At 37.8% G+C, this 63,249-nt stretch overlaps 1 pseudogene; it reads left to right on the top strand.

Annotated features, from left to right (window-relative positions):
* Positions 1-17,904: 17,904 nt before the first annotated feature.
* Positions 17,905-18,657, top strand: LOC104679123 (annotated as a pseudogene).
* Positions 18,658-63,249: the final 44,592 nt, after the last annotated feature.

The following is a 63,249-nucleotide window of genomic DNA, read 5'->3' as shown; positions in this document are numbered from 1 at the left end:
GTATTTGGTCAGAAAAGTAAAACGATGTTTTGAGTCATCCCCAACCCACTTTTCTGAATGGACAGGTGCAGAAGGAGAGGGAAGGTATGGAAGTGGAAAAGGCTGTCCAGTGCAGAAGGTGATAACCTGGCACATCAGTCCTGGGCACTGAGAAGCCACAATAGCATCAGTAGCAAAATGAAGCATCGTCACTCTCACAGCAGAGGACTGGTACAAAGAGGCAGAGATCTACCAGAATTCAGTCTCCAAACTAGATGTGTGATGGATGGCTAGGGCCACTTATGGGAATTTCTAGGACTATAGCCTATTAGGTCGAAGTCAACTAAATGAGTGAAACTGACAGGGATCTAGAAGTTTTATTCACAACAACACTGGCAGGAAAGGGAAAGATCTTCAGTTCAACCTTGGTGCTGGAAAAGCTGTGGTAAAGGGTACTCAAGAAAAGAAAACAATTAAAATTAGCAAATCAATCTCATTTCGAGCAGCAACACAGGCACTCTCAAACTTAAAATTCAGAAGCTTAAGGGTGCATGAGACACTTGAAGAACTGATCCCTTTCTCTAATTTCTCCCAAATAATAAATATTACCCCAGAGAAAGCAAAAGCAGTAACTTTGGAATCTTGTGGGAACAAGTGTAAGAACTAGCTGTCCCAGCACAGTCCTTGATGGGTGGCATTGCTGTGGATATAGACCTGGAATCAAGTCTAGGGCATAGAAGCTTTTGTAAGTATGTGTGGCCTGATGGTTTTTCCTCTCCCCATAGTACTACTTGATTTTCTTTATTTCTCTCCACTCCAATAAAAAAAAAAAAAAAGAGAGAGAAAGAAACAAGACTTAGAAGACTTAGTCAGTCTCTCTGAACTTTTCTTCCCACTAGAGATGTAGGGAAATTTCAGTGAAGTCTACATCGTCTGTAACTCTAGGGAATCTATCCTCTTATAATCAGGAAGAAGAGGAACTAGAGATTACGATGGGAATATCAAAAAGTTACTATAGGAGTTTAACAGTGGAAAACCCCTGCCTCTCCTAAGAATAAGCTAAACCTAAATCTGTTGCCTTTACCCTCAGGAACTATAGATCATCCCAGAAATTAAATGGGAAGAAAGGCCACGTGATATAAAACTGGATAAATATGATGTCCAGGTACTTTTAGGGTTAACAGCTGATCTACCAAAATTGAGTTTGAGTAAAATAAGCTTGTCCTAACAGGAGCATTATTGTGGTACTAAAATCCCCCAAGGAGATTGTAAAGTCATATCTAGGAAGCAGCTATGTGATGTGTCCTATACTAGATTTGGTGGTAGTGAAAGGATGACTCTTTTCATCTTGTAGCACACCATGGCCACCACTAAGAGATATTTAGTCACACGAAACATGTCTAATGTATAATGTCTAATCATATATGCAGACAAAAAAAAAAAAAAAGAAAATAATCCCTAAAAACACCCATGTCCTAGAAACTCCCATGACCTGAGCCTAGTATTCTTGCACTTTGTGGTTTCTTTAGCATCTGAGCAGACGAAGAGGTTAACGTGTAAACCAAAGTCAATCCCTACATGCCTGGCTTGTGGGATGTGCCCAAGGGGAGCAGCATACCATCATGTTAAATGACTCAAGGGCATTTCTGGAACAATCTAGGAGGATTGCTTTTTGTGGGAGATTAATGACCTCAGGGATCATCTTGAGGAACTGTTGGTTAATAGGATCATTACTGAATCATAGCCCATATGCTTCTCCAATTGCGATAGTGAGAAAGGAGACTAGAAAAAATTGAAAGTATGTGCCTTATTATACCGTTAATTGTTGAATTAGGAGTGATCAATAAGCTGTTTGTAAAAACACCTAGAGCTCACCTTGCTAGATTTGCAGAATGGCTATTGCCAGATAGCAGTTACAGCTGATGAGGATAAAGATAAGTGAGCTTTTTTTTATCTGACCAGCGAGATTTCATCTACTTGAGATGATGCATCATAGTCCCTAAGGAGGCCCTCCTGTCCACCCACAGTGGAAAAGGTTTTTTGTGACAGAAGCTAGTTCAAGGATACTCTCCCCTTCATCTGAAACACCTACAGTTTCTTGAGGGGATAGGTGAATTGCTCCTCACCTGTGCGTTAATAAAGGCCCTGCCACTCAGGTAACAGATGATGTCCATGTCTCACCCATATCTTCTCAGTGTTCACCTCTAAGCTGAAGGCTGGTCACTATGAATAAACACAACTCTCTATTGGATGTTTTTGTTTTGTTTTGTTTTGCTTTGTTTTTGGCGTGGTAGCACAATAGCCTTGCTATCAAGGCAAGACAAAAGTGATAGGAGTTAATGTGTCTAGAGTCAGGCCTCAACTGATAAAGAATCCTCACCCTTTTCTTGAGATACTTCTAAGATATGGTCTATCCAGACCTCAGAGTTCTCCAATAGCAAATAGCATTGAGCTCCAGTTCCTCACAGTCAGAACTTGCTTGATAATTTGCCCTCTATTGGCCTTTTTTTTTTGTCTTTCCTGCTTCACTTTCTATGGACCATCTCCTCCCTGAAATGCATATGTTGAAACTCTATCCTCCAATATGACAGGATTAGAAAGTGGGGCCTTGGGAATTAATTAGGATTAGCTGAGATCATGAGGAAGATGCCCTTAAGGATGGTATTATTGCCCTTATAAGAGTCCCAAGACAACTTGCTTCTCTCTTCTCTCCACAATGTGAGGATACAATGAGAAATCAGCAACCTTGAAAAGGACCCTCACCAGAGCCCAATCATGCCGCTATTTTGTTCTTGGGTTTCTAGGCAACAGATATATAAAAAATAAATGTCTATTGTTTATAAACTACTCAGTCTGTAGTATTTTTCTTACAGCAGCCTGAGATGAGTAAGGCACTTCCCTATACTCCTACTAGGATCACTTCCTCCTTCCTCTACCTTGTCTTGTCATCATCTTTTTCCCCAACTGTGGGAAAAGGGGGAATAGGAGTACAAATCTATAGCCTGTTGGCCCACTAAAAACTTGTTACTTGGGTCGGGTGTGGCGGTTCACACCTGTAATCCCAGCACTTTGGGAGGCCGAGGCAGGCAGATCACGAGGTCAGGAGATCGAGACCATCCTGGCTAACACGGTGCAACTCCATCTCTACTAAAAATACAAAAAAAAAAAAAAAAAATTAGCCAGGCGTGGTGGCATGCACCTGGAGTCCCAGCTACTCAGGAGGCTAAGGCAAAGAGAACCTGGGAGGCAGAGCTTGCAGTGAGCCGAGATCATGCCACTGTACTCCAGCCTGGGCAACAGAGCAAGACTCCGTCTCAAAAACAAACAAACAAACAAACAAAAATTGTTACTCAAAGTTTGGTCCTCAACATCACTTGAGAGCTTGTTAGAAAAGCAGAATCTCAGGCCGGGCACGGTGGTCTACGCCTGTAATACCAGCACTTTGGGAGGCCAAGGCGGGTGGATCACCTGAGGTCAGGAATTTGAGACCAGCCTGGACAACATGGTGAAACCCCGTCTCTACTAAACAATACAAAAATTAGCCAGGCGTGGTGGTGCACACCTGTAATCCTAGCTACTCAGGAGGCTGAGACAGGAGAATCACTTGAACCCAGGAGGCGGAGGTTGCAGTGAGCCAACTCCCAGGTTGCAACTGGAGTGCAGTGGTGCACTCCGGCCTGGGTGACAGAGCAAGACTCTTTCTCAAAAAAAAAAAAAAAAAAAAAGAGAGAGAGAGAAAAAGAAAAAAGCAGAATCTCAGACCTCAGACCACACTCCGACATACTGAAGAGAAGCCTGCATTGTTTAAAGCCAGATCGCCAGATGATTCAGGTGCACGTTACAAGCTGAGTGTTACTGTCTTCAGAATACAGGGCTGTGGTCTTTCGGAGGAGAAGGAAGCTTTATTTCTATTAGCCTATCTTAGTAGCTGCAGCTGTCTGCGTGATAGTACAGTGTATACTGCTATGTCAAGTAACCCAAAGCCCCAGAATTTCCCTTTATTGAGGTTGTCTGGGAATAAGTGAAATGTTATCACTTGCCAGCAGATATAATGTGCTGTCAGTACCTTCCAGCCAAAGACCATCAGGAACAAATGTAGTTGAACAAGTTGGGTGTTGCCTCAAGAGAGAATGTACATCATGGGGACTCTTGGGTATCTCAGTAAAAGACTTAAAAGATTTGGGCTATGGTTGAGAGATTTTTGAGAGGGTCTAATGAAGTAGGACTTTACTATGAATTGGGTGTGATTTCAATGCAGGGATAATTTTACAATTGGGTATCTCAATAAATAGAGAGAGAGGCAGACTAAACTGAGGCTAGAACTATAATTGGAAAAAACACACACATGCACAGTGGTCATTCATATTAGTCAAAGAAAGATACTTAGTATTTTGTGGCTTGGACAATGTTCATGCTTTGTGTCCAGACATAATTTTAGAACAGTCTTTGTTTTGATCAATTATGGTCACAGAGTGGTCTTATCATATGTTGAGGTTCTATGAAATTGTTTCTGTTCACAAGAGAACATAAGTCCTAGATGTGAGTGACAAACCAGCTGGTAACACCACCAAGAGCTTGCTGAAGAGAGTCTTATTTATAGTGCAAAAAAAGTCTAAGGTCAAAAATATAACTAATTTGATTATTGGACATTCCTGAGCTTCAGCCAAGCAGAACAAGTAGAACATTCAGCTGGATTAGAGAAGAGATTTTGAAATTTAGCTACTGCAAAAAAAAAAAAAAAAAAAAAAAAAAAAAAAAAAAAAAAAGGCAGGGGGAGTTTCCTGTGACTGGATTATGAAAATCTAAAATCATTCCAATTTATGGTTAAAACTTCATAAATGTAAGTTTCAATAAAACTTGATGGAATGTATACAGGATAATGCGGGAAAACCTAAAGGACCAGTTGAAGCCAATATGTGGGACTCCTGGTATAAACCCTCTCCTCCACTAGAGATTATAGTACTATGTGCACCCTCATTTTTTTCAGTGTTCTGAATATTAATATCCCATATATCTCTGCTCATGTATTGGTGAAAATAATTAATATCTGAGTATGACTCTATAACAATTAATCTCAGGAAGAAGAAAAGGACACATTCCAATGGAAATGCTCCAGTACTTAGTAATTAAAAACAATACATTTTAAAATAAAGCTAAGATGAGAAATCTGATGATGGTAGAGGTTAGAGGAAGAACCAAATTTTATTGTCAAATTTTGGCATCTCAGTAAGCCAAGTAGGTGCAAATCTATCTCTTATCTAAAGTTGTTCCAACTGTACATGGATTGAGGTCATGCACAGTAGCTTTCGAACTTGCTACCCCTGCCTCATCAGGTTCTAAAGTAACCTGAGGGCTCAAAAGAATCAAAGTTCTTGTTTCTTAAATTGAAAAGTATTGAACACTCTCTTTGTAAGGAAGAACCAACATTTTAAGAAGACAGTGGGTTGAAACCCTGCCTGTTTGTCAGTTCCCTAATAATGTCCATGGTGCAACTTAGAATGAAAAACTTAGGAAATTTTGGGGGGATTAATATCATACATAAATAGAATATATTCTAATTCACATACACATTTTCAGAAGAGAGAGAATTAGTTTAGATAGTGGGATCAGTTTTGTCTACCATTCCTGACAATAAGCATATGCCACAGAGTAAGAATGAAGCAGAAGACAGGAATCTGCTTTTTATTCTCTGGGTTTCAGATTCTTTATGCCACAGTTTATTACACTTAATTTGAGTCTGGAAATTAAAAACACATACTGTTTGTACAACATAGACTCTAAATTCAAGCCAATGACTTCTTTAATATTCAACACAGGAAGAGTGACATGTTCTGTGGTGAAAAAGGAAACATTTATGTTAGACTTACTGCAAAATGATATCATTTAGTCATTTATTGAAAAAGTTTTACTGTGTTGCTCCTATGTACCATATAGTATTTTCTCGTTGTCTAAAGATACATATAATATCCTGACTCCCACAGAGCTTGTACATAGTGAAGAGGGAAAGACAGTAAACAAATAAATATGATAAAAATTCAGATAGTAAAAGTGCTAGGCAGGGCACAGTAGCTCATGCCTATAATCCCAGCACTTTGGGAGACCATGATGGGCAGATCACTTGAGCCCAGGAGTGTAAGACCAGCCTGGACAACAAGGTAAAACCCCATCTCTACAAAAATACAAAAAGTAGTAGTAGTAGGAGTAGTAGCAGGGACTACTACCTGTAGTCCCAGCCACTTGGGAGGCTGAGATGGGAGGATTACCACCTGAGTCTGGGGAGATGGAGGCTGCAGTGAGTCATGATTGGGCCACTGCACTCTAGCCTGGGCAACAGAGTGAGACCCTGACTCAAAAAAGTACATTTTTTTAAAAAAGTGCTATGAATAAAATGAAACAGAGTAGAGGAATAGTAGGATAGAAAAATATGGAGAAAGGGCCTGCCTTAGGTCCTTAGTAGGGAAGGCCCCTCTGAGGCAAAACATTAGAGCTGAGACATGAATGATGAGAAGGAGCCAGTCATGTACAGATTTGAGGTAAGAATATTTGAGACAGAAAGAGCAGATAGTGCCAAGGCCCTGATATGGAATAAGATTGGTGTTTTCTAGTAAAAGAAAGAAGGCCAGTATGGGAGAAATGTAAAGAACCACAAAGAGAATGGCACAAAAATAGGTTAGACGGTAGAGAGAGGAGGTCTATAATTAGTGAACCTGTCAGGTTTGACATGGCTAAAACAGTTGGCAGTTGGATGTTGAGCTTGGAACTTGAGTGAAAAAGTTCAAGAGATGTAAATTTGGGGATTGGCAGCTATATTATTACTCTACTATTTAATCCTGAATTCTGCTTAGGATGTATCTTCAGTATATAAATTCCACAGGAACCAGGTATAACAGCTCTTGGTAAAGATAGATAAAAATAATAGGAAAATATGATCTAAGCTGATATCTTTGGAATAGGTGAAAAATTTTGAATTTTACTCCTCACCCCTTACTGAGAACCAGAAACAAATATACAGTATCAAGATTTTCATCAGCAACAAGCCAGAACTCAAATATGCAGATGAGGTATTTCATAGGTCCTAGCCAGCCTTTCCACACTGTAATGTTCTGGAACATCTTGGAAATGTTCTGCAGGTAAAATTGGGAAAGGGTTATCTCAACAAGGAGAAAACAATCCTGAAGAGCCAGATCCTTGAGTAGAATCTGCTCATTGATCTCCAGGTTGAGTGGAGAGTGGCTCAAAAAAGGAGAAGCCACATGTTTGTTGCATGCAGCAGAAATGAGAAAAATAAAAAGAGTGAGAAGGAGAGGACTCAAATATTATAAAGCAGGGAACTAAAATACACTCATGAACTGAAAGAGAGATTAACCACATATAATACAAACTTTACAAGAGACAATATTGCTGAGTAAAGACTGAAACAAAGGGCCTTTAAAGTGAAAGAAAGATTATAGGAGTCTTCATATTGAGGACTTTGCTTATGTCATCTCATCAATATGTTTCATCGTTTCACTTTTTGATATCTATGTTAGCTGGAACTTAGTCTTCCTGGACAGATACTTTAATGCTCTTTCTTTTTGTGTGTGCTTTTTATCTCCTTTTTAAATAACTACTTTCTTAAAATAATTTAGAGTACATTTAAGTAATGTATGACACTTTTTCAGATTTTATACATGAAGAAGAAACTAAGCAAATGGTTGAAGTAAGTATATAGCAGCATACATTCTGCACATTTTGCCATGTGCATGGATACTTTTATTTTATTTCACTTAAAACATTTTTAAGTGAATTATAGAGACTGTAAAGTGCCTAAGATAAGAAATAGATATGGAGTTCTTATCTTATTTAGCCAAAAAATTTCACTTTAAGGAAAAAATTCAAAGAAATAATTGGAAATATACATAGAATTTATGTAAAGATAATGTGGGAGTTCCAATTTTTAAAAGGTGGCATAAGTCGGGTGCGGTGGCTCACGCCTGTAATCCCAGCACTTTGGGAGGCCGAGGTGGATGGATCACAGGTCAGTAGTTTGGAACTAGCCTGGCCAACATGGTGAAACCTGGTCTCTACTAACAACACAAAAATTAGCCGGGCTTAGTGGCGCGCACCTGTAGTCCCAGCTACTTGGGAGACTAAGGCAGAATTGCTTGAACCCAGGAGGCGGAGGCTGCAGTGAGCCGAGATGGCGCCATTGCACTCCAGCCTGTGCAACAGAGCAAGACTCCATCTCAAAAATAAATAAATTAATTAATTAATTAATTAAAAGGTGACATAGAAGCAAGCTTTACTCCCCACTCCCTACTGAAAACCAAAAACAAATATACAGTATGGTGATTTTCATCAGCAACAATCCAGAACTCAAATATGCACATGAGGCAGATCCCAGGGCCACAGACAGGTGAAGAAACTCCACACAGATGGTAGGAGAATCAAACTTATATATCTTGGAGGCCCTTCCCCACTTTTCTGCCAAGCAACAAATATGAGGAATATCTTTTCCAACTCATAGATTCTACATTGGAGAAGGTGAGACTGAGTTGGTCAACCAGGTTTCCCACCGTCTTGGGTTCCCTGGTAGAAGACCTGTTGCCATAATCCATGGGAACATTGTGACTGCCTGAAGGGAGAAATATCCCTGAAGACAGGCAGAGAGAAGGAGGGTAGGTAGGAATAACATCCCCAGCCCCAGAAACTCTGCTCTGTAAATTGGCCAAAGGAAATGCTAAATCAGAGTGGCTGCTCAGCAGTAGCACCACACTATTGACTATTTGACCAAGAAGTTTAGCTTTAAGGAAAAACAACAACAACAACAAAAACCTTAAAGAAATAATCAGAAATATACATAGAATTTTATATAAAGATACTCAATATGGGAGTTCTAGTTTTAAAAAGGTGGCATAGAAGCAAGCTTCACTCCCCACCCCCTACTGAAAGCAAAAAACAAATATACAGTATCAAGATTTTCATCAGCAACAACCCAGAACTCAAAATATGCAGATGAGGTGTTTCACAGGTCCTAGCCAGCCTTTCCATACTCCAAAGAATCCATACTCTGATTCTCTTTGGAATCAAAGATATTATCCCCCATTCAAAATAGACAGCTCTCTAATCATTTACTAGAGCCAAGGCAAACCTGGGCTTAAGGCACCAACTAGGGCAGTAAAAAGGCAGTGACCTAGCAGTAAATATTTGCTAAATCAATTTATCCAATAAAAATCAAAACAAGCCAGAGAGAAAAAACTAGAATAACAACTAATTTTTCAGTGCAAAAACAGAAACATATACCCACAAGAAACACCAGCAAACAGGAAGCCATGACCTCCTAAAAAAACAAAGCAACCAGTGACCAACACTAATGAGATGGTGATTTGTGAGCTCTCTTCCCAAAAAGTGAAAATAATAGTTTTAAGAAAACCCAGTGATCTCCAAGATAGCACAGAAAAGCAATGCAGAAATTTATCAGAGAAATTTAACAAACAGGTTTAAATAATAAAAACTCAAACAGAAATGCTGGAACTGAAAAATACATTTGCTGAACAGAAGAACTCATTAGAGGCTCTCAACAGCAGAATGAACCAAGCAGAAGGAGGAAAAAAAAATCACTGAGCTCAAATACCATCTATTTGGAAATACAGTCAGAGGAGAAAAAAGAAAAAGTAAAAGGAATGAAGACCACCTATGAGATAGAAAATTAGCTTAAAAGTCCAAATATGAGAATTATTAGTGTTCAAAAGAGAACTGAGCAAGATAATGAAAAGTGAAAATGAGGGAAATGGAGTTAAAGTGTATATTTTTTTCTTTGTTGCCTTTGTTTCATTTATTTTATTTGTGATTTAAGAAAAGCTGTCACCTTTTAAAATAACTTGTTTTAAGATGTTTTTTGTAAGCCTCATAGTAACCACAGCACAAAAAAACTATAATTGAGTCATGAAAAATAAAAAGTGACAAATTAAAACATACTATGTGATATGGTTTGGCTGTGTCCCCACCCAAATCTCATCTTGAATTGTAGGTCCCATAATACCCACATGTTGTGGAAAGAACCTGGTGGGAGATAATTGAATCATGGTGGCAGTTTCTCCCATATTGTTCTTGTGATAGTGAATAAGTCTCAGAAGATCTGATGATTTTATGAGGGGTTTCCCCTTTTGCTTGGGTCTCATTCCCTCTTGCCTGCTGCCATGTAAAATGTGCCTTTTGCCTTCCACCATGATTGTGAGGCCTCCACAGCCATGTGGAACTGTGAGCCCATTAAACCTCTCTTTCTTTATAAATTCCCCAGTTGTGGCTATGTGTATATTAGCAAGGTGAGATCAAACTAATACAGTACCAGAGGAAAACCACTTAACAACAAAGGAAGACAGTAAGAAAGGAAGAAAGAAAGAAAATTATCACAAAACAACTGGAAAACAGGCTATAAGATGGCAGCAGTAAGTACTTACTCATCAGTAATAACACTGAATATAAATGATCTCAGTTCTCCAAGTAAAAGACAAAAAGTGGCTGAATGGATAAATTAACAAGACTCAACAATATTCAAGATACCTACTTCACCCATAAAGACATATACAGAATGAAAATGAAGACGTGGAAAAAGCTATTCCATGGAATTGAAAACTAAAAAGAAACAAGAGTAGCGATACTTATATCAGAAAAAATTAACAACAAATGTAAGATTGCAAGAAAAGACAAAGAAGGTCAACATACAACTATAAAGGAGTCAATTCAGCAACAAGATATAACAATGATATATATATGCACCCGACATTGGAGCTCACAAGTATATAAGCCAAATGTTAGTAAATCTAAAGGGAGAGATGGACTGCAGTACAATAATAGAAAGGGACTTTTTACCCCACTCTCAGTAATGGACAGATCACCCAGACAGAAAATCAACAACAACAACAAAACAGAGTTAAACTACACACTAGATCTAATAGCCCTAACTGACATTCACAGACCATTTCACCTAATTGCTGCAGAATACACATTCTTTCCATCTGTACATAAAACACCCTCCAAAATAAACCATGTCTGAGGCATGGTCTTTATAAAACAAAACTGAACAAATTCAAAAAATTGGAAATCATTTCAAGTATCTTTGCTAAACACAATGGAATAAAAGTAGAAAACAATAACAAGAGGAAATATGAAAAATTATCAAACACACAGAAATCAAAAACATGCTTTTGAATGACTGATAAACCATGAAGAAATTAGGAAGAAAATTTTAAAATGTCTTGAAACAAGTAAAATGGAAATACAACATACCAAAATCTATGGGATATGGCAAAAGCAGTATTAAGATTGAAGTTTAGAGCAATAAACACCTATATCAAAAAAGTAGAAAAATTCAAATAAACAACCCAATGATGCACATCAAGAAACTAGAAAAGCGATCGAGACCATCCTGGCTAACACGGTGAAACCCCGTCTCCACTAAAAAATACAAAAAAATTAGCCGGGTGAGGTGGCGGGCGCCTGTAGTCCCAGCTACTCGGGAGGCTGAGGCAGGAGAATGGCGTTAACCCGGGAGGCAGAGCTTGCAGTGAGCTGAGATCTGGCCACAGCACTCCAGCCTGGGTGGCAGAGCGAGACTCCGTCTCAAAAAAAAAAAAAAAAAAAAAAAAAAAAAAAAAAAAAAAAAAGAAACTAGAAAAGCAAGAACAAACCATAACAAAAATTAGTCAAAGGAAAGAAATAACAATCAGAGCAGAAATAAATGGACACTAAAATAAAATCAATGAAACAATAAGTTGGGTTTTTTAAAGATAAACAGAATCAACAAACCTTTAGCAAGACTAACTAGTAAAAAAGAGAAAAGACATAAATAAACAAAATCAGAAGGAAAAAGGAGACATAGTAACTGAGACCTCAGAAATAAAAAGAATCATCAGATGCTATTGTGAACAACTATATGCCAACAAATTGGAAAGCTTAGAAAAAATGGATAAATTTCTGGACACATACAACCTACCAAGATTGAACCATGAAGAAATAGAAAACCTCAATAAACCAATAATGAGTCACCAGATTGAAGCCATAATAAAAAGTCTTTCGGCAGAGAAAAACCCATGATCTGATGGCTTCACTACTGGATTCTACGAAGCATTTAAACGAGAACAAATACCAATCCTACTCAAACTGTTCAAAAAAATGAAGAGGAAGGAATACTTCCGAACTAATTGTGCAAGGCCAGCATTACCCTGAAACCAAAATCAGACAAGGATACAACAAAAAAAGAAAACTACAGGCCAATATCACTAATGAGCATAAAGCAAAAATCCTTAACAAAATACTAGTAAACTGAATTTGACAACACATTAAAAAGATCATTCAACATGATCAAGTGGGATTCATCCCAGGGATGTAAGAATGATTCAATATGCACTAATCAATAAACAGGCTACATAGCATTAATGGAACCAGGAACAAAAACCATATGATTATGTCCATTGATATTGAAAAAGCACTTGATGAAATTTGACATCCCTTTATGGTAAAAACTCTCATCAAAATGACTGTAGAAGGAACACACCTCAAAATAATATAGGTCATGTATGACAAACTCATAGCTAATATTGCAATAAATAGGAAGAAGTTGAAGTCCGTTTCTCTAAAGACTAAAACAAGACAAGGATGCCAACTTTTAATACTTTTATTCAACATAACACTGAAAGTCCTGGCCAAAGTAATTAGACAAGAGAAAGAAATAAAGGGTATTCAGAATGAAAAGAAAGAAGTCAAATTAGTCTTACTAAAAAATGATATGATTTTATACCTAGAAAAAACCTAGACTTCACCAACAGCCTGTTAGAACTGATAAATTCAGTAAAGTTGCAGGATACAAAATCAACAAACAAAAATCAGTAGCATTTATATATGCCAACAGTGAACAATCTGAAAAAGAAATCAAGAAAGAAATCCCATTTATAATGGCTACAAAATAATGTAAAATACCTAGGAATCAATCTAACTAGAGAAGTGGAAGATCTATACAAGAAAAACTATAAAACTTTTAAAGAAAAAAAATTGAAGCGAACACAAAAACATGGAAAGATATGCCATGCTTATGAACTGAAAGAATTAATATTGTTAAAATGACAGCACTATCCAAAGTAATTTACAGATTCAATGCAATCTCTATCAAAATGTTGATGGCATTCTTCACAGAAACAGAAAAAAAAAAAAAAATACTGGAATGTATATGGAACTACACAAAAAAACCAAATAACCAAAACATTTCTGAGCAAAAAATAAAAAGCTGGAGACATCACAGGTACTTCAAAATTTACTACAAACTATCAAAACAGAATGGTACTGGCATAAAAATAGACACATAGACCAATGGAACAGAATAGAGACCACCAATATAAATCCATGCATTTATAGCCAACTCATTTTCAACAAGTATACCAAGAACATACAATGGAGGAAAGGACAGTCTTTTTAACAAAAAGTGTTGGGAAAACTGTATAATTCAAGGCAGAAGAAGGAAACCAGATCCCTGTCTCTCACCACACACAAAAATCAAATCAAAATAAATTTTTTTTTTTTTTTTTTTGAGACGGAGTCTTGCTCTGTCACCCAGGCTGGAGTGCAGTGGCCGGATCTCAGCTCACTGCAAGCTCCGCCCCCCGGGTTTACCCCATTCTCCTGCCTCAGCCTCCCAAGAAGCTGGGACTACAGGCGCCCGCCACCTCGCCCGGCTAGTTTTTTGTATTTTTTAGTAGAGACGGGGTTTCACCATATTAGCGAGGATGGTCTCAATCTCCTGACCTTGTGATCCGCCCGTCTCGGCCTCCCAAAGTGCTAGGATTACAGGCTTGAGCCACCGTGCCCGGCCAAATCAAAATAAATTAAAGCCTTAAATCTAAGACATGAAATTACTAGAAGAAAATATTGGGTAAGTGTTTCAGGACGTTGATCTGGGCAAAATTTTTGGTATAAAACCCAAAAATCACAGACAACATAAGAGAAAATAGATAAATAGGGTTACATGAAGCTAAAAAGCTTCTGTACAGTAAGGGAAACAATTATCAAAATGAAAAGACAGCCTACAGAATGGGAGAAAATATTTGCAAACTATTTATCTAAAAATGAATTTAATAACCAGAGTATAGAAGAAGCTTAAACAACTCAATAGCAGAAAAAATATATATAATCTGATTTAAAAATCAGCAAGAGATCTGAATAGACATTTCTTGAAAAAAGACAAATGGCTAATGGATTATAAAAATAATGTTCAACAACACTAATCATCAGAGAAATGCTAATTAAAACCACAGTGAGATATCAATTCATCCCAATTAAAATGGTTTGTATCAAAAACACGGGTAACAATAGATGCTGGCAAAGATGTGGAGAAAGGGGAACCCTGTTGGTGGGAATATAAATATATAAATTTACACAGCCACTAGGGAGAACAGTATGGGGGTTCCTCAAAAAACTACAAATAGAACTGCCATATGATCCAGAAAATCCACTGCTGGGAATATACCAAAAAGAAAGGAAATCGATATATTGAAGAGATATCTGCACTCTCATATTTATTGCAGCACTCTTCACAGTAGTCAAAATAGGTAATCAACCTAAATACCTATCAAAAAAGTTATACATATATATACAATGGAATATTATTTATCCATATAAAAACAATGAATTCCTGTCATTTGCAATAACATGGATGGAACTGGAGATCATTATGTTAAAGGAAACAAGCCAAGCACAGAAAAATGATTATCACATGTTCTTACTCATATGTGGGAGCTAAAAAGTGTATCTCATGAAGATAGAGAGTAAACAGGTGGTAACCAGAGGCCAGGAAAGGTAGAAAAAGAAGGGGGGATGAAGAAGAAGACAATAATATAAATGTTTTTATTACCACTGAACTGTAAAGATGGTAAAATTTATATGTATATTTTAACTCAAATAATATTAAAACAATGTTAAATATTACATTATTTATTTATTCAACAAACTCGGCAAGATTTTTCTTGTTTGCCTAACTTTTAAATGCTATTTTAAGCTGGAATCAGGGCATAGAAAAAGTCTCTATCCTCATTAACATTACATTCTTATCTAATTAGATGAAGTAAAACTGTGAAAACAGCCTAATTTCCTATAAGGTAGAAATGGTTAGATACATTATATGTATGTGATGAAATGCTAAGTAGCTATTAAACATAAAGTTTACCTACATATATTAACTTGGAAAGTTCACCAAGATTTACAGTGAAGGATCTGTATTGCTCTCCAGTGTGTAGCATATGGCTCCCCAAAAGACAGAAACTGGCATACAAATGAATAGTTTATAATGTTAATATTTGTCCAATTATCTTTGGGTAAATAGAATATAGTAATTTATTTTCTTAGTTATATGTTCCATATTTTCAAATTGTTTACCATTACCATGCATTATGTTGACAGCTAATAAATGTATGTTAGTAAATGTTGACAATGTCACTTAATAATATTAGATACTATTACTAGTATTTTAATAACTATGACTTATTTTTAGGTATAAATAAAAAGCCTAATATTAACCTGGAAAAGCAATAATTTTGGAGATAATGAATTGAAGAGAACTTCACTGAAGGATATAAGCCCTTTTTTCCAGGCCTTCTTTCTTTGTGGGCTTACCAAGCATCATCCTTCAAAGATAAATGGGTGTGTGTATGTGTGTGTGAGTGTGTGTGAATATTTGTTCATATTCTCCCAGTTAAAGGATTTTGTTCTTTATCAAAAAGAAGATTTCAAAATATTTTCATTTTTCACATGGAACTGCTTTTAACTCTTTATTTTAAAAGGATAGAAAAAGAACAAAAACATTTCTACCATCTCACATAGAATTGACTACACAATTTATTATAGTTTGATACTTAAAATTCGGAGAAAATACAGACTTCAATATGATAGGGACAATGAGAACACTGTAATAATAATCTTAATTTCAATAATTGCTAACATGAATTAAGATCTTAATATATTCTAGGACTCGTGCTTTCTACATAACATGCATTATTATCTCATTAATCCTTCAAGAAATGTTTTATGTAAAAACAACTATGATCCCCCATTCCACAGATTTAAAAAAAGGGTATAGTGGTTTCATCTATAGCTAGTGAGTAGAACCCACTTACAAACCAAAGTCTGTCACGCTCCAAAGCCAATTATTGCAATCTCTGCTTTTTTGCACACATGAGGTATTTCAGAGTTTGAATTTTTGAGGTTGTTAATCTTTGATTGTTTAAAAATGATAAGACTCTTCAGACAAGAAAGGGCATATGTCTCCCCTCCTGCCTATTTACCTAAAGATGTTCTTCCCCTACCCTTCCTGGACTCTGGTTACCACCAATGTACCCTCTTTCTTCCTGAGATCTCTTTTCAGATCCCACATGCAAGTGAGAACATGTGATACTCATTTTTCTGTGCTTGACTTATTTCCCTTAACATAATGGTCTCCAGTTCCACCCATGTTATAGAAGACTGACACTATACATCCTGCCCACTTGAGTAGGTTCAGTATCTAGAAGACTTAATAGCACTAAGTCCAAGAGTTGGTATCCAGCACAAGGAAAAGGAGGAGGCAAAACTAAGTAGAAGAAATAGGGAGCAGGCAATCCTCTTGAACAAGGAGTCAATGAGCCTAGTCACAGGCTCAAGGAAAGCAGGCAACATTTATTTTTACTTATTTATTCTTCCAGTTGTTGTATAAAATAATCTGTGGGATATAATATGTAGGTATATATACACACATACATATTAATGCACACTGTGTAAATCGCTTTCTATCATTGTTAACCTCTATACATGTCCACCTACTTATCTGTTAAATGGCAAAGATAACTACCTTAAAGTTGTATCATGTATATTGTAAGAGATAATTAATTCAACATGCTTAAATGGTACTCAGTATTATGTATGCACTTGATATTTGAAGAAACTTCTTCAGTCCCAGAAACATTCATATCAATGGATATTTAGTCTTTTGTACTAATGAAGCTAAAAATTTTATTAAAAATATAAAATAGTACAAGTTTTTTTGAACAATGGTGCAAACAAGTCATTTATCTTTCTATGTTGGATTGCTATGTCTGTGATAATTAAATTATTTAGATGTACTACACAATCTTAAAAAAATGCAAAAAACAGTGACTCAAACTTAGTTATCATAAGAATCTACCACAAACTTTGTTCAACTGGTAAGGTCTTAGGGAAGGCACAGAAGTCTTCATTTTGAGATACAATAGCACAAAGTCTTATTCTCTTATAATGAACTACAGAACAGTGAATAAATGTAATTGTTCTACCTGAACGGATGCTTTCTTTTGTTAAATAGCTTGGAGCTAACAAAATGTCATTTCTTCACATTCTGTAATTCGGTGCTTTCAGGAATTTAGATAGATCTTGACAAATACTATTAATTGGTGAAGTTTTACTACTGGTTCAAATTCTGTGCTATTACCTTCAGTATTTAATAACCGTAACTTTGAGTGGTTTGAACTATACTTGTAGTTTAAATAGTAGAAATGTTTTATATAACTGATATATTAGTAGTTTGAAAAGGTCATATTCAACCGGGCGTGGTGGCTCACGCCTGTAATCTCAGCACTTTGGGAGGCTGAGGCGGGCGTATCACAATGTCAGAAGTTCAAGACCAGCCTGGCCAAGATGGTAAAGCCCCGTCTCTACTAAAAATACAAAAAATTTAGCTGGGCGTGGTGGCATGCACCTGTAGTCCCAGCTACTCAGGAGGCTGAGGCAGAAGAACTGCTTGAACCCGAGAGGTGGAAGTTGCAGTGAGCCGGGATGGCGCCATTGCACTCCAGCCTGGGAGACAGAGCGAGACTCTGTCAAAAAACAAAAACAAAAACAAAAAACTCATATTCAGTCTTTCGGCCGGGCTTGTGAGCGGGACCCGTCGCCATGGGCCGCATGATCTGTGGACAGTGGAAGGGTGCCGGGTCTGCGTTCCCCGCCCAGGTGAAGCACCGCCAGGGCATCGCGCGCCTGCACGCCATGGACTTCCCCCAGCTGCTACAAGAGTACAGTGAAGGACGCTATCCACTACCCAGGCTACGGTGCGCCCCTCGCCAAGTGGTCTTCCGGGATTCGTACAGGTTTAAGAAGTGGAAGGAGCTGTTCATTGCCGCTGAGGGTATTCACATGGGTCAATTTGTGTATTGCAGCAAGAAGGTCCAGCTCAACATTGGCAATGTAGACACCATGCCTGAGGGTACGACCGTGTGGGGCTTGAAGGCCAAGCCTGAAGACTGTGGCAAGCTGGCCTGGGCATCAGGGCACGATGCCTCCGTTATCTCCCACAACCCTGAGACCCAGAAGACCCATGAAGCTGCCCTCTGGCTCCAAGAAGATTATTTCCTCAGCCAACAGAGCTGCGGGTGGTGTAGTGGCCAGAGGTGGCCGAATTGACATAAGCCATCTTGAAGGCTGGCCGGGCCCACCACAAATATAAGGCAAAGAAAAACTGCTGGCCACGAGTACGGGGTGTGGCCATGAGCCTTGGAGCATCCTTTCAGAGGTGGCAAACACCAGCACATCGGCAAGCCCTCCACCATCCGCAGAGATGCCCCTGCTGGCCGCAAAGTGGGTCTCATTGCTGCCCGCCAGACTGGACGTCTCCGGGGAGCTGAGGCTGTGCAGGAGAAAGAGAACTAGTGATGAAGGGCTCAATAAAGTTTGTCCTTCTGCCACCAATAAATAAATAAATACAAATAAAAGATAATATTCATTCCTAACTCTCTTCAATGTGTTTCCACAATTGAAAGAGATGTATTATGAGTTTTTTGTTATATAAATATAAGATTATTGTAAAATAGTTAAGTGGTACATAAAAAGGTGAAGAAAAGATTATATATCACCTAAAATCCCACCAACCTGAGATCAAAAACATAAGCAATTTAGTAGCCACATGTTTGTGCATTTCTCTATCAATATAAATCTATACACACATATGTAGTTGTATGTGTATACAAACATACATATACATAATTTTATATTAAAAATCAATCATATTGTATATGTTATTTTACTTTGAATTTTTGTAAGTGCTGTCTTTTGTGGGACATTTGCTTGTCTCTCTTCTTTCCCTCTAGTCCCCCACTCTGCCTCTATATATTCCCAATATTACATCTCCCTCTGTCACTGTCTAACCAATTCATAATGTGGTGTTTATCTTTCTCATAAGCACATTTATCAATTTACCATTGTTTATTTTACAAAAGCATAATCATCTTACATGTAACTTTTTCACATCTTTCTTTTTTCCAATATATATGATATATATATCTCATTCATTATATATTTATCTCATTCATTATATATATATATATATATATATATTTTTCATTCATTCTTTGGAATCCCAACTCATCACTTAGTAGCAGTGACTTGGGACAAATTATTTTGTTTCTGAGTTTTTATCTGTAATATGGGGATAATTATTGTAACTATTTCCTTGGGTTGTTATTAAGCACAATATATTAGTCTGTATAAAATGCTTAGAACCACATCTTACTCAAAGTAAGCGCCATGGAAGCATTAGCTATTATTTATAATAGGTGCAGAATATTTTTTCATGGTATAGATGTAAAAAATATATTTAACCAGAAAGCCCCTAATTAAATAATGGATCTAAGTAATGATCATCAATGGATACTAAACTCTTTGGATGAACAGTGGCAAGTTGATTAGACAGACAAAACCTGAATTCATTCAATAATGTTAAAGAAAAAAGTGGTACAACTAGATACTATTTGCCTACAGAGGTGATAAAATAGGAAGTATTTAGCACCATCTATGAAATATTGTTATCCAAGAGTCACAGAATCTTATTTTTGCTTATAATCTCCTTATGTGTAAAAGCTAGCATTCTCCAAGCCTTGGCATTAGAAAGGACCTTTATCGCCTGTTTGGCTATTTCTGCTGGAGAAGGAGACAAGCATATTTTTCTAGGAACACTCATTTTCCTCCTGGAGATTTGTTGATCTCTGTAGGGCAAGCTCCCTTCAGGATTCACAGAATTTTTATCAGCACCTCGTAGTTCTCCATTACTGGTCTCTGAAGGCATCCCTAAGAGCAGAAGGGGAAAAGGTATTCCATTTCTCTCCATCTGTTCTTGGAAGAACCAACTCCTGGCTCCTACCCTCTAGACCCCTGTGAACTGGTCCAACAGCTGCTTGGCTCAGGAAAGACAGTTTGTCATTGATTTGGACTGGAGGGAAATATTCAAGCCACCATCTTCATAAATGAAAGCCTTTACTATTGACTAGGTCCAGTCGCTCACATCTGTAATTTCAGCAGTTTGGGAAGTCGGGGCAGGAGGATCACTTGAGGCCAGGAGTTTGAGACCAGCCTGGGCATCACAGCACGACTCCATCTCTACTAAAAATCAGAAAAATTAGCTGAGTGTGGTAGTGCATGCCTGTAGTCCCAGCTACAAAGGAGGCTGAGGCAAGAGGATCACTTAATCTCAGGAGTCTGAGGCTGCAGTGAGCTGTGATTGCACCACTGAACTCCAGCCTGGGCAACAGAGCAAGACACTGTCTCAAAACAAACCAACAAAAACCACTACAAATAACAACAACAACAAAAAAGGCTTTACTATATATTTCAAAAACCAAAATGATTTTCATAAAGTACACAGATTTTAAGCAGAAAAAGGAAGGTAAAACTCAGATGAAATTACATCATTGAGTCATAAAGGAAAAGAGCTATCATCCCATTAGAGGAAACTCCCATTGACTGAAGAAGGACAAGATAATATTTTACACTTTGGGAACCTGAACAACTAAAAAGGAAAAGAGAAATAAATATAAGTAATTAAAAATTAAAAAGAGTGCAGAATCGCCATACTTTCAGTCTGTCTTTCTTCTACGGGAAGATTGTAACATTGTTGAGTATGCAGGTAAAAGAGAATGGAGTTGGCACCTGGAATTTTTCCTTCTGTGTCCTCCAAGGAGTGTGGCATTATATATGTACCTTGCCATGAAATAAATATCACCATAAGAGAGGAAGTCAAACATAAATGCTGTGCAAATTCTAGCAGACCTGCTTTATGTCTGTTCATTTCTGGAGATGTCCAGATACAACTTGTATGGTATTTTTTTCTTTTTTCTGAAAATCAGAACTATATTTTTAAAATTTATAATAACCAGTTGAGCAACAATGATACACTTTCCATAAGAACCATTTTTACCCTGTTTTAATAAGGTTGGTATGCATGGAGTGCAGGGCAGCAGAGCAGCCGCAGGCAGAACACATGGGACTGCTATGAAGCAGGAAAAGTTTCCCTTAGGAAAGAACTATGCCTTTAACAGTGCGACCTAATAGAAGAGCTCCAGACATAAAAATTCAGCCTTCCCAAAGCATGAAGCTTTCATTCTTCTGCAACTGCCATGGTAAGAATAACTCCAGAGAGACTGTAAAGGAATAGTGCTGTTGTCATTATCATTCCTGTGTAAAGAAAAAAATATATATATGTCTAAAGGTGTTTCTTTTTCCATTTTATCGAGGGTCTTTGTTTGGAAACTTTTAAATATGATCTTATGACTACTTCTAAATAATACACCTGCTATAATATAGTAAATACTCAATTTGTGTTACTCAATTCAGCTCTACTTAAATTATTTTCTTATAAAAGTTCAGAAGATCATCTACTTATGACTTGATAGTACCTGCAGGATGCTATGAAACATGTGTGAACCAATAGCAATGCAGTAAAATTTCATGAAACGATGGTTAATAAACTCGGCCCTGATGAGTACTCACATGTTAAGTGACATTTCGCCTACTATGTTGGGGATATAGTTGTTAGACTTTATATCTGAAGAAATCTCCAGAGACTTTCAGGTTTATACCCTTCTCTTCAAATATTTCAATACCATTCAAGACTGACAGTTGTTTGTTTTCTTCATAAAGATGTTGCAGGACAGAGATTCCATAATTTTCAAGATTTTTATCATTCCACTTACAAAGTTGCTTGCAGTTATCCCTCTAAAAATTTTATATTAATAATATTATTTCAAAACTGTAGGATTTTTATTTTCTGGAAGAACTGGCACATAAAATGAAGAAGCTGAATCCTTAAAAGAGTGAGTAGGATTAAAATTCCATCTTCTGATTGCCAACTCATTCTTTCCAGTATAATATGCTATCTCAAAAGTGAACAAAAATATCACAATAGTATTTTAAAATACCTTCATCCATTACTAGTCAGAGTGACTTTGTCTTTTAATTTTTATATCCTTACTTCTATCACCTTGTAGGCACAATATAAGAAAGGAATAAGAACCCATGTAAGTGTAACACAATTTTTTAAAAAAGAAATACTGTAACTGGTTAATATATTCTCACAAGTTAAGAGAAATTTGTTTAAGCCAGATCATTTTACTCATAGGTAAAATGAAGAAATTAAACTAGAGGATTTGTGAGATACTTTTCCATTAAAAGGTTTCAGAACATGTCTTGCCAAAATACATCATTTTGGGGTATTATTTTGAGCTAAACGAAATTGAGGACCAACAAACACAGTTGTTAAATCAAGTTTAGCCTAAAGCTGCCTGCTTACCTATTTTAGGTTCAGCCTAAAGGCTTGGGTACATAGGTAGCTATAGCTTAAATGGAGGTGTAAACAGACTGTAATGTACTTTTGTGTCAATCATCAAGTTTTGACCAATCAACAGGGGCCAATTGTTCAAAACATATTCAAATAAGGCAAACACCAAGTTGTAACCAATTTGGCTATTTCTGTACCTTACTTCTGCTTTCTGTACCTTGCTTTCCTTTTTCCCTCTAAAAATTTTCTTCCACCATGTGGCTGAACTGGAGTCTCTCTGAACCTACTTTGACTTGAAAGGCTTTCCGATTTGCAATGACTTTGCTCAGTTAAACTCTGTTAAATTTAATTTGTCTAAGGTTTTTCTTTCAACACAAGAAAAGCTCTTTACTTGCCCCTCAACTTACCAAAGTATAAATTTCACGTTTTGTAAAAATAAATTTAGTTTATAGAGCAAATTTTCATCAGTAAAGGAAATTTTCATTAGTAAATCTGTACCAGGAAGAGAGCTACTCATCAGTTGAGAGATTTTTATCTGCCTAACAGGCAATCTTCATTCACCCTATATTTCCTCCCTCCCCTCACCTTCCCATAATTTATCTCCCCACTTCCCTGTTTTAAAAGTCTCAGTTATCTAAACTTCCTTAAGTTTCATATTTCTGTAGGACCCCTGTGCATACATATATAATTAAAATTGCTTTTTCCTATTAATCTGTTTTATGCCAATTTAATCCAGAGACCAGCCACGAACTCAGAAGAATAGAAGGAACCAATTTTTTTTCTCCCTTGCAGCATTTTAACACTGCTTGAATCAATTCAATTTTGTTTTATGGAAGTTTTCCTTGTGCTTTTCACACTAATGTTATCACCATATTCACCATGAAAGCATGTAGGACTTTGGGGTGGAACTGGAAGGAAAAAAGATTAATTTTCTCTCTACCCTTTATTGTTCTTGATGAGGACAGACCTCTGTCATGAAAGACAAATTAATTACAGGAAAACAGTTTATTGACATGTATACCTCATATACCTCATATAGACATAGGAGATACTCAGAGAAATGAGTAAATCTCAGAAAGACAGTTTTGAAATCAGGCTTAAATACCATCTTTAGTTAGAACAGAGACTGGTTATGAGGAGGTGACCAGGAAAAGCACAGTAAACAATGGTGAGGTTTGTTATACAGATTTCAGTCCATGCCTTCTCCATTGATAAGTCTCCCGTGACTTAGAGTCATCCTTCTCTTCCTGGAACTGAGAGGGAGACACCGTTACAAATGGAGATTTCCATTATAGAAGTAAATGTTTCTTACAAAAGGATAAATCCTATTCTTATGGCTGCTGTTTCTCAAAATAATCCTGACGCCAAAGAGGCACATTTTGGAGTGGCATATTCTGGTCCCTTAAAGTATGTACCTTTATATAAGAAAATTGACATAAATTTTACAATTTAATGGAGTATCATTCATAGAAAAAGTCTTTCTGAACCCAGCTTCTATTTCATTAACATTACGGATTTAAGGTTTGAAGTTATGGATTTAAGATTTGAAGTTATGATCTTACCTTTTGTTTTCCAGTTCTTTTTTGAGTTCCTAAAGAGTTTGTGAGAAATCAAAATTAATCCATCCATTAGAGATGAGTATGACAATCATCTGCAAATTACCATTTCGTTATATATGTTAAAGTTCTTCTCCCATCATCAGGAATACTTACAATTTCAAAGACATATTCTTTATAAACATAACACAAAAATAAATGGGATTTGGAAAATGGATAAGAATTGGTCTTTGTAAAATACGAAGCTCTAAAGTTGCACATTCTTATGATAATCTACACTGAATCAATACTATTGTAGGTCTCTTGCATCTTGTAGCAAGATTTCTGTCTCCTAAACTTAAATCTAACTGAAGATAGGATGGTACTTTATCCCTATGATAGGTACAAGGACAAAAATTAGAAATAAATGTAAAAATCATCACAACCTCCTTCAATTTTTCCACTCTACTCAAGCTTTCAATCTCATGTCACTCCATTAATGCCCTGGCTGCATACAGATGATATAATCTTATAATGTTGCTATAATAAGGTCTCCTGATTATAGTTTCTTCAACTTCCATTTCTGCCTGAAAATTTCTATCATCACAGATTCTACTTTCTGCATTGTACAGAAGCAGCAGCTAGGACTTGATAGACAAATGTGTCCAGTTGCATTATTTACCAGCTAAGCAACCTTGTGCAAGTTATTTAATCTCTCTGATCCTCAGTTTCATTCAAATGATAATAATAATACTTCCCCACAGGATGTTGGAAGGATTAGAGATACCTCTTTGTAGAGAAGTATACACTAAGTGTGCTTAGTACATTGGCTCTAGTAGGCATATCAAATGTGTCCAATACATCGTCATTGTTATCTCTGAGAAAGTGTCTTTCCTCACCAAAGGTAATTTCTCTTATCTTCTGTAAAACCATCAAATGTCCTCCACTCTTGCTCAGCTTTTAATCATTCACAACAGGCTCCTCCTGGGCTTACCAACATGTACAGATTTTTTTTTTTTTTTTTTTTTTTTTTTGCTGTACAGTACTATGACTCTTGACAAATGTACAGTGTTATGTAACCACCACTGAAAAAATAAATACATAAAAATTCAATCACTACTACCCCGACCTGCCCAAAATTCTTCTGCGTCTTCCCTCATTCCTAGCTCCTGAAAATTGCTAATTTGTTTTCTGTTCCTATAGTTTTGCCTTTGGAAATGATACATATAAATGGAATCATACAGTACATAACCTTTAAAGCCTGACTTCTTTTATTTAATAAAAAGGATTTGAGACTCATCCATGTTGTCGCATGTATCAGTTGTTCTTTTTAGTAGTGTTCCACCAAACAGGATGGAATGTGTTTACTCATTCTCCAGTTGAGGGGCATTTGAGTTATTTCCAGTCCTTGGCATTTACAAATACACTAACGCTGAGTTTTAAACCACTTTTGTTGTTCGAATTATTTTTCAACTTTATCTTTAACTATTTGAGGTTTTCAGTTGCTGCTTCTATCCTTAAAAATCCAAAAATTCAGATTCTCTCTATATAGTCCCTTTCATCTGTGCTTGCAAAGTGGCAATTTCTATTTTAGCTAACCTTCTTGTAAATATTTTTTCTGGACTCAGGCTATGTCTCTGAAAGCATGCTGCCACCATTCTATTTTGCAATGTTTTTTCTCCTAATACAAAAAGTTCATTAGATACATCATCATCCAGCCACATCATTGAGAGCAACAGTTTACCAAAAGTTTTCTACTACGGAGAACAGAGAAACAGTCTGACCTTCAATATTTTCTTCCCCACTGCTTCCCAGCGTCCATTTTGCAATGCAAAACATTTTGCTTTTCTATTACAATATCCCCCACATTCTAGACACCAATTTTTCACATTAGTTGGGTAATGCTGGGGTTGCAAAATCTAGTGTCCTACCACAATAAGCAGATTTTATTTTATTTTATTTTTTTATTTTATTTTATTTTTTTGAGGCGGAGTCTCGCTCTGTCGCCCGGACTGGGGTGCAGTGGCCGGATCTCAGCTCACTGCAAGCTCCGCCTCCCGGGTTTACGCCATTCCTCCTGTCTCAGCCTCCCGAGGAGCTGGGACTACAGGCGCCCGCCACCTCGCCCGGCTAGTTTTTGTATTTTTTTTTTTTTAGTAGCGACGAGGTTTCACCGTGTTAGCCAGGATGGTCTTGATCTCCTGACCTCATGATCCGCCCGTCTCGGCCTCCCAAAGTGCTGGGATTACAGGCTTAAGCACATTTTATTTCTATGTGAAAGTGACAACTGCTACTTATGTTTGTATCTCATTGGCCAAAACAAGTCCCAAGGCCACATCTAACTTCAAAGGTGGTGAGGAAATGCAATCGTACTATGGCCCCAAAATAGAGAGCTAAAAGTATACAATAGACAGCACTAATGACCACCGCAGGGTCTAATTTGTCCCTAAGCACTTAGCCAACTTTTCTAACACCATTTATTAAAGATTACTCCCGTTTCCCAGTTATTTTAAATGTCACCTTTACTATCTACCAAAATCTCATATGTAATGAATCTGTTACCAGTCTGTATTCTATTCCATTTAGTTTTTTGTTGCTTCCTGTAATTGTACCTCAAGTTTATCATTACCACAGCTGTACAAAATATTTTGATAATGGTAGGGCAAATCTTCCTTCACTAGTCTTCTATTTCAAAATTTGTGTCAGCTTGTCCCTGCATTTATTCTTCATTAGGCTTATTCTATGTATTCTAAACACACAAGTAATATAGGAATAAAAATTATAAGACACACTTAAATAAAGCATAGATATCCCTATTTAATCCCCTTTGTCATTTCCATTTTCCGGTTAAGAAGTGATCTTTGATCTATATTCTGTCAGTTCTTTTTTATATATGTGCATACATATTTTTGTACACTTAAAATGTATTGATGTCTTCATCTCTTTGGGTTGCTAAAACAAAACACCACAAGCTGAGTGGTTTATAAAAGCAGAAATTTCTTTCTCATAGTTCTGGAAGCTAAGAAGTCTAACATCAAAGCACCAACAGTTTCAGCATCTAGTGAGAGCCCATTCCCTGTTTCATAGATAAAAGGATGTCTTCTCACAGTGTTCCCACATGGTAGAAGAGGTAAGGGATTTGTATTAGTCCATTTTCACACTGCTAATAAAGACATACCCGAGACTGGGCAATTTACAAAAGAAAGAGGTTTATTGGACTTACAGTTCCACGTGGCTGAGGAGGCCTCACAATCATGGCAGAAGGTGAAAGGCACATCTCACTTGGCAGCAGACAAGATATAAGAGCTTGTGCAGGGACACCCCTGTTTTTAAAAACATCAGGTCTCATAAGACTTATTCCCTATCATGGGAACAGCCCAGGAAAGACCTGCCCCCATGATTCAATTACCTCTAACCGGGTTCCTCCCATAACACATGGGAATTCAAGATGAGATTTGGGTGGGGACACAACCAAACCATATCAGGATTTATCTGTTGCCTTTTTTAATAAGGGAACTAATTACCTTTATAAAATATCTGCTTTTATCACCTAATCACCTTCCAAACCCTCATGTCCTAATACTATCACCTTGGGGGTTAAAACTTCAACCTACGAATTTTGGGAAGACACAAACATTTAGATCATAGCAATTGGTTTGCTGGATTAGTATTATTTAACATATATAGAATCATACCATAAATATTGTTTTGCTACTTACATTACTAGTTTAATTTGGTTATAGACAGAGTACATGATTCCAAACTTTGAAATTTGTTAATATTTGTTTTGTGGTTCAGCATATAGTTTACTTCATGTTTCATGTACTCTTGAAAGGATTGTGTATTCTGCAGTTATTGGAATAGTGTTTTACAAGCAAAAATTCAATCAAGTTGATTGATAGGTTGGTTTAAATTGTCTACCATAATTTGTACTGACATTTTATCTACTTGTTCTCCCAATTACTGAGAGAAGTATTACAATCTCTAGCTCTGGGAATTTATCTTTTTATCCATTTAATTTTATTCATTTTTGCTTCGTGTATTTTGAAGTATTGTTATTAGGTGTATTCACCTTAAGATTGTTATGTATTATTGATGAATTGACCCTTTGTGATTGTAAAATGATCCTCTTTATGTTTGGTAATACTCCTTGTCTTGAAGTCAATTTCATGTGACATTGATGTATCACGATAGCTTTCACTTGCTTTGTGTTTGCATGGTGCACCTTTTTCTGTACCTTCATGTTCAACCTGTCTTTATCAAAATATTTAGAGTGGATCTCTTGTAGGCAGCAAATAGTTGGGTTTTGCTTTCTTATGTAGTCTGATAAACTCTGAATTTAAATTATTGACATAAGTGACATTGAGTCTATTATAGTGTCATTTGCTGTCTATTTGCTCTTTGTTCCTTTGTTCTTCCTTTTCTGTCTTCTTTTTGGTTAATAAAAATTTTAATATCCTAAATTATCTTCTGTATTGGCTGCTTAGCTAATACAGTTTTTTGGGGGGGTTATTATTTCCTCTGTGGATTACAATGTACCTCCTTAATTAATCACAGACTTCTTGAATTCATATTATGCCACTTTATGTAAAAACTGGTAAATTCCAATTTTCACTGCTCATATTCTTTGTAATGTTATACTATATATTCTACTTCTACACATTATAAACCTCACAATGTATTGTTTTTACTTTTGTTTTAAATAGTTTATGGCTTAAAGAATTTTAAAAATAAATAAAAGATAATGTTTTATATTTACCTATAAGTTTAATATTTCTGGTATTCTACATGCCTTCCTATATATCTGAATTCCCATCTGGTATCAATTTTCACAGTGTGAAGACGTTCCTTCAGCATTTCTTTACAGTGGCAAATTCTTACAGTTGGCAACAAATTCTCTCAGCTTCCATTTTTCTGAAAACATTTTGCTTTCATTTTCAAAAGATATTTTTGCTGAATCTAGATTTCTAGGTGAGACTTCCACTTGCTTCCATGAAAAAAATAAGATAATCTTGAATTAGCTCTTTCTGTCAATTAGAAAATAAAAAATTTACTGGTGGGTGTACTAGTCTGTTCTCACATTGTTAGAATGAAATACCTGAGACTGGGTAATTTATAAAAAAAGAGGTTCAATTGGCTCATGATTCTGTAGGCTGTATAGGAAACATGATGTGGGCATATGATTGGCTACTGGGGAGGCCTCAGGAAAATTACAATCATGGCAGAAGACAAAAGGAGAGCAGGCACTGCCCATGACCAGAGCAAGAACAAAAGAGAATGAGCCAAGCCAAGTGCTGCACTTTTAAAAAGCCAGATCTTACAAGTATTTACTCACTATCATGAGGACCTCACCAAGGGATGGTGCTAAACCATTCATGAGTAATTTACCCCCATGATCCAATCACCTCTCACCAGGCTCCACCTCCAACATTGGGGATTACAGTTCAACATGGGCGGGAACACAAATCCACACTATATCATTCCACCCCCAGGTCCTTCCAAATCTCATGTCCTTCTCACATTGCAACATACAACCATGCCTTCCCAACAGTCTCCCAAAATCTTAACTCATTGCAGCATCAACTCAAAAATCTGAAGTGGAAAGTCACATCGGAGACAAGGCAAATTCCTGCCACCTATGAACCTGTAAAATCAAAAACAAATTATTTAATTCCAAGGTACTGTATTAGTTCATTTTCATGCTGCTATAAAGAACTGCCTGAGACTGGGTAATTTATAAAGAATAGAGGTATAATTGACTCAAAGTTCAGGATGGCCAGGGAGGCCTCAGGAAATTTATAATCATGGCAGAAGGCAAAGGGAAAGCAAGGCACCTTCTTCACAAGGCAGCAGGAAGAAGTGCCAAGCAATAGGGGAAGAGCCCTTTGTAAAACCATTAGATTTCATGAGAACTCACTCACAATCAAGAGAACAATGTGGGAGAAACTACCCCCATGATTCAATTACCTCCACCTGGTCTCTCCCTTAACATGTGAAGATTATGGGAATTATGGGGATTACAATTCAAGATGAGATTTGGGTGGGGACACAAAGCCTAACCATATCAGATACAATGGGGGTACAAGCAATTGGGTAAATATTCCTGTTCCAAAAGGGAGAAATTGACCAAAAGAAAGGGGCTACAGGTCCCATGCAAATCCAGATCCCAGCAGCACAGTCATTAAATCTTAGAGCTCCAAAATAATCTCCTTTGACTCCATTTCCTACAACCACAGTACACTGGTGTAAGGGGTGGGGTCCCAAGGCCTTGGCCAGTTCTTTCCCTGTGTCTTTGCAGGGTGCAGCTTATGCAGCTATTCTCATAGGCTGGCATTGGGTGTCTGTGGCTTTGAGGTATAGGGTGCAAGCCGTCAGTAAATCTACCACTCTGGGGTCTTGAGGATTGTGGCCCTCTTCTCACAGCTCAAATAGTCAGTGTCCCAGTGGGGACTTTAACCTCACATTTCCCCTCTGCCCTAGTTGAGGTTCTCCATGAGAGCAGAGCACATGCAGCAGACTTCTGTCTGGACATCCAGGATTTTCCATACAACCTCTGATATCTAGGCAGAAGCCCCCAAGCATAAACTCTTGCAATCTGTGCACCCACAGGCTGAACACCACGTGGAAACCACCAAAGATTATAACTTGCACTCTCCAAAGCAGTTGCCCAAGCTCTACCTGGGCCCCTTTGAGCTATGGCTGGAGCTGGAGTGGCTAGGATGCAGAGAGCAGTGTCCTGAAACTGTGCAGGACAGCAGGGTCCTGGGCCTATTAACAAAACCATTCTTCCCTCCTAGGCCTGAGGACCTGTGATGAAAGGAACTGTAGTAAAGTTCCCTGAAATTCCTTCAAAGTCTTTTTCCCATTGTCTTGCTATCACCACTTGCCTCCTTTTTGTTTATGCAAATTTCTCTAGCAAGTGGTTGCCCAGTAGCCCACTTGAATTCTTCTCCTGAAAATGGGATTTTGTTTTCTACTACATGGCCAGGGCTGCAAATTTTCCAAACTGTAATGCCCTGCTTCCTTTTTAAATAAGAGTTCCAACTTATTTATTTGCTTCCACATCTGAGCATAGGTTGTTAGAAGCAGCCACACTGCGTTTTGAACACTTTGCTGCTTAGAAATTTCTTCTGTCAGATATCCTAGGTCATTACTCTCAAGTTCAAAATTCCACATATTAATAGGGCATGGACACAATCTAGCCAAACTCTTGGCTAAGGTATAGCACATGTGACCTTTGCTCCAGTTCCCAAAGAGTTCCTCATTACCATCTGAGACCTTGTCAGCCTGGCCTTCACTATCTTTATCACTATGAGAATTTTGGTCACAACCCTTTAACCAGTCTCTAAGAAGTTCCCAACTTTCCCTCATTTTCCCAACTTATTCTGAGTCCTCCAAACCCTTCCAATCTCTGCCTGTTCCAAAGCTGCTTCTCCATTTTCAGGTATCTTTATAACAATGCCCCATTCTTCAGTATCAATTTTCTGTATACATTCTCACATTGCTATAAAGAAATACCTGAAGCTGGGTAATTTCTAAAGAAAAGAGGTTTAGGCCGGACGAGGTGACTCAAACCTGTAATCCCAGCACCTTGGGAGGCCGAGACGGGCGGATCACGAGGTCAGGAGATCGAGACCATCCTGGCTAACATGGTGAAACCCCGTCTCTACTAAAAAATACAAAAAAACGAGCCAGGCGAGGTGGCGGGCGCCTATAGTCCCAGCTACTCCGGAGGCTGAGGCCGGAGAGTGGCGTAAACCCGGGGGGTGGAGCTTGCAGTGAGCTGAGATCCGGCCACTGCACTCCAGCCTGGGGGACAGAGCGAGACTCCGTCTCAAAAAAAAAAAAAAAAGAAAGAAAAGAGGTTTAATTGGCTCACAATTCTGCAGGCTGTACAGGAAGCATGATGCTGGCATCTGCTCAGCTTCTGGGGAGGCTTCAGGAAACTTACAATCATTGTGGAAGGCAAAGGAAGAGCAGGTATATCACATGGCCAGAGTAGGAACAAGAGGGAGCAAACAAGGTGCCACACACTTTTAAACAAACAGATTTCATGAAAACTCACTCACTATTGTGAGGAGAGCACCAAAGGAATGGTGCTATATCAATCATGAGAAATCAACCCCCATGATCCAATCACCTCTCACAGTGACCCACCTCCAACACTGGGGACTACAATTCAACACAAGATTTGGATGAAGACACATGTGCAAACTGTATCAAGGGGCAATAAGCACCACAGGACTCTGATCTCTGAGAAACTGTAAACATATGAAGTGAGTCCTATCATTGCTGTGGCTTTCTGAGTGGAAGCTGTTCCCAGATTTTGGCACAAGGAAAGAGGACCAAAAAAAGAGTACAAAAATCTCATGGAATTGAGAAAATACAGACTGGAAGCCAACACAGCTACACTTTTCAGAGTTCAGAGAAAGAGCTACCCAGAGAGAAGTTTTCATAATCTGAACAGGGTTTCCTTCTTCCAAAGTTCAAATCCTTCTAGTTTCTGTCTTATTTTGGTTGTGTTTAAATAGGCCTGTTTTGAATATTTTCCCCAGAATTCATAATTGTCATCAGCTGGAGGATGAGTCTGATACTCCTTTATTAATATAAGCCAGGATCCTATATTTGTTTTTTAACTGCAATGTCTCAGAGATATATACATATATTTGTTTTGTTTTGTTTTGTTTGAGATGGAGTCTTGCTCTGTCATCCAGGCTGGGGTGTAATGGAGCAATCTTGGCTCACTACAACCTCTGCCTCCTGGGTTTGAAGCAATTCTCCTGCCTCAGCCTACCAAGTAGCTGAGATTACAGGTATGCACCACCAAGCCTGGCTAATTTTCGTATATTTAGTCAAGATGGAGTTTCACCATGTTGACCAAGCTGGTCTCAAACTCCTGACCTCATGATCCATCTGCCTCAGCCTCCCAAAGTGCTGTGATTTCAGGCATGAGCCACCGTGCCTGGCCTCAGAGATCTTTTTCAGCAATGTTGCCTATCACAGCTCATTCTTTAGTACATGCATAGTGTTTCATAACACAAGCAATATGATTTATTTAACCATTTTTTCAAGAAAGATGATTATTTATAAAATTTTGCTATTAGAAATAATGTTATAATAAATATTAAATAAGTAATATACTATAAATATGTCTTTTTTACTTTTCTAACTGTTTTGTACATTTGGCTCTCAGAAATGAAATTGCTGGGCCAAAGGGTCTAAACATTTAAAATTTGAATAGATATTTACAAATAGCCTTTACCAAATTCAACTTTACATAATATGTTGTCCTGTTTCATTTACTCTTCAAGATTAAGTTTAAAATCAACTTATCAAACTCAGTTTTTAAATGTTATTAGAATTAAATTCAGAATATTATTTTCTTACTTTATTTAAATGTTTTATATTTGTTTTAATTTTATTTTATATTTTTAACCCATTTGAATTTTTGTTGGTGGGGCTGTTGGTAGCTGATCCTGATGTTAATACATTTGGCTTTATATTTCTAGCATAAATTGATATAACATTATTTAGGAAAAATTTGAGGAACACAAAAGAAAAAATTTTCTTTTTCTTAAAATCTTAGGACATTTTATTTTAATATTCTTTTGTGTGCACAATTTTTGGTTTTAAATAATTTGATCATACTGTAAACTATTATACTTATCCATTTAACGTAATTTGAGAAGCATTTTCTTTCTTGTTAAACATTCATGTTCTTTCAGTTTTATTTACTTTAAATGCCTCTGCAGTGATTTTGTACTTCTAGCTTCCTTTAGAGGTAGAATTGTTAGGGATGCATGAACCTAGGAGAGCCAGAATAAGGCCATTTTAAGTTCAGTTCTGTCTTGAGACAAATCAGGTACATTCCTTTAGTCATAACCCATAGTCATAAGATGTTTATAGTTGAGAAAACAGCCTAAGGATACCTACAAGGACACACTCTTACATCAACAGAATCCAGATATCCAAATACCCATTATAATATTATATATATATATATATATATATATATATATATATATATATATAATTGTACTTACATTTTGATGTACTCACACAGTACAATGTCAAGGACAGTTTTCTTTAAATCAATAGAACAATAAATTTTGTCATGCTGTCATCTCACCTGCACATAGTCACAGCTTAGTCTCTACATAGACAAGACCTCTATATAATGAAAACTTAAAGATAGAGCATTCCTTCCCTTGCTTTCTGAAGACACTCTACTCTGTAATGATGTAGCTTTCAGTAAACCCTCTTCTCACTGAGAGGCACTCCTCTGCTTGCTTTCTGAGGATGCCCTACACTGTAACAGAGTACTTTTCAATAAGCTTGCTTCTTTCACTGCACTTTGCAACTTTCCTTGAATTCCTTCCTGTAGGAGATCCAAGAACCCTCTTTGAGGATCTACATTGAGACCGCTTTTTCTGGTAACATAATTATCTGGTCAAAGACACATATTTAATAAATATAGCTGAATTGCTTTCCAAAATGTTTTGATACTTTACATTCACATTATTGAGTGTGTTTTTCTTTATACCTATGAAAATACTTTTTTAAAAACTCCACTAATTTCATGGACAAAATAAATGGTTTCTCATTTTTTTCAATCTAGTTATTGAGCTAAATTTAATTTCTATTTAATTAAATTGAACAAATTTCAATTTAGGTCTTGAGCTGAATTTAAATTTTTAATTTAGTTAGTAGTTCACTAATTATAAAATTGGACTTTGTTTTATAGGTTTATTAAGCAATTAATTTTCTTCTATTGAAAATTATTAGTGTCTTTCATTTCCTTTTGTTCCTAACCACCACTATTCCCACTTACTAGCATCCTGATAACTGTTTATAATTAAGTAATGGCTTTGTGAAATTATTTAGACTTTCTTAATTTCTGCAATTATTCTGGTTATCTATCAACATCTATCTAATACCTTTGGTTGTCATTTTATTGATTTCCTTTCTTCCATAGACTTCTACCTCAACTTCATTTTTTTCAGCCTCTCCTACCTTAGCCATCATTACAAATAGTCTGAAGACTTAAATTTCCAACACCTCTCTGACCTTTTCTCACTATCCCAGCTCTCCTACTTCATTATTACTGCAATACCTTGTCTTTACCTAATTGCCACATACTTAAAAAATACCAACCTCTCTCTGTCAAAGGCTATATATAATTTGTCTATACAACACCTTTTCAGAGCCACATCAATTCCATGAAATATTTTGATAATCATCCTTTAGATTAGACCCTTATCTCTTGTCATATATATATGATATCATGTATATAACCAATAACATACATAACATATAACCATGTACGTAGAGGACTACGTGCTCGCAAATGAGATGTTCCCGATAAGTCTGCTCTTGCAAATGAAGCAGGGCATTCCTTCCCTGCAAACAGGGAGGACAAAGGAGCCAGCTGCAAACAGCAGACCCTGGGGGCTTATTTATGTGTAAACATCTTGAAAATCCAGAAAGTCAGGGAAAGGTCAGAAAACCAACAATGTGTCTTGTGACTTGGTAACATTCCACAAACTACTGTATAAAATAAAGCGGAGCGTGTCGTTCAGGGCGGCCACCATGTTTGTCTTGTCTTGTGTTGTCTTGTGTGTTCATTCCTTTGTTTAGGAAACATGCGGACCCCTACATCTGGCGCAGCGAGCAAGGTCCGTGGCTCCATGAGAGCAAGGAACCGGAGGGGGAACACCCCGGGCAGGTAAATAAATGAAGGGGGACCCATGTGAAAATTATGTGGGATTCCACTTCTCTGGCCTTTGAATATTTGCGATTACTCCAGGGACTGTTGATGTCTATAGGAGTAGAAGTAATAGAAAAGACTTTGAAGCGATTGTTTGCCCATGTTGAACAACATTGTTATTGGTTTCAATATCAAACCAAAGTGCAGTTAAATCGAAAGGAATGGTTACAAGTAGTTAAAGTCCTGCATCGAGCTCATCAGCGAGGGCAAACGATGCCTCTGACTTTGTGGACTTTGTGTAGTTCCATTACTCAGGCATTAGAGTTATTGGAAACTGACTCAGAGCGTGGCAATACTGCCACAGGAGGTGAGGCATCTGAAGCTTTAGAGAGGAATGATCCTAGAGAGGAACATATTTACGCCCTGGTTGCTGAGGACGAGGAATTGGAAGAAGAGCTAATGCCTCCTTCATCTGAAGGAAATTCTGATTTGCAGCGTATTTTGGAGATGTTACAACATTTGTTAAAATTGCAAGGTGCCACTGCTCCTGTTTCTCCTATCTCTCTGCCACGAGCCTTCCCTCTTAAAAAGATTTCCCTTTGCCTCCACCTCCAACCTCTTTGCCTACGTCAGGTCAGGTTTTCTCTGTGCCTTTTCCTCCTGTAGGAGAAAAGAAGGAATTGAAGGAAAAGGATGATTTCGAGGAATTAGATCTATTCCCAATAACACGGGCTGCTTTTGGCCCCAATGCTCAGTTCCCAAACGATGGCCAGAATGTGACTTTTACAGCCCTACAATTTAAATTTTTGAAAGAAATGAAAACTGCAACAAAAATTATTAAGACCTTCAAAAGCCAGTGGAGCTAATTTAGATGAGTATATTCAGGCTTGTGCAGGCGTTGGGGGAGCTATTTACAATGCTCAGTTGTTTGCTGGGGCACTTTCTAAGGCTTTAAAAGGCAATACTAAACAAGGTATATGCTATCAATGTGGGAAACCCGGTCATTTTAAAAAGGAATGCCGGATAAAATTAGGCTCTTCTGCTCTAAAAGAGAAAAAGTTACCCTCTAGGGAGTGCAAACGATGTGGAAAAGGTCAAAAATGGACAAATGAATGCCGTTCAAAAACTGATAAGAGTGGAAATTTATTGTCACCCCTCCCGGGAAATGGGAACCGGGACCCGCAGGCTTGGGGCCCCAACAATTACAATGCCGGCCTACCACAATACCCAGTGAGTGATGGCTTACAACATCAAGGAATGACTTCGAGTCATCCTTAAGGGTATCACCCCATACCCCTGTTTCCCAGCTTTATGCTGCAACTAAGCAGAGTGCTGCTGCTGACTTAGCTATTACTCAATCTTATACTCTGTCTCCTATTGGAGGAATATATGAGTTAACTACTGGAGTGTGTGGCCCTTTGCCAAAAGGACATGTAGGACTTTTGTTAGGTCAAAGCAGCAGCACTATGCGGGAATTAATGGTGGTCGCAGGAATTATTGATCCTGATTTTACTGATGAAATCCTTATTATGGTACAAGTCTCACAATTTATGCACCTAGAGGCAGGGGAATGTATTGCACAATTGCTTTTATTGCCTTTTTTTCCTTTCCTATCTAGAGATATGTCTCGTCAAGGAGGTTTCGGTAGTACTGGGAAAACTGTTTTCTAGGAAACTTTAGTTTTTGATCAAAAACCTTTATGTTCATTGCAAATTAATAGGATACTTTTTGAGGGATTAGTTGATACAGGAGCAGATGTATCTATTATATGTTTGGCTCAATGACCTGATCATTGGGAAAAGGAAACAAGTATCGGTTACTCTATCCGGCCTAGGTACTGCTTCTATAGTCTACCAAAGTGTCGAGCCCCTGAGCTGTGTAGGACCTGAAGGACAACAAGGAAAAATGTTCTTTTATATTGTTCCCATTAATATTAACCTTTGAGGCCATGATCTTTTACAACAGTTTGGTGCCTTTTTAAGCATTCCTCATATTTCTTCAGCTGCCAAAAATATGATGTTCAAAATGGGCTACAATCCTTTAAACTCTTAGCCACTGTCCACAAGCCTCAAGCTTTACAATTGAAGTGGAAAACTACAACTCCTGTTTAGGTGGAACAGCGGCCATTATCTAAAGAAAAACTTAAGACTTTAAAGAATTTAGTTAAGCAACAATTGGCCGAGGGACATATTGAACCAAGTACTTCTGCATGGAATTCCCCTGTGTTTGTCATTAAAAAGAAAAGTGGAAAATGGCACTTATTAACTGATCTTAGAGCTGTAAATGCTTGTATTCAACCTATGGGGACTTTACAACCTAGGCTTTCTAATCCAGCTCTTATCATCCCTACTTACAAATTGTGACATCTATTTGCTACCTTGGAAGGAGATTCAGATTTAAATAGTTCTCGTCAATTATCCCCCGTAGCAGAAGAAGAATTGTCATTTGTAGAAAATAGAATTAGTGAAGCTCACCTTGATTATATTGCACCCAATCTTCCACTTTCACTGTGTCTTTTTCATACTCCCCATTCGCCAATGGCCATTTCACACCAAGATAATAATATTCTGGAGTGGCTGTTTTTGGCTAACAAAGCCATTAAGAAAATTCAGCCATATATTGATAAATTGGCTGAATTAATTATTAAAGGATGACATCGAGCTCATCAATTGCTTGCTGCTGACCCTATAAAAATTATTCTCTGTTGGAAACTCATGAGGGTTGGCAAGTGGCTTGCGCTGAGCATACTGGTTCTTTTTCTCTTTACTGCCGTATAATCCTATCTCTTACACTCCAGTTAAAGGTCCCACCTTTTTTACTGATGCTTCAAGCAATGGAAAGGCTAGATACTAGACTTCGGACAACTCAAAAATTTGTCACTATCCATTTGAATCAGTACAACAAGGAGAACTTTTTGCCATTCTTATGGTTCTACAAGACTGGCCTCAAACCCCTTGTAATATACTTAGTGATTCCCAATATGCTGTATATGTAACTAAATATATTTCTCAGACTTCTTTACCATTATTTCCTCAAACTCCTTTACAAAAATTATTTTATTTTTAACTCTTACTTCCTGCACTGTCCCCCTTTTGATCACTCATATTCGTTCTCATTCAGCTTTGCCAGGACCTTCATCTTTTGGCAATAGTCAGATTGATTCTTTACTTATTGGCAGTGTCCAATGGGCTCAGGATGAGCACCAACTACATCATACTAATAGTTTAAGATTACAACGGTGATTTTCTATAACACGCCGTCAAGCCCGAGATATTGTCAGAGCCTGCCCATCTTGTGCTCCTGTTATTGCACCTTTTTTAAGTCCAGGTATTAATCCTCAAGGCATTCAACAAAATCATATTTGGCAAATAGATGTAACTTATGTTCCTTCTTTTGGTCGTTTAAAATATGTTCATCATACAATTGATACTTGGTCACATTTCCAATGGGCTACACCATTGCCTTCTGAGAAGGCTGACTCTGTTATTACTCATTTACTTACTTGCTTTGCAGGTATGGGAGTTCCTGCTGAACTAAAAACTGATAATGCCCCTGCTTATTGCTCTCGTAAATTGGCTGCCTTCCTGTCTTTATACCATATTCGTCATTCCACTGGTATTCCATTTAACAGTCAAGGTCAAGCAATTATTGAAAGAGCCAATGCTACCTTAAAATTACAACTTTTAAAACAAAAACGGGGAGATGGACGAGATTCCCCAAAACATCAAATTCTGAAAGCCCTTTTTACTTTAAATTTTCTCAACCATTGGCGCCAATTACAGCAGTCTGCAGTGGTGAAACATTTTCAACAGCCTTTAGAAAAGCCGCAAAACAGTCATCTGTAGGTGTATTATCCTTCATTACAAGGGAAATATTTAAAAGGAAAAGTTTTACAATGGGGCGGAGGCTATGCTCTTGTCCGTACAGGTGCCGGAGACTAGTGGTTTCCATCTCGACGGTTGAAACAGTGCCATGGCGAAGAGGAGCCAATCCGAAGAGTTCCTGAAGGAATTCCAGGAGCTAAATCTGAATGCTTAGAGAATATTCACATTCGAAACTCGACTTGCGGAACCCCCGACATGGGGACAACTGAAAAAGTTAACTCAAGAAGCTGAAGGGGTTGTTCAACAAGCTGGGCAGCCCAAAACCCCACTGATTTTATTCCTGGCTATGCTGGCCATAGTAAATTGCCAAGTAATGGCTGGAGAATTTACATACTGGGCTTATATTCCTTTTCCACCCTTATATCAAAGTGTGGCCTGGGGAGACAGAGAAGTCCCAGTATTTACTAATGGTACTGCTTGGATGCCATCACCTTTTTAAAATCAGGATCCTGAATTAGACACTGGCACAGTAAATAGTTCATATCAATTTGGGGTTGAAAGGTTACCTATATGTCTTGGGGGTAGTCCACATTGTCTGCATCTTTCTCATGAGGCTTGGGCTGTTCGCTATAACCATAGTCATATCTCTGTCTTTACTATGATTGTTGTGGCTCAAAGTTTTAAGTATAATCATACTGCAGTACTTAATAAAACTCTGTCAACTACATTATCTTTATGCCCCATCCCCGATGTGTCCGGAGGTGTTTCCCAACTAGAGTGGACTAGATGTAGAGGTAGTGAGCCATGATTGTTGTTAGAAGTAAAAAGGAAGAGTCATAAATACCTTGTTACAGATTGGAGTGTACATGGAGATTTTCAGACTAAATTCAGCCATGTCAACCTGTGTTGGCATAAAGGTAATCACAGCATTTCTGCAGATGGCAATGAACCTATTATTTGTCATGATGGTGGTCTATCACCCTCTATGCCACATTTGGCTAATACCTCACAAATACAAAGTCATATTTGGAAGTTGCTAGCTGCTGGTAAACCAACGTTCACTTTCATGGGAAACATGTCCTTAAATCTTACTAATATTGCTAACCCTTTCCATATATCTTTGCATCGAAATAGTTCTAGATATGTTATTGCATGTGTAAGAAAGCCTTACTTGTTGTTGGCAGGAATTTTTAAATGGGATAATAATACAAGGGTAGTTAACTGTACAAACAATTGCACATTCTTAAGTTGTATAAATACTACTTGGTGGAATAATAATTGGAATGAGTCTCATTCTGATTTATATATACTAAGAGCCAGAAAAGAAACCTGGCTACCTGTAAACTTAACACGTACTTGGAGTGAATCTGCTAGGGTTACTCAAATTTACAAGGTTATGCAAGATCTTGTCCACTGCAGTTGGAGGATAGTTGGAATCATCATGACCGCGGTGATAGGACTTGTAGCAATTGCTTCCACTGCCACTGTTGCTGGATTAGCTCTACCCCAGAGTATACAAAATGCAGAATTTGTGCAACAATGGCATGAACAATCACATTTGTTGTGGCAGCAGCAACGAGACATAGATGCTCATTTGACTGAATGAGTGGATAATCTGGAGCAAGTAGTTTCTTGGTTAGGAGATCAGGTAACAGTGTTGAATACCCAAGCTTTGTTGAAATGTGATTGGAATACTACCCAATTTTGTATTACTCCTGTTCCTTTTAACAGCACTGTACATAATTGGACTGAGATAAAAAGACTTTTAATTGGTCATAATAATCTTTCCCTAGAAATACAAGAATTAACACAGAACATTTCTGAAACATTTCACAATCAGTTACCCTTGCTGACTGGTGCAGATTTGATGACTGATATTGCACAAAGTTTGATGTCTTTGAACCCTATGAGCCCTGTAAAAACTTTGCTGACCTCTGTTTCTAGCAATGTGTTGATTGTTGTTCTTGCTTTTGTCATTTTCACAGTCTGCTGGAGACGGTGCCAAAGGGCAAACACCAAATCCCAGCGAGCCCAACATGTAATGATGGTTTTGAAAGAAATTCAAACTTGTAAATAAAGAAAGGGGAAATGTAGAGGACTATGTGCTCACAAATGAGACGTTCCTGATAAGTCCTGTTCTTGCAAATGAAGCAGGGTGTTCCCGATAAGTCCTGCTCTTGTAAATGAAGCAGGGCGTTCCTTCCCTGCAAACAGGGAGGACAAAGGAGCCAGCTGCAAACAAAAATGTGTAAACATCTTGAAAATCCAGAAAGTCAGGGAAAAGTCAGAAAAACAACAATGTGTCTTGTGACTTGGTAACATTCCACAAACTACTGTATAAAATAAAGCGGAGTGTGTCATTCAGGGTGGCCGCCATGTTTGTCTTGTCTTGTGTTGTCTTGTATGTTCATTCCTTTGTTTAGGAAACACGCAGACCCCAACACATGTACATATATACGTATATACATATGATGTTGGTTATATGTGTCTGTGTGTGTCTGTGTGCATCTGTGTGTATACATTTTAAAAACAAACAGCTCAATTCACCAATTCTCCTTCTCTCTGACTAAACTTTGCTTAATGAGCACTGATGATGATTGGCACCATTACAAATTCAAGATCTTTTGCCTCCACTGAGCCTTCAATGTGCCTCAGAAATCCTGTGTATTTCCTCTGGTTACTTTCTCTTTGTCTTACTCTAATTCACAACAATTACTAACAGAAACTTCTTTATTTTCTCTAAACTACCAAGGTACCTCTTCCAACATCACTTTCAGAATGTGATCTCAATCATCACTTCCTAGGAAACAGTAACCAAACCTGCCTCAGCCTCCCACCACTCTACTTTCATTTTACACTCCTTCGTTCTTTCTTCCTTCTTCCCTGACACAATTAGTAAATGGTTGTTTCTCTTAACTAATGGAAAATGACTTCTATCTTTGCATTTATCTCTCTCTTCTCCACCAGTCACTCTAGTTCTCATGTCTTCTTCCATGATCAAGTTTCTTGTCAGCATTTAATTTTGCTTAGGTTACTCCATATTTCCTAAGGAGAGACAGAGGAAAGAGAGTAGTAAGGAAGGAAAGAAGAAAAGAAGGGTGTCAGAGAGGGTGAGAGGAGAAAGAAACTTCATTTGGGATGCCACTAGTTAATATGCCTGGCAGATAAGAGGTTATGATAAACATTTATGAAAGAAGTATTGAAGAGCATTATGTTTCAGTGTGATAAGCCTTGATTTATGAGCTTCATGATGTCAAATAAGAAAACAGTATTATCTTTCAAGAACTGTAAACACGAATCCAAATAATGCCTTAAAGGACATACTTGACATGACTCATCCACCTGTTTGTTTGTTTGTTTGTTTGTTAATAGCAAAGATCAGAGACAAACCACAAAATGGAATGGACATGCATTTTTCCTAATCATATATTGTAATAAAAAAAAAGTTTATCTCTTTCAGAAAAGGTAGGAAATTTACAAAGGAACAGAGAGCTCCCTTAGTTGAATTCTGAAGAATTCCAATATATGAATTTGTTTTACTTTCTGGTTACCTTAAAAACATACAATTTATATTTCATAATCTATATTTCATTTTGTTCATATTTCATTGGGTTAGTTTTGTTTTAATATTTATTTTTTAGACAAGGGTCTCACTATGTTACCCAGGTTTGTCTCAAGTTCATGAATTTAAGCAGTTAAGCAATCCTTGCCCCTCAGTCTCCCAAAGTGTTAGGATTATAGGCATGAGCTACTGCACCTGGACCACTGGGTTACTTTAGAAAGCAAATGTCGTATTTCACAATTCTAAAAATCTTTCACTATGTGACAACTTTAAGGGTAGTGATTTGCATTAAAAAAATGTCATTAGTGCACATCACAATAGCATTTCTTCTGTTAATCTTGTCTAATTACTTGGTTTTATCTATTACTTATAAACTTCCCAAAGGTGATTTTTAATACTGAGTGTCAATTTGATCGTACTGAAGGATGCAAAGTATTGATCCTGGGTGTATCTGTGAAGGTGTTGCCAAAGAAGATTAACATTTGGGTCAGTGGGCTGGGGAAGGTAGACCTACTTTTAATCTGTGTGAGTACCATCTAGTCAGCTGCTGGTGCAGCTAGAATACAAAGCAAGGAGAAAAACGTTAAAAGACTAGGTTGGCTTAGCCTCTCAGCCTACATCTTTCTTCCGTGCTGGATGCTTCCTGTGCTTGAACATCTGACTCTAAGTTCTTCCATTTTGGGACTCAGACTGGCTTTCCTTGCTCCTCAGCTTGCAGGCAGCCTATTGTTGGACCTTGTGATTGTGTGAGTTTATATATATATATATATATATACACACACACACACACTATATGTATATTAACTAATATATATATATATTAACTATACATAGGAGTGTGTGTGTGTGTGTGTGTGTGTGTGTATATCCCATTAGTTCTGTTCCTACAGAGAACCTAACTAATACAGATTTAGGTACCACCAGGAGTGGTTATAGAGGAAGAGAATAGTAAGGATGGAGTTCTTTTGTTGGTTTTGGGGTTTTTGGAATTGGCTGCTTAATATGATTAGACCTGAAAATACTAAGGATTCTACCTCTAATAGTATGGAGAACACTGATAATCCTTGGCCTAAACTGTTCAGAGAATTATGCAAAATAAATGCATTTGGCATTTCTGATTCATGGCTCGTGAGAGGCAAGGAGTTTAATGACTATGTATATAATACCTTTAACCATATGTGGAGAACCAAGAAACATAATAAAACTGGTTGATTGCTCCTAAGTTCAGCAGACAAAGTGATGAAAAGAAATGATGAACTCAGGGATTTTCTCCCAGCTTCAGAAGGCTTCAGATACTGAGCCTCAAATCTGCTGAGATTGCCCTGAGCGAGAGTCTTATCCTCTTTAGACAAAGAGCTAAAATTTTGGAAAAAAGACACAAGATCTTATCATGTGAGTGGCTAACCTGCAATGAAAGGTGCATGCACCGCGTCGCCAGGTGTCTACTGTTAAAGCGAGGACATTGATTGGAAAAGAAGGGAACACTGCGACTTGGAATGGGGATGTGGTGAGAGAACCCCGATAAAGCTGGGGACACTGAGTTTGTAACTTTTTTGCCAGAAGAAACAGCTTCCCCATCCCCAGTAGCAGCAATTCCCCCTGACCCATGCTGCCATCAGTCTTTCTACCTTTGTCTGAGGAGATAAACCCTGTGCTGCTTGAGGCAACAGTGATGGCCTCCCCTGAGGCAGTTGCCAGGAAAGATAATGTTGATTCTCCTTAGGAGCCATCACCAACACCCCTGTTTTCTTCTAGACCTGTGGCTAGACTAAAGTCCTGGCGGGGTCCTAGAGGTGAGGTTGAGAGTGTGACCCATGAGAAGGTATGCTACACTCAAAAAACTGCTTGAGTTTTCTAACTTATCTAAGCAGAAATCTGGAGAATAGGCATGGAGATAGCTATTAAGGGTGTGGGATAATGGTGGAAGAAGCATAGAGTTGGACCAGGCTGAATTTATTTATTTGGGCCTACTAAGTAAAGACACTGCATTTAATGTTGCAGCTTGGGGAGTTAAAAATGTTCTAATAATTTATTTGCTTGGTTACCTGAAATATAGATTAAAAGATGGCTCACTGTGAGTGTGTTGGAAATGCCTAACCTCCCTTGGTTTAATGTAGAGGAAGGGATCCAAAGGCTATGGGAGATTGGGATGGTGGAGTGGATTAGTCACTTTAGACCTACTCATCCCAGCTGAGAGAGTCCCGAAGATATACCCTTGACCAATGCCTTGCAAAATTGATTTGTAAGGGCAGCACCTGCATCTTTGAAGAGCTCTGTAATTGCTCTTCTCTGTATGTCAGATCTAACAGTGGGAACTGCAGTCACTCAGCTACAAAATTTAAATACTATGGGAATAATTGGATCCTGATGTGGCAAGCACTCAACCGTCAAAGGCAAGGAGATGTAACTATCATAATGGACAGAAGAAGCAAAGCAGCAATGAGAATGGTCTGACTCATGTGGAGCTCTGGCACTGGCTAATTAATCATGTTGTTCCTGTAAGTGAAATTGATAGGAAGCCTACTGCATTCCTACTTAATTTATATTAGCAGAAAATTTCTAGCTAAATGGACAAAAGACTAATTTGAATTTTAAAAACAGAGACTCATGGCCCTCCATCAATTTCCAAACTTGAGCCAGTTTACAGCCCCAGAACCCCTTGAATAAAGGAGAGACCAGGTCCCATTGAGGAAGGACCCCACCACACTACCAAGAATTTATGCTGTTAATCTTTCTCCTTCCCCAAGGAGATCTCTGGCCATTTACCAGAGTAACTGTGCACTAGGGAAAGGGAAACAATCAGACATTTTTGGGACTTCTGGACACTGATCCTGAGCTGATGTTGGTTTCAGGTGACCCAAAATGTCATTGTAGTCCTCCAGTTAAAGCAGGGCCTTTGGAGGTCAAGTAATTAATGGAGTTTTAGCTCAGGTCAGACTTACAGTGGGTCCAGCGGGGGCTGGAATCATCCTATGGTCATTTCCCCAGGGCCAAAATGCATAATTGGCATAGACATGCTAAACAACTGGCAGAACCTCCACATTGGCTCCCTGACTGGTAAGATGAGGGCTATTCTAGTAGGAAAGGCCAAATAGAAGCCATTATAGCTGCCTGTACCTAGAAAAATGGTAAATCAAAAACAATATTGCATCCCTGGAGGGATTCTGGAGATTAGTGCCACCATTAAGGACTTGAAAGATGCAGGGGTGGTGATTTCCACCACATCTCCGTTCATCTCTCCCATTTGGCCTGTGCAGAAGATGGATCTTGAAGAATGACAGTGGATTATTGTAAGCTTAACCAAGTGGTAGCTCCAATTGCAGCTGCTGTACCAGATGTGGTTTCATTGCCTAAGCAAATTAACACACGTCCTGGTACCTGGTATGCAGCCACTGACTTGGCAAATGTCTTTTTCTCCATTCCTGTCCATAAGCCCCACCAGAAGCAATTTACCTTCAGCTGTCAAGGCCAGCAATATACCTTTACTGTCCTACCTCAGGGGTATATCAATTATCTGGCTTTGTGTCATAATCTTATTCAGAGAGACCTTTATTGCTTTTCCCTCTGCAAGATATCTCACTGGTGCATTACACTGATGACATTATGCTGATTGCATCCAGTGAGCAAGAAGTAGCACAAACACTGGACAGGTGAGACATTTGCATGCCAGAGGATGAGAAATAAATCTGACTGAAATTCCGGGAACTTCTCCCTCAGTAAAATTCCTAGGGGTCCAGTGGTGTGGGGCCTATCAAGATATTCCTTCCCAGGTGAAGGATAAGTTGCTGCATTTGGCCCCTCCTATAACCAAGAAAGAGGCACGACATCTAGTAGGCCTATTTGGGTTTTCGAGACAACACATTTCCTCATTTGGGTGTGTTACTCCAGTCCATTTATCAACTAACCCAAAAGGCTGCCAGTTTTTAGTGTGGTCCAGAACAGGAAAAGACTCAGCAACAGGTACAGGCTGCTGTGCAAGCTGCTCTGCCACTTGAGCCACATGACCCAGCAGATCCAATGACGCTTGAGGTGTCAGTGGCAGATAGAGATTCTTTTTGGAGCCTTTGGCAGGCCTCCATAGGAGAATCACAGTAAAGGCCTCTAGAATTTTGAAGCAAGGCCCTGCTATCTTCTGCAGATAACCACTTTCCTTTTGAGAGACAGCTCTTGGCCTGTTACTGGGCTTTGCTGGAAATTGAACGTTTGACTATGGGTTATCAAGTCACCGTGTGACCTGAACTGCCTATAATGAACTGGGTGCTTTCTGGCCCATCTAGCCATAAAGTGGGTCATACACAGCAGCATTCTATCATCAAACGTAAGTGGTATATACGTGATGGGTCTCAAGCAGGTCCTGAAGGCACAAGTAAGTTACCAGAGGAAGTGGCTCAAATGCCCATAGTCTCCATTTCTGCCACCTACCTTCTCTCCCCTAGCCTGCGACGATGGCCTCATGGGGACTTCCTTATGATCAGTTGACAAAGGAAGAGAAGACTAGGGCCTTGTTCACAGATGGGTCTGCACGATATGCAGGCACCACCCGAAAGTAGACAGCTGCAACACTAGAGCCCCTTCCTAGGACATCCCTGAGGACAGCAGTGAAGGGAAATTTTCCCAGTGGCCAAAACTTGGAGCAGTGCATCTGGCGGTGCACTTTGCTTGAAGGAGAAATGGCCAGATGTACAAATACATACTGATTCATGGGCTATAGCCAATGGTTCGGCTGGATTGTCAATGACTTGGAAGAAGCATGATTGGAAAATTGGTGACAAATAAATTTGGGGAAGAGGCATGTGGACGGACCTCTCTGAATGGTCAAAAACCATGAAGATATTTGTATCCCATGTGAGTGCTCACCAACGGGTGACCTCAGCAGAGGAGAATTTTAATAATCCAGTGGATTGGACAACCCATTCTGTGGATACCACTCAGCCTCTTTTCTCAACCATTCCTGGCATTGCCCAATTGGCCCATGAACAAAGTGGCCATGGTAGCAAGGATAGAAGTTAAGCATGGGCTCAGCAATGTGGACTTCCATTCACCAAGACTGACCTGCCTACGGCCACTGCTGAGTGCCCAATTTGCCAGCAGCAGAGACCAACACTGAGCCCTCGATGTGGCACTATTCCTAGGGGTGATCAGCCAGCTATCTAGTGGCATGTTGATTATATTGGATCTCTTCCATCATGGAAAGGGCAGAAGTTTTTCCTCACTGGAATAGACACGTACTCGGGATATGAGTTTTCCTATCCTGCACACAATACTTCTGCCAAGACTACCATCCATGGACATACGGAATGCCTTATCCACATCATGGTATTCCACACAGCATTGTCTCTGACCAAGGCACTCACTTTACGGTTAAAGAAGTGCAGCAGTGGGCTCATGATCATGGAATTCACTGGTCTTAACCATGTTCCGCATCATCCCGAAGCAGCTGGATTGATAGAATGGTGGTATGGCCTTTTGAAGTTACAATTACAAAGCCAACTCAGTGACAATTCTTTGCAGGACCTGGGCAAAGTTCTCCAGAAGGTAGTGTGTGTTCGGAATCAGCATCCTATATATGGCACTATTTCTCTCATAGCCAGAATTCACAGGTCTAGGAATCAAGGGGTGGAAGTGGAAGTGGCACCATCACCCCTAATGATTCACTAGGAAAATGTTTGCTTCCTATTCCCAACGCATTACATTATTCTGGCCTAGAAGTCTTAATTCCAGAGGCAGAAATGCTGCCACCAGGTGACAAAACAATGATTCCATTAAACTGGAAGTTAAGATTGCCACCTGAACACTTTGGGATCCTCCTACTTTTAAGTCAACAGGTTAAGAAGGGAGTTACAGTGTTAGCTGGGGTGATTAACCTGGACTATCAAGATGAAATCAGTCTACTACTCCACAATGGAGGTAAGCAAGAGTATGCATGGAATACAGGAGATCCATTAGGGTGTCTCTTAGTATTATCATGCCATGTGATTAAGGTAAATGGGAAATTACAACAGCCCAATCCAGGCAGGACTACAAATGACCCAGACCCTTCATGAATGAAGGTTTGGGTCACTCTGCCAGAAGAAAAACCACGACCTGCTGAGGTGCTTGCTGAAGACAAAGTGAATACAGAATGGGTAGTAGAAGAAGGTAATCATCAGTATCAGCTACAACCACATGACCAGCTGCAGAAATGAGGACTGTAATTGTCATGAGCATTTCCTCCTTCTTTTGTTAAAAACACGTTTGTGCATATATACATTTATATTAAGAAAATATATTTTATTTCCTTTTTCCATTGTCATGTTACATAAGATTATTGACTTCATATCAGCATTTAAGTATTGTTAACTTTATGTAATAGCGTTTGGGCTGGGGATTGGTGCATTTCCGGTTGTATAAAGGATAGTTGTGCTATGTTAGGCATAATTATGACATTATTGCCTCTATTTAAAGATTGTGTATGATCTCAGGAGATGTGTATGGGTTCAAGTTGACAAGGGGTGGACTTGGGATGGTTGATGCTGAGCGTCAACTTGACTGGATTGAAGGATGCAAAGTATTGATTCTGAGTGTGTCTGTGAAGGTGTTGCCAAAGGAGATTAACATTTGAGTCAGTGGGCTGGGGAAGGTAGACCCACCCTTAATCTGAGTGGGCACCATCTAATCAGCTGCCGGCACAGCTAGAATATAAAGTAGGCAGAAAAATATGAAAAGACTAGACTGGCCTAGCTCTCAGCCTACATCTTTGTCCTGTGCTGGGTGCTTCCTATCCTCAAACATCGGACTCCAAGTTCCTCAGTTTTGAGACTCGGACTGGCTTTACTTGCTCCTCAGCTTGCAGATGGCTCATTGCTTGTGTGAGTTAATACTTAATAAACTCCCACATATATATATATATATATATATATATATATATATATATATATATGTGTGTGTATATATATATATCTCCTATTTGTTCTATCCCTCTAGAGAACGCTGACTCATACACCAAATTCTGGGCTGGGTGCAGTGGCTCATACCTGTAATCCTAGCACTTTGGGAGACCAAGGCTGGTGGGTATTTTGAGACTAGGAGTTTGAGACCAGCCTGGGCAACATAGCAAAACCCTGTCTCTATAAATGTGAAAAGATTTAAAATTCCCAGATTCTTTATGTGTTCAAAGTGAAAAAAAAATTTAGATTAATTTTAATAGTAGAAACAAACTATAAACTCATTCTATGTATGGATTCTTATAATACCCAGACTACCTTTAAGAGTAGATTCCTTGAATTTCAAATATACACTAAGACCTGAAATTTATTATTTCATGCACCAGATGTCACTGTTTCTCCATGCTAGTAAAATGAATCAGCAAATTTTGGCAGTTAAAAAAAAAAAAAAAAACAAACAAAAAGCCAGAATGATGGAATGCCACTGTAGTCACACTTATTTGGGAGGCTGAGGTGAGCAGATCATTTGAGGCCAGCCTGGGCAACATGGCAAGACCCTGTCTCTAAAAAATATTTTAGAAAAGCCTAATTACCCTCCATTTCCATTTTAAGTGTAGATTGAATGGAAATGTGTAAATTTGTAAACCAAAAAAAAAAAGACCTAAAATGTTCATAGTGGTGGAACTTGTAATATCCCAAACTGGAAGCTACCCAAATGCAAGCCAATCAACAGTAGAATGAATAAATGCATTGGGTGTAAGTATGGACAGTGGTATACTATGCAGCAAGAAAATGAAGAAAAAAAAAAAAATAACTACACACAACAAATCCCAGAAACGTGTTGAGCAGAAGTCACTTAAAATAGAATATGTATTTTATGATTCCACGAGTTTTATAAAGTTCAAAAACATGCAAAACTAATATATGGGTTAGCAGTTAAATTAATGATTGTCCTTGCAGGGAGGTTGTGACTAGGATAGGGCAAAAGGAAACTTCTGGGGTGCCAGTAGCATTCTGTCTCTTGACCATTTGTTCAGTTTCTAAAAATAAAATGAGCTGTACTTTTACGATTTATGCTATTTTATTTATACGTGATATAATTTAAAAGTTCAATTAAATAAATTCAAGTATGAAGAATTACTTGACACTATGTTAGTAAACCTACTGAAGATGTACTCAAAATGTAATTCGAATTTGATGATTAAATGTGCTGGAAATTCCCAAGCTTTTTCCTTTAGTTGATTTCAAATTCCTAAATATTTTTGTTTGGTTCCCATGTCTGCTCCCTTTTATGATCCAAGGAAATTTTCTTCATCATGGCTTCTTATCTCATCATACCGTGTGTCCAAGGAATGTACTCTTCAATGATGAGCTCAATTCTTCATTATCTCAATTATTTCCTTTCTACTGATTCTTTCCCCTTAGCATATAAAAATGTCTATGTTTTTCCCATCTTCAAAAACAAAATATACTTCCCTGCTTCTTAGCTCTCACTGGCTAGTATGCTATTATTTTTCCACTTTTCACAGTCAGGCTAGCTTGGCTCCATATCCTCATCTCCCAAGCACATCTCCCATGGCAACACAAAACTCCATGAAAACTGTGCTCCTAAAGTCACAGGAAGCCTCTATATAGTAATTTGCCTTTGTGTTATTCCCTGGGACATTTCAACTTTTAATAACTATTTTTTCGGGGGAGCTGAGGTGTATGAAACAAAAGTCCTCACCTAATGTGTAGTGGTAAAAGTAAATCAGTCCAATACAGTAACTTTAGTCCTATGTAACAATGTAAACAATATCATTAGGTCTCATTTTTTATCGGTAAAATTTCTAGCTTCTCAGACACGTGTTACCATTCCAAACACCTCTCCAAGACAATGTCTATGTACAAAGTAGAGTGTTTCTTATTGTTTCTTCTTGGTAGTGAGGGAAAATGGTGATCAGAGATCTATTAATCTACATCATTTACTTATGCTATTTTGGCACTTTTTCTTCTCTTGATAATATCTTGTCTATCTAATTACTACTGCTCTTAATGGCAATTTGTGGATAAAATCATTGGTTTTTCATGAAAGCAGTACTGTCCTCTAGGGAATGTTTTGGAACTGTGGGGGAAGTGGCAGAGGAAGTAGTTTGTCCCATAATTTGTAGAAGTTACCAGTATTCACTGGGTCAAAGTCAGGGCTGTAGGTGTCCTACACAACCAAGAATTGTCCCACATTGTTAGATTTGGGTATATTTATATTTCATTTATATAAATGAAATCTATAAAAAATAATTTATATAAATGAAATCTATATAAAATAATTTATATAAATTTATATTTCTTTGGGTATATACCCAGTAATGGGATTTATATTTCTTTGGATATATACACAGTAATGGGATTGCTGGGTCAAATGGTATTTCTGTCTCTACATCTTTAAGGAATTGCCACACTGTCTTCCACAATGGTTGCACTAATTTACACTCCCATCAACAGTGTAAAAGCACTCCTTTTTCTCCACAACCTTGCCAGCAACTGTTGTTTTTCAACTTTCTAATAATTGCCATTCTGACTGGTGTGAGATAATATCTCATCGTGGTTTCGATTTTCATTTTTCTAATGATTGGTGATGTTGAGCTTTTCTTCATATGTTTGTTGGCTGCACGTATGTCTTCTTTTGAGATCTGTCTGTTCCTGTCCTTTCCCCACTTTATAATGGGTTGTTTGTTTTTTCTTGTAAGTTTGTTTAAGTTCCTTGTCGATTCTGGATACTAGAACTTTTTCAGACCCATAGATTGCAAACATTTTCTCCCATTCTGTAGTTTGTTCACTCTTGTGATAGTTTCTTTTGCTGTGCAGAAGCTGTTTAGTTTAGGATCCCATTTGTCAACTTTTGCTTTTGTTGCAATTGCTTTTGGCATTTTCATCATGAAATCTTAGCCTGTGCCCATGGCCTGAATGATATTGCCTAGATTTACTTCTAGGATTTTTATACTTTGGGTTTTGCATTTAACTCTTTAGTCTATCTTGAGTTGATTTTTGTGTATGGTGTAAGGAAGGGGTCCAATTTCAGTTTTCTACATATGGCTAGCCAGTTCTCCCAGCACCATTTATTAAATAGGAAATCCTCTCCCTATTGCTTGTTTTTGTCAGGTTTGTCAAAGATCATATGGTTGTAACTGCATGATCTTATTTCTGGGTTCTCTATTATGTTCCATTGGTCTATGTGTCTATTCTTGTACCAGTACCATGCTGTTTTGGTTACTGTAGCCTTGTAGTATAGTTTGAAGTCAGGTAATGTGATGCCTCCAGGTTTGTTTTTCTTTTTTTGTTTAAGATTGTCTAGGCTATTTGAATTCTTTTTTGGTTCCATATGAATTTTAAAATAGTTTTATCTAATTATGTGAAGAATGTCCATGGTAGTTTAATGGGAACAGCATTGAATCTATAAAATGCTTTGGGCAGTATGGCCATTTTCACAACATTGATTCTTCCTATCCATGAGCATGGAATGTTTTTCCATTTGTGTATGTCATCTCTGACAAAACAAACTTTAAACCAACAATATCAAAATAGACAAAGAAGGGCATTGCATAGTGGTAAAGGGTTCAATTCAACAAGAAGATCTAACTATCCTAAATGTATATGCACTCAATACAGGAGTACCCAGATTTATAAATAAAGTTCTTACAGACCATCAAAGAGATTTAGACTCCCACACAATAATAGAGAGAGAATTTAACACTGCACTGACAATATTAGACAGATCATCAAGACAGAAAATTAACAAAGATATTTAGGACCTGAACTCAGCTCCAGGTCAAGTGGACCTGATATATACCTACAGAACTCTCCACCCCAAAACAACAGAATATATATTCTTCTCATCACCACCTGGCACTTACTCTAAAATTGATCACATAATCAGAAGTAAAACACTTCTCAGCAAATGCTAAAGAATGGAAATCATAACAAATAGCCTCTCAGACCACAACACAATCAATTAGAACTCAAGATTAAGAAATTCACTCAAAACCACACAACTACATGGAAATTAAATAACCTGCTCCTGAATGACTCTTGGGTAAATAATGAAATTAAGGCAGAAACCAAGAGGTTCTTTGGAACTAATGAGAACAAAGATACAATGTGCTAGAATCTCTAGGACACAACTAACACAGTGTTAAGAGGGAAACTTATAGCACTAACTGCCCACATCAGAAAGCTAGAAAGATCTCAAGTTAACAAACTAACATCACAACTAAAAGAACTAAAGAACCAAGAGCAAATAAACCCTAAAGCTAGCAGAAGACAAGAAATAACCAAGATCACAGCTGAACTGAAGGAGGTAGAGACATAAAAATCCTTTCAAAAAATCAACAAATTCAGGAGCTGTTTTTTTAATTGTTAATAAAATAGATAGACTACTAGCTAGACTAATGAAGAAAAAAAAGAATATTCAAATAAACACAATCAGAAATGATAAGGGGGATATCACCACTGACCCCACAGAAACACAAACAACCATGAAGAGGATCCCACAAACATCTCTATGCACATAAACTAGAAAATCTAGAAGTAGATAAATTTCTAGATATGTACACCCTCCCAAAATTGAATCAGGAAGAAACTGAATCCCTAACTACACCAATAATAATTAGTTCTGAAGTTGAGGCAGTGATCAATAGTGTACCAACTCAAAAAAGCCCAGGACCAGACAAATTCACATTGAATTCTACCAGAGGTACAAAGAAGAGCTGGCACAATTTCTACTGAAATTATGCCAAACAATTGAGAAGTAGGGACTCCTCTCTAAGTCATTGTATGAAGCCAGCATCATACTGATACCAAAACCTGGCAGAGATACAACAATAAAAGAAAACTTCAAGCCAATATCCTTGATGAACATTGATGCAAAAATCCTCAACAAAATAGAGCAAGCCAAATCCAGCAGCACATCAAAAAGCTTATCCACCACCATCAAGTAGGCTTCATCCTCAGGATGCAAGGTTGGTTCAACATATGCAAATCAGTAATGTGATTCATCACATTAACAGAACTAAAGACAAAAATGACTTGATTATCTCAACAGATGCAGAAAAGGCCTTCGATAAAATTCAACATCCCTTCATGTTAAAAACTCTCAATACACTAGGTATTGAAGAAACATACGTCAAAATAATAAGAGCCATATATGAAAAGCTACAGCCAATATCATACTGAATGGGCAAGAGCTGGAAGCATGACCCTTGAAAACCAGCACAACATAAAGTTTTCCTCTCTCACCACTCCTATCCAACATAGTATTGGAAGTTCTGGCCGGGGCAATCAGGCAAGAGAAAGAAATAAAGCGTATTTAGATAGGAAGAGAGGAAGTCAAACTATCTTAGTTTGCAGATAGCATGATCCTATATCTAGAAAACCCCATCATCTCAGCCCAAAAGCTTCTTAAACTGATAAGCAACTTCAGCAAAGTCTCGGGATACAAAATCAATGTCCAAAAGTTGTAAGCATTCCTATACGCCAACAACAGGCAAGCCGAGAACAGAATCATGAATGAATTCCCATTTGCGATTGTCACAGAAATAATAAAATATCTAGTAATACAGCTAACAAGGGAAGTGAAGGATCTCTTCAAGGAAAACTATGAAAAACGGTTTTTAAAAATGGTATGCACCCCCTAAATAATTATTTTTTGCACTCTCCTACTATTCGATCAAGTTTTTTCTCTCCTTTGGCAGATACAATAAACCTGAGTGCATTGCATTTAGGTACAACCTATTTTTGCTTTTGAATTTTATATTGTTACTGTTATTAACTTGTTTAATTGACATGTTTTTCTTTTTTTTTTTTTAAGTTTTTTTTTTTTTTTTTTTTTTTGAGACAAAGTCTTGCTCTGTCGCCAGGCTGGAGTGCTGTGGCGCGATCTCAGCTCACTGAAACCTCTGACTCCCCGGTTTAAGCAATTCTCTTGCCTCAGACTCCCCAGTAGCTGAGAATACAGGCACGTGCCACCACGCTCAGCTAATTTTTATATTTTTAGTAGCAATGGAGTTTCACCATGTTGGCCAGGATAGTCTTGATCTCCTGACCTCATGATCCGCCCCCTTTGGCCTCCCAAAGTGCTGGGATTACAGGCATGTGCCACCGCGCCCAGCGGTGCTTTCCTATTTGTAAGCATCTTTGGTTACCTTGGGATGAGATGGAACACATAATAAATTTTCCCATTTAAACTAAAGGAAAAATTGTTTAATATGAGAGTTTTCTTGAAATATCATTGTTATGCAAATGATAGATGTATTTATCCTTGACTTCTAAACACACATTCAGATTGTTTTCTACCCTTCCAGAGCTGTGGGTACAAAGCCACCATTGTGTAACAGGAATTCTTAGGGAGGTGCTGCTGGTGTGACCTAGGACTGCAATTACTATTTAGTCCTTTGTTCCCATCAAGAGAACAGAAAGTGACAAAAAGATCCACTGTATGATATTTCAATTGAAAATATTCTCTCTTGTTATCCAAGAATCACAGTCAGGAATTCCTGTTAACATTTTGTAGCTTATATCATAGTGAATTATTTGATAAATTAAGGAGAGGATAAATTTGGACATTTAAATACAAATTAATATTTTCACCAATAATTTTTACTTGTATTTGCTAGTGAAAGTGAAGAGTAAAAGTATTCTAAGAGATACAGAGAACAAGAACACAAAAGCATAACTAATTTTCCCTCCATGTCTTTTCTTTCATCCTTACCTACTACACATGCCCCAGTTTTCATTACGGAACAAAAACATCAAGGGAAAATTAATAGTGTACCAATACGCATGTGTATAAAAGTGCATTAACTTGATAAAAACATTGTTAAGTTAAACATTCAACTAGATACCCCAGTTTACGGAATGTAAAATTATTCTGACTTAAAAATGCTCTGTGCACAAACATATTAAATTTTCAGCCAAATATTGTTTTATTATAACTTTATCGATTTACTTTTCTTTAAATTTAGACATTATTTTTACATCATTGGAAGCAAAATAGTTATTTTATATGGGAGAACACTGCCTTTTATATCTGTTTAACTACGGTTTAGCTAGGAACTCCCTCAAACTTCACCTGTCACCCTATTCTGCTTTTTGTAACTTGTCTAGTCCTGCAAATGTAATAATAATGTATTAGATTAAAAAGCAAAACTAATCCTTTTGGTCCCTGATCTAAGAAAAACGGATTGATGTAGTATGAATTCACGTGAGGCAATGGCCTATCTTATTACAAAACCATGAACAAAGTTATTGAACCTCTGGGCCTGGTGCAATGATGAACACTGATTATTGAGAAGAGAATAAAAATGTTGACAGACTGTCTACCAGGCAGATCTTAAATCTAGTGGGAGAGATAGACAATAACCAAGAAAACAAATAAGTATACAATTACTAACGGTGATGAGTGCTATGAAGCAGACAAGGTGTAGGAAAAGAAGACAATGATGAGGACAGTTAGGGGAAGTGTCCCTAAAGCCAAGGCCTGAAACTCAAGAAATAGTCCAACACTTTAACAGAGTGAAGCAAAGAGGGAACTTGAAAGAGACAGAATAGTATGTTCAAAGACTCTCAGGCAGAAGAAAGTTGAGCACACTCACAGAGCTGGTTAAGCTTCTCCTTTCCCTTTTCTCCCAAGTATGAGACTGGAGGATTTGAAATATATGAGCCCTATTACTGAAGGTTTTCCAAAGAATTCTTTATCTTAGGTAAAAACTAGGGTAATTGTCTCCCACCTGTCAGGAATCCTACAATAGCAATAATAACAGTTTGTGTAGCAGCTCATAATTCAAAAATCTGTATCTTTTCTATAACTCATTTTTTAATTAGAACTTTCTGCCACCTGAATGACAGAAATGTTATAACAATTCATTTGGGGCTCTCCCTTTTCTCAAGATATAGACAAAGTACTAGGTAACATTATGGCAATAATAGTAATTGCAGCTGCGCAGGAAAACTATTGTGCAAATGTGATTTGCAGGCCTGCCTTGCTCTAACCCTGTACATTCCCAAATATCTTTTCAAGACTGGCCCTTGTCCAACTCCTGGGATATGAAGTCTGACCCCTGGAAATATTCTTTCTAATAAAAGACATTTTGTATATCTGAGGCATTTAGCAACACAGTACCAGTTTGATGAGACAGTTTATGCTAAAAATGAGATGTATGGTAAATGCCCCTTTTTGTTCTGGGATGTTGTAGTCTAAGTCAGGATCTGTGGTTGGTCACTCAGGTACTACATCCATACATGACTGATTTCCAATAGAAATCCTGGACATCATGGTTCTGGTGAGATTCCCTGGTTGGCAGGCAAGACTTTGCATGTGTCTTCGTTTGTTTCTTATTGCTATATCAGAATACCATAGACCGGGAAATTTGTAAGGAGAACAAGTTTACTTGATTCATAGCTCTGGAAACTGAGAAGTCCAACAGCATGATGCTGGTATCTGGTAAGGGTCTTCTTGCCTCATTGTTCCATGATGGAAGAGCAGAAAAGCAAGAGAACATGTGAGATAGAGAGAGCTTATATTTATAACAAAGACACTCCCATGATAATGAGATTAGTCCATTCATGAGGGTAGAGCCCCCATGACCTATCACTATTAAAAACCCCGCCTTTTAATACTGTTACAATGACAATTAAAGTTCAACATGAGTTTTGAAAAAGGCATTCAAATCATAGCAATATGTATTGCCATACACCATTTCTGAGATAATTAAACATATCCATGCAATTCCACTGGGAGAGGGCACTAGAAAATTTGTACTTAGTTTCTCCTAGACCTTATCCCAGGCACCTTTTTCTTTTGCTGATTTTAATCCATTTCCTTTCACTGTAATAAACTGTGACTGTGTAGGTAACAGTTTTTCTGAGTCTTGAGGGTAGTCTTCGGGACCCCTAACATAGTAGCTAACATTTATACAGTGCTTACTGCATTATAGCCACAGTTCTAAGCATTTTAGCTATATTTACCCTTTTAATCTTTGTCTTAGTCTATTTTATGTTTCTATAATAGAATAGCATATATTGAGTAATTTTAAGTGAACAGAAACATATTTGGCTCATGGTTCTGGAGGCTGAAAAGCCCAGATCAAGGGGACACATCTAGCGAGGGCCTTCTTGCTGTGATCACATGGCAAGAGATAGCAAAAGAGGCCAAGGTGAGGTCAAACCTACTTTTATAAAAAACTCACTCCCACAGTAACAACCCACTCCCAACAACATTAATTCATGTATGAGGGTGGAGCCCTCATGACCCAAATACCTACCATTAGGCCCCACCTTCCAATGCTGTGGCATTGGAGATTAAGTTTCCAACACATGAAATTTGGAATTTGTGTTCAAAATTCCAAAACATTAGAACCATAGAGATGCTGAAAATCATTCTTTGAAGTAGGGAATGTGATAAATTCTATTTTAAAAATCAGGAAACTGAGGTACAAGGGGAATAAATTATTTGTCTAAGGTCACAGAACCAGTAAATGACAAAGTCCAAATCCAAACCCAGGCAATCTACCTCTAGAAGCTGGATGAATACCTGACATACTCAAATGCTGGCTTAAAGCACAGAAGCAGTGAAGGACAGTCCAAAGTGTTTTTGAATCATGTATCCATGCCGGTATTCACCAAAGTGTCATCACCCTCTTGTATTCATGTGCACCTGACTTCCTCAGGTCATTCATACTCTCTATTTCTCTGTCTTGCTGGAAATCATGGAAACTATGTACTCTATTCAGCCACAAAAAGCAGACAAGCCCTCATGTATTCTTGTTCAGAAAGCAGAATATGCCTATACTCTACCCCTTTACTTCTCTCTTTACTCTCACCTAGGAGTTATCTAGTTAGAGGGTGAGACTGTAGAAACTCCACCACTTGGAGTTCTCAACATTCCCCAGGGCATATATATCCCATTTACAGAAGAGGTAAATGAGGTTTAAAAAGGCTAACTTACTTTTTCCACCCAAATGTACATATGTAATAAGTTGTAGAAATGGAATTGAAACCCACTCAGTTTGAGTCCATAACCAGTACTGGTTAACATTTGCCATCCAGCTCTTTAACGCAGATAGCTACGCTGTTCTTTAAAGAGATAGGCATTGGAGAGAATGAGGATAGAATTGCATGCATGGAGAAGAGAATTACTATAATATTGCTTGTACTATATACCCCTTTCCTGATCTTAGAACATGTCTTCAAAAGGTGCTGGAAGGTGAAAGTATCTCAATGGAACGCCATTCAAAAGAGAAAATTTTAAACCAGAAACAAAAGAGGTTGAGGGTAGAAAGGTGGAAGAAGCTGGGCCTCAGGCAATAGAGCCAAATAGTGGTAACAGAGTAGTGAGTGACTCACAAACAGGGAAAGTTTTGGCAACAGAGGAAACCCTAGCACTTGAAGAGCTAACAAGAAGAGAGAGACACTGCAAGCACTGACTCCAGAGTAATCTTGGAGTTGGAAACTTCTAGTTACCAAGATAAATGCCACTGTCCAGCTGCAAGAAGAAACATGAGGGGAAAAGTCCAATCTAATTCATGGGCAAATAAAAGAAATACACCTAGTCTCAAATATTTTGATCTACTCATATATTGAAATGAATGTTAACTTTAACAGATTAGAGCCACAAATAAACACTATAGAAATGAGATAGTTAAAATAGCTGATTTATTTTTATTTCATCTAATTTATTTATTTATTTATTTTGAGACAGAGTTTCGCTCTTGTTGCCCAGGCTGGAGTGCAATGGCGCGATCTCGACTCACCACAACCTCTGCCTTCTAGGTTCAAGCGATTCTCCTGCCTCAGCCTCCCTACTAGCTGAGATTACAGGCATGCGCCACCAAGCCTGGCTAATTTTGTATTTTTAGTAGAGACGGGGTTTCTCCATGTTGGTCAGGCTGGTTACGAACTCCCGACCTCAGGTGATCCACCTGCCTCAGCCTCTCGAAGTGCTGAGATTACAGGCATGAGCCACCGCGCCCAGCCTAATAGCTGGTTTATTGACCATTTGCAGTCACTATTTTTTACTTTGTTCATATCACTGAATATTATTTTATTTGCTTACAGAAATATAATTTTCTTGTGAGGAGGGAATTTTCTCTCTTGTTGACTGCTGTGTGTTCATTAACTAGAAGAGGAGTTGACACAGAATAGAGGCTCAATAAATAAATATTTTTTAGGTGACTAAGTGAATAATTAAATAAATGGTGGAGAACTATTCCAGGGATTTGTCCTGAGCCTTAGGGGAGGAAGATTACAGCGGAAGGCAATAGGAATGAGAGAAAAGTAAAAATATTCCAACCCCAAAAAGAGGGAAGGCAGCCTCATCTTTGCCATAGCATTTAGATGAAGATGGGTGTTAACAGTCTCGTCTCACAGCGCTAAGAAAAATCATTACATGGCTTAGTCACAGTTCAGTAGCTTGAACTGATTTACTAGCCTGAGGGGAGAATGGCTGTATCTTGAGTCTGAAACACACAGTAGCTCAGTGTAACACTCATTGATAGCATCAGCCACTTTAAGAGAGAAACCCCATATTCAAAGAAAAGGATGGAGTTAAGGTGGTGATAAACAGAGATGTGATCATATTTGAGTCACTCACACAGAGGAAAAGAAGTTTGTATTGAAGCTATAGTAAGGATGAAAATGGCAGCATATTAGAAAAGAAAGTGATTTGAGCAATACTACAATTCTTGAAATTATTTATTGAGAGCTTCAGCCAGAAATAATTGTGAATTTCTATTGTTTCTCTTTTTGCTGCATTATTGATTTCTTTTTTTATCTCTTTAGGCTGATGGACTGTGGAAGTATATTTATTAAATTGTTTGTTCCCTAATGAGATGGGCTCTAGGTCACAGATTCAAATATCATTAACAGCTTTAAAGACAATTTTTACGTAATATGGGGAGTATCACTCATTTTCTTCCTACTTTTTCTCCCCTTATCTTTCAGGCACATATGTAAAATAGTACCTCAGGATATAGAAAACCAGAAACCAGAAACCTCTGGCATTTTTTGGTAAATAACTGAGATATCCAGGTGGGTATAACCTTCCTCTCCTCTCCATTTCAAAATTAGCTGCACATTCTTGGGACCATGTAAAATATTGACCCTAGCTATGTTATGAAATAAATAACTTGGGAGGAAATTTGAAACAAGTAAGAATTTTAGCCAAAAGTTTGACATTGCCTTTGACTAGCTCAGGGCTCAGTTGCTACTTGGAGTCATTGTACCATTCAGCCACAAAGGCATTTCCCACCAAGCTCTAAGGACATAATATCTGCAGGGTCCATGCTACCTATTCTTAGACCTAGCACTGTCCAAGATAACTTTAGCCAAACTTGAATGGTTATAAATCAGATACTTTTATTCATGCTTTTTTATCTACCCAAAACGCAGACTTTCCTGGCATATTACTCGGTTCTTTCATTTGAAAATCTATTCTGCTCAATCGAAGCTATATTTCATCTTCTTATTGTTGACTGCCTTCCAAATCCTTCTTCTTTGCTCTCCGGGGTCACATTCCACTGTCAATTTTTTTTTTCTGCATATTCATTCTCTTCAGAGAAAATTATCTTCGTATTCTTATTCTAAAGCCATGTTTCCCAAAGATGATTTCAGACTACCCATGTATAAATATTTAAATTGTAATACTTGGCATTTTATTTTAATGTATATTCAAAAAATATATATCAGTCATGTTTGCACATATATTGTCATGTAGGTTTAAACTAAAGGAAGTATTTTGATTAAAGAAAAAAGGGAGGAAGGGAGAAATTGATTTAAAGAAAAACAATGAGAAATCAGTAGTATACATAGAAAGTAGAAATGACAAAAATCTTGAATGACTAAAGATTCAAAAGTGCTATCTTAATGTAAAACTAATTTTCTATTGAAAACTCCAATTTCACTATAACTTCTCCAGTGTATGTTCTACTTTCTCATATCCCAGCTACCATAGGGCCAGGAGATGACAAGGTATCAACTGTATTCTCTCTCATTATTCTTTCCACATCTTGACTTTCTTTGTCTGCCTTCATTTGAAATTGGTCTTCTTTGAAGTTCACATCTTCAAACCATAACACTCTATAAGTCCCATTTTTTTTCTCTGTAGACCACTGTCCT

Source organism: Rhinopithecus roxellana, chromosome 1, assembly GCF_007565055.1.
Source record: "Rhinopithecus roxellana isolate Shanxi Qingling chromosome 1, ASM756505v1, whole genome shotgun sequence".
In the NCBI taxonomy this organism is placed as follows: domain Eukaryota; kingdom Metazoa; phylum Chordata; class Mammalia; order Primates; family Cercopithecidae; genus Rhinopithecus; species Rhinopithecus roxellana.
Note: the sequence above shows the minus strand (reverse complement) of the source record. Positions and strands in the feature narration are given on the sequence as shown.